This window comes from Coffea eugenioides, chromosome 4 (assembly GCF_003713205.1).
Source record: "Coffea eugenioides isolate CCC68of chromosome 4, Ceug_1.0, whole genome shotgun sequence".
NCBI classification, from domain to species: domain Eukaryota; kingdom Viridiplantae; phylum Streptophyta; class Magnoliopsida; order Gentianales; family Rubiaceae; genus Coffea; species Coffea eugenioides.
The window spans coordinates 43,029,163-43,101,251 of NC_040038.1; the positions used below are offsets into that span (position 1 = coordinate 43,029,163).

Here is a 72,089-nt window from a genome sequence, read left to right on the forward strand (position 1 = left end):
TCGATGGTCACTACAATCATTGGGCGATGCTTATGGAAAATTTTCTTCGATCAAAGGAGTACTGGAATGTGGTAGAAAATGGAGTTTCTGCAACAGCAGAGGGTGTGCCTTTAACTGAGGCACAAAAGAAAATTTGTGAAGAGCAGAAGTTGAAGGATCTCAAAGCTAAGAACTATCCGTTTCAAACGTTAGATCGTTCCATTTTGGAGACTATCATTAACAAAGATACGTCAAAGAGTTTTTAGGACTCTATGAAGTAAAAATATCAAGGAACAACGCGAGTAAAACGTGCTCATCTACAAGCATTGCGAAAGGAGTATGAAATTGCTCACATGAAGGAAGGAGAATCTGTGAATGAGTACATTGCTCGTGTTCTTGTCATCACCAACAAGATGAAATCAAATGGTGAAGAGTTGAAAGATGTTGCTGTTGTGGAAAAGATTCTGAGGTCAATGACACCTAAGTTTAATTATGTCGTGTGTTCAATTGAAGAATCTAAGGATACAAGTATTTTGTCAATTGATGAGTAGCAAAGCAGTTTGCTCGTTCACGAACAACGTATGAGTAACACCGTACATGAAGAACATGCACTGAAGGTGACTCATGGAAACCAATATGCAGGACGAGGAAGAGGGAGTGGGAGCTTTGGAGGCAGAGGCCGTGGAAGAAGCAGACAAACCTTTGACAAAGCAACTGTGGAGTGTTATGCTTGTCACAAGCTTAGTCATTTTCAGTGGGAATGCAAGAAAGGAGTGACCAATTTTGCAGAGAGTCAAGTGGAGAGTGAAGAACACATGCTGCTGATGGCTTATGTTGAAGAAAAGGAGCAACACAAAATAGACATGTGGTTTCTTGACTCTGGGTGTAGCAATCACATGAGTAAAAAAAGAGAATATTTTTCAGATTTTGATGAAAAATTCACAGATTCAGTGAAGTTGGGAAATAATTCAAACATGGTGTCAATGGGAAGGGCAACATCAGGTTGGAAATTGATGGAGTTGTTAGCATCATCTCAGGAGTCTTTTATGTTCCGGAATTGAAGAATAATCTGCTGAGTCTGGGACAATTGCAAGAGAAGGGGCTGAGCATTTTATTCCAACAAGGGCAATGCAAAATATATCATCCTGACAAAGGTTTGATCATGAAAGCTAATGCGTCTGCAAATCGAATGTTCATCTTGCATGCCATCTCTTTGCCTATAGCACCCACTTGTTTTAACACAGTCACAGAAGATGTAGCGCAGCTGTGGCATTGCAGGTTTGGGCATTTAAGCTTCAAAGGCTTACAAACATTGCAGCAAAAACAAATGGTGAAAGGTCTACCATTACTTAAGCCGCCCTCAAAGCTGTGCAAAGATTGTCTTGTGGGGAAGCAACATCGAGATTCATTTCCAACGAAAAGTTCTTGAAGAGCATCTCAGATTCTGCAGCTAGTTCATGCCGACATTTGTGGACCAATTAAGCCAGCCTTGAATAGCAAGAAAAGGTATTTGATTACTTTTATTGATGATTTTAGCTGAAAAACATAGGTATATTTTTTGGCAGAAAAATCAGAAGCTTTTACCATTTTAAGAGCTTCAAGATACTTGTTGAGAAAGCAACAGATATGTCTCAAAAAGTGTTGCGTACGGATCGTGGTGGAGAGTTTACATCTCGAGAATTCAACAATTTCTGCAAGGAACATGGAGTGCAAAGACAATTGACAGCTGCATATTCACCACAACAAAATGGTGTTGCACAATGGAAGAATCGGACTATCATGAATTTGGTGCGTAGCATGCTATCTGAAAAGAGAGTGCCCAAAACTTTCTGGCCAGAAGCAGTAAATTGGCCTGTGCACGTTTTAAATCGTAGTCTAACGCTGGCTGTAAAGGACAAAACACCTGAAGAAATCTGGAGCAGAATCAAGCCATCAGTTCAATATTTTAGAATTTTTGGTTGTGTCTCCTATGCTCACGTGCCTGACAGTTCGAGAACTAAACTAGATGAGAAAAGCTTGAAATGTGTTTTACTAGGAATTAGCGAGGAATCAAAGGCGTACAGGCTCTATGATCCTATCTCACAAAGGATCGTGGTGAGCAGAGATGTAGTTTTTGAAGAATGTGAAGAATGGGAATGGGACACGCAACATGAATCAGCTGTTACTTGCGAGCTGGAATGAGAAGATGTTGAAAAGGCAGTGACTGAAAAATCTCTTGTAGAAGAAGATGCTGCTGACACACAGTCAGAAGAGTCTCTTGCCACTAATCAAGAAACTTCTCCAGATCCCGTGGAAGGGAGGAGTAGGAAGCAATCAACTTGGTTGAAAGATTATGTTTCAGGTGAAGGTTTGTCTGATGAAGAGGCAGCAGCATTTTTTACCTCATATACAGTGGTTGCCGATCCACTTCATTATGAAGAAGCTGTGAAGAATGAAAAATGGAGAAATGCCATGGATGCTGAGATTGCGGCGATTGAGAAAAATGGCACATGGGAACTAATCGATCGACCAAAAGGAGTCAAAATAGTTGGAGTCAAGTGGGTTTACAAGACTAAACTTAATGAAAAGGGAGAAGTTGACAAGTTTAAGTCGAGGCTGGTTGTAAAAGGATATGCACAGCAATATGGTATAGATTACACAGAAGTGTTTGCTCCAGTGGCTTGTATGGAGACTGTTCGATTGGTGATCGCTTTAGCAGCACAAAAAGGGTGGGCTATCCATCAATTAGATGTGAAGTCTGCCTTTTTACATGGAGAACTAGTTGAAGATGTTTTTGTTGAGCAGCCGTGTGGTTACATTCAAAAGGGAAAGGAGGAAAAAGTGTACAAGCTGAAGAAAGCTCTTTATGGGCTTAAACAAGCTCCACGTGCTTAGTACAACCGTATTGAAACATATTTCATGAAGGAAGGTTTTCAAAAATGTGATTATGAGCATACCCTTTTTGTTAAATGAAACATGGAGGGCAGCATACTCATTGTAAGTTTATATGTTGACGATATTCTTTTCACAGAAAATGATGAGCTGATGTTTACTGAGTTTCAGAACTCGATGAAGAATGAGTTTGATATGACTGATCTTTTGTAAAATGAAATATTTTTTGGGTCTCGAAGTCTTGCAGAAATCAGGTGGAATTTTTATCGGTCAAAGAAAGTATGCTCAGGAGGTGTTGCAACGTTTTGAAATGAATCAAAGCAATTCTGTTCAAACTCCAATGGTTCCTGGTTTCAAGTTTTGCAAGGATGAAGAAGGAATTAAGGTGGACAAGACTCACTTCAAACAACTTGTAGGCTGTCTTATGTATCTTACTGTGACTCGTCCAGATATGATGGTTGCAGTAAGTCTTTTGAGCAGATATATGGAGAATCCTACTCAGCTTCATTTACAATTGGCAAAGAGAGTGTTGAGGTATTTGCAAGGAACAACTGAGTATGAAATTTTCTATAAGAATGGAGGAAATGATGATCTTATAGCATACACTGATAGTGATTATGCGGGTGACTTGGATGACAGAAAAAGTACATCAGGCTATGTTTTTCTCTTCGGTTCAGGAGCTATATCATGGTCTTCTAAGAAACAACCTATTGTGAGTCTGTCTACCACCGAAGCTGAATTTATTGCTACTGCTGCTTGTGCTTGTCAAGCAATTTGGTTAAAAAGGGTGCTCAAAATGCTGGATCAGACTCAGCAAGAGAAAAATACTATCCATTGTGACAATAGTTCTGCAATCAAGCTCTCAAGAAACCCAGTTATGCATGGTCATAACAAGCATATATATGTTCGTTTCCATTTCCTTCGAGAACTCGCACAGGCAGGTATGATAGAGCTAGTTCATTGAAATGTTTTGGAACAAATAGCTGATGTGATGACAAAGCCTCTTAAGTTGGATGATTTTCTGAAGCTGCGTACAATGCTTGGGGTTTGTGCAAAGAATAGTATAAACTAAATTCTTTCAGCATTTAGTTTAAGGGAGGAATTGTTAGATTTAGTCAATATTAGCCAGTAAATAAAATCCCATTTTATTTGGGATTCTTTGCTTTAGAATAGGTCTTTCTGTTTACAAGTCTGTTAACAGTAGACTCCTTATTTATTGCATTTTCAGTTTGCTTTGTACGACTATTTATAGCCTAAATATTTCTCATTCAATAACACACCGAATTCCTTCCATACTTTCTTTTTTCTGAAATATTCTTTACTGTTAACCTTATCAAGTTTAGTTCCTAACGTTAACTTTTAGTCACTTAAGTCCATCTGTTAAGTCAAAGTAGATAATTGACCATTAACCCATTTAAAAATTGCCCTGCTAACTAACTAAGGTTTGGTGAAAACTTTTAAGACAAAAATACCCTCCCCTTGTGCTTTAAGTATAAAACAAGGATTAGAAGGCTTTTCTCTCCTCTATTTTCTTAAATTGTTCACAAAATTTTTTATTTTGTGCAATACCTTGTCACGACTGCTCCTATGAAGCCTACTACTGCTGTTGCTGCTGCTGCTGCTGCCGGCGAGAAGAAGCCGAAGAAGGCTGTTGCTCCAAAGAAAGAGGCGGCGGGTACCAAGAGGAAGAGAACTGTTAATGTGGAGAAGAAGAAGCTGAAGATGGTTGCTGCAGTGTCAGCGAAAGTCAAGAAAACTCTCGTCAAGAAAGCTCCGGTGAAGAAGGCGGTGATGAAAATGCCGGTGAAGAAGCCTAAGAGCCTCAAGTCGCCAGCGAAGAAGCTTAAGAAATAAGTTGCGTGAATTGGGCTCTGGAGGGATTAAGGAGAAAATGTGTAAATTCATAGATGGCTGGGGGTTTGGGAGGAATTTCGTTGTTATTTCTTATTTTAGCATTCTGTTTTACCATTTTGGTTGTGGTTGGACTTCTTAGTAGATTATGCAATTAAGGGCAGTTTGACTCAGAAATTATCAGTTTATCTTGTGTTTTGGTTGAAATTTGGGTGATTGACTATAATGTTTGTGATTTTGTTAATCTTAACATCTTGTTTAAGATATTGTGCGCTGCACAGAAGTCCAACATTTTTCTTGTGTTTGTTTCGTTTCACCAGTTGCACTCCCGGATACAGTTCTCATATCTGCAAGAAATGACGGTTTATAAGCTAAAAATGCAGGTCCTATGACGTCGGTGCCGCTATAGCAACTTCTAGATGTAAACAAGTAAGACTGTACCTGTGATTAGGCTATGTGGCATAAATTTTACTTCACTTGGGAAGCCAACCAGAATAAGAACCCCATTAGTCTTCAACAGGGAAAGGTACGGATCAAATGAAATATCTCCAGAAGCTGTATCAATAATGAAGTGCAATGATATGAGGTGATGGTGGTAAAGAATCAGCATCTTTATTGCTTTAGATGAGACAAAATGAACCCAAAAGCCTGTACATCACAGGCTGATGGTTGCTTACCCTCATCTGCAGTTCATCAGATGAGACAACCTAATTGTCCGCTCCAAGAAGAATTACTCTTGCTTCTTTCTTGGATATACTTGTGCTCCACACTGTGACTTTCAATCCAAAAGCCTTTCCAAATTTCACTGCCAAGTGCCCCAGACCACCTAGCCCAATAACGCCTAAAGATTTTCCAGGTTGGTTCATGTTGTGTCGCATCATTGGTGAGAAGACAGTTATCACAGATCAAAGCAAAGGTGCCGTCGTTTCTTTCTGGGGTTTATACGAGGGAGAATGGAGACAGTTTGGGTTGACAATGATGAAGAAAAAATTAGAAAAGTGGCTTTCATTTTTTTGTTTTGTCGTCCCGCCACTTCATAAAGGGCATTTTTGAGAATGAAATTTCTTTTTTAGGGTTTTATGGGCATATTTGTCCATTTATAATTAAGTTGGATCTAAACATGTCTTTTTACGTAAATTATAAAATGCCGTCTCGTTTGACCGTTAGTCCAAGGACTTAAGTGACTAAAAGTTAACGTTAGCGGGACTAAACTGATAGTTGAGGTATAGTTTAAGGGGGTAAACTAATAAAAGCCCTTTTCAAAATATAGTCTGTGTAAGTATCTAAGAGAGTCTTTACGCGAGGCGCCGCGTATATTCCAAACAAGAAAATTAATTGGACTTAGCATTAGATCAGAGAGAATGTTTAGCCTACGAAATAGAAGAGAGCTGTTGCAACTTTTTCTTAATATTACAACCCAACTTCTTCTTTGCATCTATGGGATCAGGTGGCAATAGCTTATTCCATAGATTGAAGTCTTTTCATCCAACAAGACTGAGCGAGGGAGAACCTTTTCTAACCAATTAGAATCCTTCAATCGAGAATCTAGCTCGGCTTGAAAAAATCGCATCTCATTAACGGAGAAATTTGAGTCCCCCATGTTTCCTGCTGACCTCCGCTTGAGGAGCCTCAAACGTCCGGATAATCGTGGAGACGAAAGAGGAGAACCCCAGTGCATTGAATCCCCCCAAGCAGTGGCGGAGCCAGAAAAAATTCTTAGTGGGAGCAAAAGCAATAATAAAATTTTTTACCTACTCTTCTTCTAGTTTTTTAAGCAAAAAAAAAAAAAAAAAATCACCAACAAGTACAAATGATGCATATATTCCATGAAAAACATAAAAAACAAATTCAAAATTATTAATGTAATAATAATTTTATTTCAAAAACAAACTAAACTATTTACAATTGCTCACTGCAAGTTTTTATATTTTGATAACTAACTTGGTTGTGGAAGTAAGAATGGCTCTCGATTGTGGAGGGAAAATGGAGGACCAGTGGAGGAAAGGGAAATTGGGGAGTAGGGCCCAAAAAAAAGTGAATGATATGATTGGTACTTACTAGTTAAAATGAAAAAGCTTTTTTTTTATCTTATTTCAAATGGAATTTGTGCCCCACTTATCTTTTTAGAATTTTAGTTTATGAACTAACTTAAAAAATTACGTAATTCTTTTACATCTTTTCTAAGAAAACTCTGGGGGCACACTTAAAATTATATCAAAATTATATAAATATTATAGAAATTTAAGGGGGCAGTGGAGACCCGTGCCCCCACCTTAAATCCGCCCCTGCCCCCAAGTGCTCCATAATACCCTCATCATCACTATCAGTAGGCAACACAGCAAAAGAATTTTGATTCATCGTGAGGGCAACATCCAGGTTTGAAGCCGTGAGATCCCCACGACCAGTTTGAGTATCAACCAAGACCATGTCTTTGGAAGGTGCATATAACGTAGAATTTACTGGCTCAACACACGAACAACCAGCATTTTCTATCTTCTCGGCAATAGACACTGGATTAACAGCAGCTAAGTGGATTGTGCGTGAATTTGTAACACCAATCCTGACCTTGCCAGCTACTAAAGCCTGCTTGTCACTTGTCCTCTCGAGAATAACAGCAACAGAAGATTGAGCACGCGTACCAGGTGCAGCATCAACTACGACTACCCCAACAGCTAAAACACCATGGTTGTGATTAGAACCTGCAAGCTCCAATCCCGCATGATTACGCCAACCAGCATGCGCTTCCACAGGAGCAATAGGATCATAAAGTGGTAAGTCTATGGCTTGCAAGAGTGGAACCGGTGACTCCACCACCTTCTCTTTCCCCTTGCCAAAATTATTCTTAGGGACATAAATATGTCGATCCTGCGGAGTTGTATGAGGAGGAAAGTTCTTTCCTCTAGCACCATGGACAGACGGGTCCTTCCTGAAGCAAAGGGCCTCCTCATGCCCAAACTTGCAACAGAGCGAACAATAGGAGGGCAAATTTTCGAACTCAACCGATCGCCAAAACACATACTCATCATCCCATCCAGATCCGCTTTACTGGGGTCGAAGAAACGTCTATCTCAACCAGAATCCGTGCCACAGATGGTCGACGAAGATCACTAGTAGCTGCATCAATCTTTAGCTGACACCCTAAGGTGGAGGCCAGTTTAAGTAACTAGTTCTTCTAGAAAAAAGGAATTGGCAACTCAGGAAAACACACCCAAATCAAAGCTATTGCAACTTCCTGATCTGCCTTGAAGTTCAATGCCCACTTAGAGATCGATATAGTTGAGTTATGAACATACCACACCCTGCGAGAAAACAATATGGTGTAATCCTCCTCCAAAAGAGACCGAATCAGAATATGTTTAGGATCAAGTAGTCCTACCAAGCAATCTCTCTTCAGACCTAGTGTGACAAAAAATTTCGTATAAGCTCCATGGGAGGTCCGCTAAAGGCAAACCTCCCCACCAATGCATTCCGAAAAGGCTCTGATAAAAATGAGATTCCTTGGTGAGAGACACGGAGAGCTGGTTCACCCCGAAAAGTAGAGACCACGCCCAAAGCGATATCTTTCTCCCCAAGTGCCATACCAGACACTACTGACGCAAAGGACTTCCCCAATGACGCAGACAGCAGACCACCACCATCGGGAGGTTTTTCTGACGACCCACAGGCCACCATGGGAGGCGGAGGCTAGTTGACGATGCTATTGATGGTGAAACAAAACCATAGGCTTAGTTTTTTTGGGACATGTAATTAATTCAATTTTTTAACATGTGTCCATATATGATGACACGTTACACATTAACGGTCCAGAAATACTTCCAACTTTATTACACTTCCATCAAAACCAAATTTTGACTAGGCGCAACTTCATCTCTCAATAGGTTTTTGTCAATAGGGCTCACTATAATATTGTCTTGTTAGATAGGATGTACATAACGAAAGTCTTATTGAGTTGGTAACTAAAGCCATAGATCCAAAGAGATTATATGACTAGAATAATTATGTCGGGCACTTATTACATAGGATAAGAACATACATGTATTATATGCATGCATGCATGTGTGTGTGTCTATATATGTGTGTCTGTGTGTAGGAACACGTGTTTTGCATATGAATATGATACTTTAGGATTATTTTCTTTTTTTCCTCAAAATATTAAGAAAATCAAAATTTTTAAGGAATAAATGTAATTGAGACAAAAAATACTGTGACATTTAATATATATTAGAGAGGATAAGAATAAACATGTATTATATGTATATACATATATAAATATTCATATGCATTTGCGTATTTGTATGTATGTGTGTATATACACACACGCATACCTGTTTATTTACATATGTACTCGTGATGGAACACGTGCTTTGCACGTGAACTTGATGCTTTAATTTTTTTTTCCTTTTTTCCTAAAATATTGAGAAAATCATTTTTTTGAAAGAATAAATATAATTGAGACAAAAAAATAATGTGATATTTAATATTTATATCATTACATTTTTTTTGGACTTGGTTTGCCTTACCATTACAAATGCATAAGCAACAAGCATCGTTTGTTGTTTTCATTTTTGTGTTGAATTTGGGTGATTTGAATATTCTCTTTTATGTCATTTGAGTTAAAATTTTCATCTTCTTGAACAATTATTTTTTTTTATTCATATTATTATGTGAATTTTTTATTACTATCAGCGAGTTTTTCTATTTAGTATTTTTTTTAGGTTAATGATGGATTGTAAAATAATTATCCCTCAGAATAGTATTCAATTTATGATACTTTCCTCCAAAAGATGATGATGTTTGGATTCTTAGCACAGGTTCTTCTTTTGGAACTAGCACACCATTAACTGCAAGCTGCAATTCATCTCAACCCAAACCAAACCCTAATTGCAAACTCCCATTAGTTGATTGAAATTCATCCAAAGGAAATTGGTAGTTGAAGACAACAAAATAACAAGCAAATGTACAATAAAAGGTAGATGCAAAAAAAGAAAAAAAAAAAAAGGTAATCCATAGATGGTATGCGAAGCAGTCAAGCATAGTAAAGCACATTTCCAGGAGTCTGGAGACATCGGAACTTTCTACTTTGTCTAATTTCCTCCCCACAAGCCTAATAGAGTAACCTGCCAAAAGCTTCTCAAACCATACTCCAACGCCTCATTTCTGATTTCCCCCAATCATCTTCTTAAGGTCTTCACTCCTCTTTCCCTTTTTTTTCATATTTCGTGTCCTAACACGAATCACGTACAATTTCTAGTCAACTGGACATTTCATTCAGGCACTTTACAAACACTTGCAAAAATGGTCAATGATGACGCTGTTATGGTCTACAGCGACAGTGCAATTACTGAAGCCAAGAAGAACCCATTCTCCATCAAAGTCAAGTGGCCCAAATGCTACAAGGCAGAGCAATTGTGGAAGTTACATCCATCGATCAAGCCAAGATGACCCAGTCTACCGGCACTTGGTCTGTCATTGTCTCCGAACCCAACACATCTGTGTGTGTGTGTGTATGTTTGTATATATACACACATGCACACATATTTGTATATTTATATTTGTACTAGTAACGGAGAACGTGTTTTGCACGTGAATATGGTACTTTTGGATTTTTTTCCCTCAAAATATTAAGAAAATTAAATTTTTTTTGAAAGAATAAATGTAATTGAGACAAAAAATGATGTGATATTTGATATATATATATTATACAGATATATATATACACACACATATACATAATATATATATATATATATATATATATATTGAACTTGGTTGCGTAACCAACACAAAGACACAAGCAACAAACCTCCTTTGTGGTTTTTGTCTTTTTGTTAAATTTGGGTGACTTGAATGTTCTCTTTTATGTGATTTGAGTTAAAATTTTCACCTTCTTGAACAATTATTTGTTTTCATTCATATCATTTTGTGAATTTTTTAGTACTTTAGTGAGTTTTTCTCTTTATTTTTTTTGTTTGATGATGGATTGTAAAATAATTATCCCTTAAAGTAATGTTCAATTTATGATACTTTTCCTCACAACAATGACAAAGTTTGGATTTCTCGTATGCAATTTTGCCGTCTGCTTCCAACATCCTAATCTTTTCCTCTGACACAGCAATCTTATGATCTCAAATGTTTGTTTCTCAACATGAATCACCTCCTCATTGGAAAAATCATTGCACACTAACAAAAGTGGTTCAGAAACATATTTATGAAGGGTTTCGCTTTGCCTTGGACGAAAGTGAATTCCCCGATTATTTTGTTTAGCCATGTCCGACAAGTAGATAATAGCAATATCTGATTAATTCATTCCATATTTTTTAAACCCAAATATCGCTTAAAAAAATGAAATTACTCTCATAGGCTATCAACCCTATCTTGGCTTGTAGTTTAAGTTGTGATGCTCAGAGTGCTGTGACAACTTGAATTATACATATCATCAATATCAGCTCTCCAACAGCGAAACTGCATACATGAAATTTTCATTTGCAGAAAATCAACAATAAAGCTAGTCTCCTAAAGCTATAGATCCAAAGAGGTTATATGGCTAGAATAATTATTTTGGGCACTTATTGGTTAGGATAAGAATAAACATGTATTAAATGTATACATATATAAATGTACGAGTGTGCGTGCTCATCTATATATATATATATATATATATATATCTATTTATTTACATATGTACTAGTAATGGAACACATGCTTTGCACGTGGACCTGATGCTTTCAGATTTTTTCCCTTTTTTTTCTCAAAATATAAAGAAAATCAATTTTTTGAAGGAATAAATGTAATTGAGATAAAAATTAATGTTATATTTAATATTTATATCATTATATACTTTTTTTGGACTTGGCCAACCCTAACCAACACAAATGCACAAGAAACAAGCATCCTTTGTTGTTTTTGTCATTCTGTTGAATTTGGATAACTTGAATGTTTTCTTTTATGTCACTTGAGTTAAAATTTTCATCTCCTTGAAAAATTATTTGTATTCATTCATGTCATTATATGAATTTTTTATTATTCTTGGTGAGCTTTGCTCTTTACTTTTTTTGGTTCATGATGGATTGTAAAATAATTATCCTTAGAGTAGTGTTCAATTTATGATACTTTCCTCCCAATGGTGACGAAGTTTCGATTCCTAGCATGCAATTTTGCCGTCTGCTTCCAACATCCTTTTCTTTTCCTCCAAAACAGCAATCCTATTTCTCAAAAGTTTGTTTGTTTTCTCTACACTAGGTTTCACTTTCCCTTAGTAGCCTATCCATTTCATTAGCAACATGAATCACCCCCTCATTAGGAAAATCGTGCCCGCACTAACAAAAGTGGGTAGGAACATACTTTTGAAGGGCTTTGTTTTGTCTTGGCCAAAAGTAAATTCCCCAGTTGTTTCATTTAGCCATATCTTGGAAGTAGATAATAGCAATAGTTAAATAATTTATTGCTATATTTATTAAATCTAAATGTCGCTTAAATAGGTAAAACTCCTCTCATAGGCTATCAATCCTACCTTGGCTTGTAGTTCAAGTTATGATGCTCAAAGTGTTGGGACAACTCGAATGAAACACATCATATAAACTTTCCAATAACCAAAGTACATACATAAAATTTTCATATATGAAATATCAATAATAAAGCTTGTCCTCTAAAGCCATAGATCCAAAGATGTTATATGACTAGAATAATTATGTTGGGCACTTATTACATAGGATAAGAATAAACGTGTATTATGTGCATACAAATATAAATATACATATGAGTGTGTGTGTATACATATCTGTATATTTATATATGTATTAGTAATGGAGCACATGCTTTGCACAAGAACATTGTGCTTTGGATTTTTTTTTTCTTTCTTCCCATCAAGATATTAAGAAATCAAAATTTTTAAAGGAATAAATGTAATTTGGACAAAAAAAAAAATAATGATATTTAATATTTCTATTTTTTTTTAACTTAGTCTACTTTGACCAACAAAATTGCACAAGCAACAAGCATCCTTTATTTTATTTTTTTTTTTGTCTTTCTATTGAATTTGGGTGACTTGAATATTCTCTTTTATGTCATTTGAGTTAAAATTTTCATCTTCTTGAACGATTGTTTTGTTTTCCTTCATATCACTACATGCATTTTTTATTTGTTTTATGAGTTTTTCTCTTTAGTTTTTGGTTAAGGATGGATTGTAAAATAATTTATAATGCTACTGCAACTGTAACATAATTTAACTTATATTGAAATTCCATTACTCCAATTTGGGTCACTTAACTTTGTGGATAGCCTAAGTAATGTCATTAGTTAAAATTCTAGCAGTACTCTTACTTAAATCCTAAATCAAATAAGAGTTTACCCACCTTTCATAAAGTCATAAGAGGATCATGTAGAATATTCATAGAAATCATAGAGGGGTCATGTGGATATCATAGATCCATCACACATACTTTTAGAGCGCATCTCATTCAATAGCCGTGATTGATATTGTATTCTGTCTATATTTCACTTTATATAAAATCACATAGGGTTCATATGGTTATTATGAAACTTTAAGGGGATCATCTAGCATTATGCAAAATTATAGGGAGGTTATATGTAATTTACCCTTTTTGTTTTCATGTTTGAAGTACTCTATAAACTTGAATATATTGTAAATAAAATTTATTCTACATGTTTGGTTCAATTCACCATTACTCAAAGGAATGTTTTTATTTTTGTAGATTTTAGCATAATTGAGTTGATATTAATTATTGATGAAATGGGATAAGTTTTGACCTTTTGTTGGTATAATTCATCACAACTCAAGGGAATGTTCATTTTTGTAATGGTTAGCATAATTTTTATCAATTATTAAGGAAATGCAATGCAATTTATCTATTTATTGGTGATAAGGGTAATTTGGGTATCATAAACATTAAGATCAACTTTTATTTACACTTTTAACCACCAAAACTCACCATATTTTTTTATAGGAGAATATATATATATATGTATATATACACACGTCTTTCTACTACCTAAATTGCCAATGTAAAGAAAATCTTTTACACTAGGAGGTGTGGATGATACATATTCTTTATTCAAATTTTAGTTTTTTTTCTTTGCATATGTATTATAATCTATATCTACTAATGTTAAAAATTACCTACACTATATGAAAATATATATACCTACTAATGAAAAAAGTACCTACACTTAATATATATATTATGGGTGGCTATGTGTATAATCCATTAGAAAATAATGTGATCATACATTATCCTATTTAATTTCCTCATTGAACTTCAATATCCTTCTTTTGAAAACTATTTCCATAAACTATGTCGCAAGCTATAAATTCCAGTGCATAGACAGAACTAGGGGACTAAGAGAATAGGTGTTCAAAATGGTTAGATAACACATAATCCAATCCACTTTTTGTGAATATTTGATCTGCTAGATCATATACAAATCATATCACATAGATATTGAAAGGTTTTGCTAATCCGATGTGAATCATATATTTTGTGATCTATAGATATTCGATCTAATTGGCATAGTATTTTTCATTGTTATTTTTCATTTTATACAATAAACTTAACACTAAAACTAGTAATCTATGCTAATTTGATCTCCTTTTTACTCATTTCCAATGTCTAACTTCATTTTTCATGATACGCTCAGTATGGATTAGGTGTTTTTAGAGATTTTTTAAAAAATTTTACTGTAATGGTGTATGTGAAATTTTTTTACTCTAAATGGTTCCTTTGGATTCAATATTTATAAAGTTGTATTTTGAGATGTTCTTAGAATTTAAAAATTTTTTGAGTAGTTTTTATAAATTTGTTAAAAATTTCCAATCACCCATCACAACCACCAACCATAAAGAGCTACCCTCCCCTCTTCTCTCTCTCTCTCTCTCTCTCTCTCTCTGTTGGGATATGCAACTTTTTCTACATATTTTGCTAGATTATGTTTGATATCAAAATCATTTAGTTATTAGAAAATAAGGATATTTGTTAACCGAAGATCATGTTGGTTTGTTAACAAATATTTTAGATAAGATTTGCTAGTAGTAGAAGATTATATTTTGTTGAGATTTTTAGGATAATTGTTAGTTGGATATTTTGCTAGTTTATTTCATGTAATCACTATAAATAGTGAGTTGATGAATGTAGAACATAAGTTCATTTTCTACCTTCAATACAAGTCTCTTATAAGCTTTTTTTGCAACACTAAGGTGTTGTTTCTTAGTTTATGCCCCAAAAAACCAACAAAGTGGTATCAAGAGCCTATATCTTAAGGCTTGAGTCTTTTTTTTTTGAGAGTGATGCATTGGTGAGGATCCTTTATAAGTTCAAAGCCATGACAGGAAAGAACTTTTTGTCAAATGTCTCAACTTTTAGTGGTGAAACTTACCAAATTTGGGTCATAAAATTTTGGACTTATTTGGTAGTCAATGATCTACGGGATATGGTGGAGACGAATTTTGTTTCATCAGCATTTGAAGAGCTGATGGATACACAAATTAGAGACCACAGAGTTGCAGTTAGACAGAGATCCAAGGCCAGCATTCACATATCAGTTTTTGATGCCGTTTTCACAAAGATAATGGCTAATGATTTGATTGAGAATAAAATTATTCTCAATTAAAATAAAAAGGAGAAGTTTCACTATGAATTGGTCAGATTTTGACAATTCTAAAGTGGAACATGAAGATGAAATCAAGAATTCAGATCCTGAAAAAATTCAGGAGGAGATCATTGATAAGTCAGGAAGTATCAAATTGATTCCTGATATTTATCAAGATTATAACATTTCTGTTTTTGAGTCTACAGATTTTGATAATGATGACAAAATGAAGAATTATGCAGAACTTCATATTTTCTGTATAGGTTCAAATATCGTCAAAGGATGTTCCATTTTAAACCTATGAGAAGGTTATTTGGAAACATAAAAAAAAAAAATCATCTTTTATGTGGAGTTTGGCATGAGAAGACAGAAGAAGTGACTTGTTGCAAGACTAATATTTAGCTTGCATAAAAACCCAAAGGAAGAAGTTCATTGCAAGACTAATCATCAATTGCAGAATTTCTTACAAAAGTCTCTCCAAAACAAGATTCAAAAATTTGAGAAGACAATTCAAAATCTGCAGCAAAAGTGGCAAGGAGGAGTGTTGGGATATGCAACTTTTTCTACATATTTTGCTAGATTATGTTTGATATCAAAATCATTTAGTTATTAGAAAATAAAGATATTTGTTAACCAAGATCATGTTGGTTTGTTAACAAATATTTTAGATAAGATTTGCTAGTAGTAGAAGATTATATTTTGTTGAGATTTTTAGGATAATTGTTAGTTGGATATTTTGCTAGTTTGTTTCATGTAATCACTATAAATAGTGAGTTAATGAATGTAGAACATAAACTCATTTTCTACCTTCAATACAAGTCTCTTATAAACTTTTTTTGCAACACTAAGGTATTGTTTCTTAGTTTATGCCCCAAAAAACCAACACACACACACACACACTCTCTCTCTACCCTCCTCCTCTTGCCCTTTCTGGCCACCCCCTCTCCCTCACATAGTCCAACCTCGTCCCCTCCCATACTTTCATGCCATTTTACTTATTGAAGTTTATAGAATTAAAGAAAATGACTAGATGGACCACATTGAACATCCACTTGATTTGATAGCTAAAAAGGGATGTGCACTTTGAGAGAATTTCATTATGGATCAAAAGATGAATGATCCAAATCAAATTAGCCATTTAGTTGGCTGATTTAATATCCAATCTCTAAACACCCTAACGAAGAGGGGCTACCATCCCCCAACTCTTAATAAATTAGATCTCTTATCCTTAAAAGATTGATAATACTAAAAAATATTTTATAAATTTAAACCTTTGCCCCAAAAACAACTTGAAAAAACTCTATGTAATATAGTAAAGCATAGATATGTTAATGCATGCCACCTCAAAATAAATTTTCTAGTCCAGATTATGTCCTAGCACGACCTTCTTTGCCAGTGTACTTTTATAAAAGTATTACTAAATTTATAAAAAATAAAATAAAATACATGTTCACAATCATGTCTAACACGCACAATTTGATACAAATCTTGTTCATAAACAGACAATCAATAAGACAATCTATTTTTATATAGAATGAAATGACTAATAATATTACCAAATTTACAGTAGTTAAGTGGAATAAAAAAATATTACTAACCTTATCTCATCTAGAAGAGAACGTTAAAGACATGACCAATCTGAAAATCTATGAATGGGGTTTTGTTTCAAAACAACCTATATATGGCATTTTATAATTTGTTTAGGGGTTTCTCTAGGACTACATAAATTTACCCAAAATTGACCAAAAATGGTCAAATAGGTAGTGAACAATAACGACTAGGAAAAGCATTGGACAATTTGTGTGGTTAGTGATAAGGGTTTATTTTACGTATTTTTAAGTACATTTTATTAGTTAATTTTGGTTTTATTATTTAGTTTTATAACTAAAATAACTAAGGTTTTGGTAAAAATCTACATTTTATGTTAAAGTGGCTAACATTACATTTCTATTGATTTTTATGGTAAAAACTTCATATTTTGTAGGTTTAATGATTCAATCATCAAATGAAGTACATTGGGAAGATATTTGGATGATTGAAGATGGATTAAAGTGGTGAAAATAAAATATGAAGTCTAAAAGGAGAAATGCAATTTGAGAACAAAAGAATCAAGAAAAAGTCAGCTTTGACAACTCAGACACATTTTCGTATTTTGACTATATCTGGAGCTACACAGATCGGATCAAGATGATCTTGGTACCATTTTGAAGCTAAGAGATATATCTACATTTGGTATGGAGACATCAAAGTCCAATTCAGCTGTTTTCTTGGTCAAAAAGTCGAAACACAGAAACTTATCTGGATGGTCGAAAGCTGAAGCCCAGAATTGACCAGTCTATGGTATTTAGACCATATCTCCGTCCACCGATCTCCAAATTAGATGATTCTTGAAGCATTGGAACGGTAATTCAAAGGACTACAACTTTTGTGTTTTGCATAACAGCTAGTTCGCAGCTATCATAGAGAAAATTGCAGTTGAAATGAGGTCAAAAGTGAAAACGCGTATGGCAGCCGAATTTCTGCAATGTGCTCAATCATTTTTCTCATCTTCACACTACTTTCCAGCTAGAGTTGGAGAGAAAACGTAGGCTGAACATGTTTCTAATGCACAAAGGAAGAAAAATAGCTTATTGTCAAGTCAAAAATAAACGGTAGAATCAAGAGGCTGGAACTTTGTTTGGTTGACTTGGTTAACACCAGATTTAGAGAATCAAACGGGAGAAGAAAAATACGGTAGGGGAATGGTGGATATCAGAATTTTAGGATAAAAACTGAGGCTGGTTATATTCTCAAAGCTAGCAATTTTTGCAGGAGCTTGAAGAGTGCAAAAATGTAGTTCTTCCATTTCCTTAGTGTAGGATAGTTTAGCTAGTTAGTTCATCCATTCTTGTTTATTAGCTAGATTAGGATGAAGATGGAGATGAAGAAGGAGGAGTTGAACCTCATGTGACAAGGGTTATCTCTTCTCCAACTCTTAATCTTTTGTATTTGATTCCAAGTTTAGCTAATATACAAGTTCTGGATTTTATGTTTAATATGTGTCTTTAAAGTTTATACCTTGGGTTTGGTTGAACTTTCTATGATTGTTAGTGCTTATTTTTTGGCTATTTGACTGCTATGATTTGAGCAAGTTATTTAGCATTTTAGCTCTTTAAATCATGATTAATCTGGTACCATTAATTGTGATTATCTAAGGTGTTGTTTCTACAATGAAAATTGAGATTTAACACTAGTTCAAGAAGTGCTAAACATAGGGAGTACACTCATGAAAGTAGAGGTGCACCTATGTGGTTTTTAGTGATTCATTTCATGTAATTTCACTGAAGAAATAAACTTGTAACTAATTTCATAACCATGAGAATAGGTATGGATTAGTAATAAGTATAATTGATTCACTACGAAAGTAGGATTCAAATGCATAAGGAAATTACACCATAACTAGCCTAGATGTAGTACTCAATGATCCAAATATAGCACTTGCATGAGTAGTTAGGGATACCACAACCTAAGGAAATTACACCTAAGGAGCTATGATTTGAGCAAGTTATTTATCATTTTAGCTCTTTAAATCATGATTAATCTGGTACCATTAATTGTGATTATCTAAGGTGTTGTTTCTACAATGAAAATTGAGATTTAACACTAGTTCAAGAAGTGCTAAACATAGGGAGTACACTCACGAAAGTAGAGGTGCACCTATGTGGTTTTTAGTGATTCATTTCATGTAATTTCACTGAAGAAATGAACTTGTAACTAATTTCATAACCATGAGAATAGGTATGGATTAATAATAAGTATAATTGATTCACTACGAAAGTAGGATTCAAATGCATAAGGAAATTACACCATAACTAGCCTAGATGTAGTACTCAATGATCCAAATATAGCACTTGCATGAGTAGTTAGGGATGCCACAACCTAAGGAGCTTTCATTTGTTATTTTGTATAATTTCAGTAGGTTAAATTTGTTATAATTCATTGATAGTCTAAATAATAGAGAAGCTTTAGTAATACCGGTAATTGTTCACTCTTCCCTGTGGGATCGACCCGATATATACACTAAACTACTAGTTGACCTGTATACTTGCAGTGAACGGGTGTAATTCGGATTTTTTTTTAACTTGCACGTATGTTAAATACCCGTCAGTTTGGGAGGAGGGTCAAGTAGTAAGAAGGGTTTAATAGAGAGAGAATAATGTCAGCGATGGAGTTGGTACAATATAGAGTTGGTACCAAAAATAGATGGTGATCATTTGATTGTAAAAGAGGGAGAGGGAGGTGAAAAACAATGAAATTAATGGTTGGAGAAGATCTAGTTGAGGACAGAAAATAAAGAGAAGAAAAAGGGAGAAAAAAAGAGGGATTTAAGAAAGAGCAAAGTTGGTGAGAAAGAAAAAGGGAATAGGGTATGTAGTCATGAAGAAGACTAATGGAGATGGAGATGGAGGAAGAATAGGCTGGGAGAAGGGAAAAGAGTGAGAATGGGGGATAGAAAGACGAAAAGGGCTGAAGCTGTCATGGGATAGCAATGTACAACATAGGGGTTATCGTCGATGATAACAAATCGACAAAGTTAAAGGAGGTGGAGATGGAGGTATAAAAAGGGAAAGGATGATGGAAAGGGAGTAAAGAGGTATGGAAATAGTGGTGGAGAGGGTGTTCATGTTTGTGTAATACTATGTCATTTTAAGAATTTTTGGGGCTTTTCTTTTTTTTATTTCTTTGGGTGTCTTTTTGTTATTTTTGGGTGTTTTTTATAATGTTGTTGCTGCATATGTAGCTTTGGGAACAATTCATTTCGAGAACATTAAATATCCCAACAAAGCCCAAATTTTTTGAAAGAGGCATTTATAGACATGATAGAATTTGATTATTGTATTTGGTTGCCGCTTCTTACACTATACTACAATAGAAGACAAGGGATTAATACTATCAAATAATGTGCCTCTCTAATATTGAAAACATGCAACTATTTTTCTCACTCTATCTTTAGATCCTTGCCATCATTAACCTTTTATTTCACTGAATTAATCTACAAAAGTTGAATTACAATACGATTATGTGACTTAATAATCCATAAACCTGTTCAAAGATAAATTACTACAATGACATCTATTAGAGTCATTTTTGTCAATCATTTAAAGTCGCATAATATAAGCTTCACAATCAATTAATACTAGAATATAACTCAATAAATTTGGAAGGGGTAGGATGGCTTGGGTGGTTCGGGGGATCGAGTATAAGTGAGAGATCTTGAGTTCGATCCCTCTCACTTACACTATAAAAAAGTTACAAAAAAAAACTCAATAAATTTGGATAAAAATTCTTTAATTATTCAAACAACAAAATCAAGATAGGTAAGAGGAAACTATTAATTAGTCCTATACATTTGAGTAAAAAATTTTAATTTGGTTTCTAATTTCTTAATTTCATTGAATCAATTAAAGATTTTAGGGAAATTTGTCAATTTTGTTCCCAAACCTTTTCACTAAAACCAATTTAATCTATTATGCTTTTCTTTGACCAATTTAGTCCTCCAACTATATTTTCCATTCCCTTGTAAGTCTTCTATGATGGCACCACCTATTTTATCTCTGTCGCACAGTCAGTCAAGGGTATTTTTGAAATGCTGGATTAGATCAATCAATATAAACATTCAAATGAACAAAATAATTAAAAACTAGACAAAAAAAAATACACAAAAGCACGAAACAAAATGCAAAGCAAGCCACGTCCTTATTTCCATTCCACTATTCGTCCCCTCCTTTCAATTCGCAGACCTTCTATAGAAAATCCCAGTTGTAAAACTGCAAGATCCAATTCCAAGTTCCACCAAAAAATAATGACGGTTAATTTTAGTAGACTAGCCACTGTCTTCAAAGCTTGTTGGGGTGTCGCTACCATTTCCCCGATAGCAACTACTAGCACCATAGCTAGCCATCAATTCGCTCAAGTTGCTCTATATAGTAGTAGTACCAGTACCAAAAATTTTATATTCCAATAAAAAATCTTGGTGGTTTTTGTGTAATTATCCTAATATGGTTTAGAAGTCCAGTTTTGTGTGGCTGGCGCAGTTTTATTCTCGGTAGAGTCTTCGTCCGTTGCCGAAGAGGTTTATGTTAAAGAGCCATCACGGCCCAAGATGAAGCTTGCCCTTTTCGTAATAAAGTTAAACGTGGTGCCTTTACGACTTCTCGACGTTTAATTATTTTATCCTATTGTGATTATTATGTTTTTGTTGTTAAAGGTTAAAGGCATGCATGAGGCCAATGACGGATTTTTTTTTGTTTTGTGTGTTTTGTGTTTTTTTTGGGGGGGGGGGGGTAGGGCTGTCAACGGGCCGGGTTCGGGCCGGAATTCATTATTCCGGACCCGAACCCGAATTACTATGCCGGATTCGGATCCGACCCGTTTACCCGACGGGTCTTTTATTCTATGTTCCGGATCCGGATCCGGCGGGTCCCGGATCCGGATCCGGGTCTACCCGAACAAATTTACCAAAATTTATAATTTCTAATAAAAATGAGAAAAAAATATATTTGTAAACTAATTTCTAACTAATGCAAAGAAAAAACCAAATAAGAAAAGAAATCAAATTAACTTTATTAAAATACATCACCCTAATCAAATTATATTGATAAATATATATTTTTTAAATTATTAATTCATTTATATCCGGATCCGGGTCTAATACGGGTCGGAATACTATATTCCGTATCCGACCCGTTTTTTTGTTTGACAAAACGGATCCAGATCCGGATCCGGGAAACGGAATTAAATCCCTACCCATACCCGCAATAATTTCACGGATCCGGTCCGGATTCGGGTCTAGACCCGACCCGTTGACAGGCCTAGGGGGGTGGAGTTGGTGCAGCCGCCCCTCAAAATTTTCTAAAATCATTATTTTGTACCATAGATTTTAACCAAAAGTTTATAATATCATAATTCCTGTCCTTTCAAAATTTTTTCATGTTTATCCTTTGTCTCCCCCTTTCTCTACCTTTGCAAGCTTTTTGAATTAACTATTTTGTCGGATAAATTAGGGGATAAATTAGTTAAAGAGGTAATAAGGAATGCAGAATTTGTACACACGATTATCAAGGAATTAAAAAATGGATAATAAATAAGGTAAATCTTCTATATTCTTTATGTGATAAATCTAATAAACTTGATCATGTTATGAGATACCCACATAACTAGTTTTGATGTCACTACATCATAATTATTGAAAACTACTACTTCCTTAAAAAAAAAAAAGGAACATAATATGTACTACTCTATCCGTAATAATAGTGTCTTATCTTTAATACTATGACTAGAGATTCTTTAAGATTAAACCTTAGTTAAATACATCTCAATATCACAACACTTATAATTCGAGAAATATGTTTATTCTAAAAACTTTATCTATTTAATTGAAAAAAGGGTATAATTAATAAGATAAACGCCATCAACATACATAAATTGTAAAAATAAATCAACAAAACCCTTAAATTTAAGGCATACATACTAACAAGGATTAATTGTTACAAAAATAAGGAAAAGAATAAAAAAACCAAAAAAAAACAGAAACATTAAATACATCCATTTGGCGAAAAATAGATAGTTTACTTGATAGAAGATTAGAGTAGACAAATCAGTAACTTTTCAAAACTGAAACACCACATTGTGTATGTAGGCATTTCTCTTTCAGTACCGTATTTCACTTGTTACCCTTGTGGTTAGGACATAAAAAGGTTATATGCTTTTAAATTAGTGATGAGAATACAATGCATCAAATAAATTAAGAATTAAAACTTAAAATTGATATTTCCATCATGAGAGAATTAGAAAATTTGGCATCCATAATAAGTTTTACAATTAGTATGACTCCCTAATATCCAACCTAATGAAATAAGACACACACACAATTCAATTGTACGTGGCATATATTTAGCTCCTTGGCAGCAAAACCGAATACGGAATCTGGACTGTTCACATTGTTATGTAGATCAAAATGTGTTTGGATTGAAATGATTTGAAAAAATAATAATTTGCTTCACAAATCTCAATTATCTTTTTATCTTCCCAATCACCTTTTTATCTCACATACATCACATCACAAAAAGTGCTACAGTAATTATTTCAAATAAATCATCCAAATAAACTCCTATCCAAGTACTTTCCGTAGGCATTTATCCCCTCTAAGGTTGCAGAGACGATCATGTCAATGGAGGCTGAATTAGTGCTATTGATAATTTAAAAAGAATACGAAAACTTAAGCATTCATATTATCAAGCAAATTAATTTTTTGAAGGCATTTCATTAGAGACCGTGACTTAGATTTCGTTTACAAAAAAGACCATACAACGTTTGAGTAAATATGTCTTTTTTTTAAAAAAAATATGTCTTTTTTTTTAACAATGTTTGGGAGATTTGATCAAAACTTTTAATTTCTAAAATCTCAACGTTAATCATTAAATCAAATCTCCTGAACTTTTTATGTTATTTGACTGTGAGATAAGTGGTTCTATTACATTAAATATAATGCTGGTAATATCTTTATTGACCAGGCCTTGTGCAAAATTAAAGTGGTCTTAGGTGGGCTAGACAAATTAATTGAATTTACGATATCATGTTTGAATTTATATTTCATTTTCAGTTTGGAAATAATATACCATTATTGGCTTTGAAACAAATGCAAATTTCATACTAGTCAGATGGCCTATATGTCTGAGTAGGAATTGGCCGCTAGTATCACACATGATACGAGAGTAACTGGCAAGACAACCAATGTCCCAAAAGAAAAAATGAATTACTAACGACATTGTGGGTTCATTCTTTTTCATTGTTGTACTGGAATGGACCTAGAAAACGATTAAGTGGTGGCAGCACGTTGTAACGTAGATATTATTATAACAGATTTTTTAACATAAATTTCAATAGGAGAAAATTTGTTGTACTTTAATCTGTTATTATGTTAGTGTCTATATCTATTATTTTAGTGCTTATATTTATTTTTGCAGTGTCTATATTGTACCCTATTACTCCGTCCATCCCATTGAATTATATTTTGGAATATTTCAAAATATTTGTCCTATTGAGAAAATCAAAGTATTTTTTAGTCATCATTCTCTCTAATCATATGCATGTTAATATTCAAATTCAAATTTTGAATTTATATAGATAAAATTGAAAAAAAAATATAAATATTATAATTAAATTACTATTTTTGAAAATTTGAATTCCCGAAACAAGATAAAATAATTGAGACAGAAGGAGTATTACTAATATTGAAGGTAGAGGCTTCTAATCCTTAAAAAACAAGAAAAAAGATGAAAAGCTACACTAAGTGGTGGTCCCTTATTTGTCTATCTTGAGCCCCCCACCGCTTTACGGAGCCACATCAGTTGGCTTCTAGTCAAACAGCTTGGATGCGCTGACATCAACCATGACCCAGTCTTATCAGTTGTAAACCTAAATTCACTGCCCTCAGTGAATTTATAAGTCATTAATTATAGATGGTTACAGAATATAAATAATTCAAAGTACAAAGGGGAATTATCCTGTTTTTCATGTTAAAACTGACCCGAAGTGTCTAATCGATAATTGTTTTGCTATTCGAGGAGTTTTACAATAATTGATTCAAACAAAGGATCAATTTTCAAAATTGACCAAACTTCCGGGAGGTGGATATGAATAATCCTTCCCACAGGTATGTGTATGCATATATATATGTATGTGTATATATATTATGTATAAATACATATATATATGTATGAATATATGTATAAATGTATGTATGTATATATATCCCTATTGTTGACTTTGTGATAATAGGCGTGTTTTATTGTACAATTAATTTTACTTGAGAGACAAGTAGGATAAGAAATTTAAAAGATGATCCAAGTGCTAAGCACTACGACTTCTTCGTATCCCTCCATAATCCAATTGCTCTACACCACTAGTATGCTGCTTGACTGGATTTGACATTTATGTAATAATTATCTCTTTTTTCCCAATAAAGTTTACGTTCTCATAACAATTAATCACATAGGGTGAAAAAAAATAAGAAATCGAACAGTTCGTTGTTACATGTCGGAACTCATCTAGAGATCTGTATGCCTTGCAAAAGATGATATGTCTTTTACTTTAAACTTTAGATTTTACTTTTCCGAAGAGTCAAGTTTGTTTACTTTAGTCTTTACTTTATGGAAGGGTCAAGAGTCAAGTTTGAAGAGTCATTTGTATTTTCAAATGTCCGAAAGGTCACTTATTACTTGTATAAATAGGTTTGCTCATAAATGAAAAGGATCAGAATTCCATTCCGATCAAAAATCTTTTGTTGTATCTATAGCATGGCTTTCTAAAGTTCCTAGTTCCAATCCTAATCCAACAAGGTAGGCATGGTCCTTGCAACCTAGATGTCCCATTAAAGTCCTTTGAGCATTGTAAGTCCATAAGAGAGATATGGTAGTTAGGCTCGAGAAAGTTTGGGGAATATGTAGGGGAGTTTGGTATCAGAGCCAGACCTTTGTTGTGATTAGGGGAGAAAACATATTTCATCCTTTCAAAAGCCAAAGCAATTTCATGAATATCATCCATGAATACACCTATTTGACAACTATGATGCATGGTATAGGTATATTCGCAATAATATTTTTCACGGTCAACATTATTGTGCTTATGAAGACTGTAATGAAGAAGATTGTTCTATGTTAATAGATATGTACCAAAGTGAGATTGATAGTTTTTCTGAATTTCTACATGCTTGGTCTTATGCTATTGTTAATCGTCAGGTCAAGAGATGACAGTTTGGGATATATTACTCTTTACTTTATGACCTTTGTTGTGATATGTCTTTGTGAAACAAGAAGGATTTGGTGAAGTTACACCACCAAAATAGAAAGAAGTTGGCCAATTTCTAATGGGAATAACACCAAAACCTAGACTTACCTTATCAATGGTAGAGATTATGGCATAAGATGATGGCAGAAATTATAGCAAAGATTATGGCATAAATCATGCCCAAGACTTGTGCATTAATTGTGTATATATACTTACCTAGAATAGAATATCAGTAATTAGGACATTAGCTGTAATTAGCTATGTATAGATGACTACCTAAAATAGATTGTACAAAAATTCTTATTTAAGGGAAATGATGAAGTAAAAGGCATTCAGCCAATTTACTCAAAAATTGTCATGGTACCAGAGCTAGTCTCTTGAATCCATAGCTGGATATTTGAATCATTTGGTTAGTTTTCTGGGTTGATTAATTTCTAATCAACATTTTGGCTTTGAGATTTTTTGGTCAATCAATTTTGTGATTTCAAAATTGCATTGAATTTTTTTTTCTTTCTCATTTTTTAAGAATGTCTATTGAGAATTCTTTTGGAAGCTCCCCTACAGAGACTTCGGCTATCAAATTTACAGGAAAGAATTATGCGGCCTGGGAATTTCAATTCGGAATGTTTCTGAAAGGGAAGGAGCTTTGTGGTCACATTGATGGGACTTCTCCTGCTCCCAAAAATGAGAAAGAACTTGGTCAATGGGAGGCAAAGGATGCTAGAATTATTTCTTGGATTTTAGCCTCCGTTGAAGCCCATATGGTGAACAATTTGCGTTCATTTGGTACAGCTAGGGAGATGTGGGGTTTTCTGCAATGCATATATCATCAAAATAATACTGCACGACGATTTCAGCTTGAACATGAGATTAGTACCTTCAGTCAAGGTAATCTCTCTATTGAGCAATATTATTCTGGATTTATTAACTTATGGAGCGAATATACTGGTCTTATCTACTCTAAGGTACCTAAGGAGGTTACTCGGGGTGGATTGCTGAATAGAAATCCGGTTCCTTCTTTGGATGTTTGTCTTGGTGAATTATTACGGGAAGAACAGCGATTGGCTACACAATCTGTTCTAAGTGCATCTGGAGGGACATCAGAAGTTGTCAATGTTGCTTATGCTGCACAAGGGAGGAATAAAGGAAAGGGATCAATGCAGTGCTACAGCTGCAAGGAGCTTGGACATATTGCTCGCAACTGTGGTAAGAAATTTTGTAATTTCTGTAAACAGAATGGACATATTATCAAGGACTGTCCTACACGACCAGAAAACAGGCGAGCTCAAGCTTTTCACGTTGCAGTTCCAGATCCTACTGTTATTGGTCCTACACTTACAACCACAAGCACCAATCAGGCTGTTATTACTCCAGAAATGGTCCAACAGATGATTCTCACAGCATTTTCTGCCCTTGGGCTTCAGGGCCAAGGTAAGACAATCTCTTCTACTTGGTTTGTTGATTCTGGAGCATCCAATCATATGACCGGCTCTACTGATTCGTTACAGAATTTGCAGCAGTATACTGGTAGACAAAATATACAGATTGCTAATGGTAGTAATCTTCCAATTACAGCCATTGGTGATCTTGGACATTCTTTTCGTCATGTTTTTGTCGCTCCTAAGTTGTCTACTAGTTTAATTTCTGTTGGTCAGTTGGTGGATGATAACTGTACTGTCAACTTCTCTCATGATGGTTGTCGTGTGCAGGATCAGATGTCGGGGAAGGTGATCGCAAGGGGGCCTAAAGTGGGAAGATTATTTCCGTTGCAATTTGCTATTCCTAAACCTTTATCTTTAGCTTCTATGATTGTTGAAAATAAGGCTGACGTTTGGCATAGGCGATTAGGTCATCCAAATAATGTGATATTATCTAATTTGATGAAGCGTGGTCTTCTTGAACAAAAAGATCAGTGTTCTACTCATGCATTGTCTCTTGATTGTTCTGCTTGTAAGTTAGGAAAGAGCAAAACTTTACTTTTTCCTACTTATGGTAGTCGTGCTAATGCATGTTTTGAGATAATACACAATGATGTTTGGGGCATTACTCCTGTCATTTCACATGCGCATTATAGATATTTTGTGACGTTCATTGATGACTATAGTCGGTTCACATGGATATATTTTTTGCGCACCAAAGCTGAGGTATTTACTGTTTTTCAAACTTTTGTGGCTTATATTGAGACATAATTTTCCACAACTATTAAGATTTTCCGATCTGATAATGGTGGCGAATATGTGTCACATAACTTTCAAGCCTTCTTGCAACATAAAGGCATTCTCTCTCAGCGATCATGTCCTTCTACGCCCCAACAGAATGGGGTGGCTGAGCGTAAAAACCGTCACTTGTTGGATATTGTTCGAACATTACTCTTACAGTCTACAGTGCCGTCTAAATTTTGGGTTGAAGCTTTGACAACTGCAGTATATTTGATTAATCGTCTGCCTTCTCAACAATTGGGTTTTGACTCTCCTTATTATCGCCTTTTTGGTGTCCATCCTGATTATCACATGTTACACCCATTTGGCTGTGTTTGTTTTGTTCACTTGCCACCTCATGAGCGTCACAAGCTTACAGCCCAATCAGTTCGGTGTGCTTTTATGGGTTATAGCACTACTCAGAAAGGATTTTTATGCTATGATGTTGTTGCTAATCGTTTCCATGTTTCTAGAAATGTAATTTTCTTTGAGCATGAGTACTATTTTCAGCAGCATGTTTTACCTTTCAAGCGTGTCCTTCTTCCTAGCTTTGATGATATCTCGCCACCAATTGAGCGTTTTAAACCCGGCATTGTCTATCAACGACGCAGGGCTCCATCATCTCAAATCCTTCCCGACCCAGAACCAATACCTGCTCCAGTGGTTCTTCGAGGATCTTCTCGTATCCGTCAACCTCCTGCTAGGTATGGCTTCTCTGCTACTTTAGCTAATACTGCAGTTCCTACCTCTTATTCTCAAGCAACTAAGCATGCATGTTGGGTAAAAGCTATGCAAGAATTTCATGCTCTCCAGGAGAACCATACTTGGGATATTGTTCCATGTCCTAGTGGTGTTAAGCTCATTGGTTGTAAGTGGATTTATTCCATTAAGCTACGGTCTGATGGCTCACTTGATCGATATAAAGCGAGGGTGGTGACACTTGGTAATAAACAAGAATATGGAATAAATTATGAGGAGACATTTGCCCCCGTCGCAAAGATGACAACAGTACGCCTTGTTCTAGCTATTGCTGCTTCTAAGGGCTGGTCATTGCGACAAATGGATGTTAAGGATTCCTTTTTGCATGGGGATTTTAAAGAAGAAATTTATATGACTCCACCATCAGGATTATTTTTTACACCTTCATTTGATGTTTGTAAGTTGAAATGATCACTCTATGGTTTGAAATAGCTCCACATGCTTGGTTTGATAAATTTCGTTCTACGCTTATTAATTTGTCATTTGTCCAAAGCCAGTATGACTCCTCTTTGTTTCTTTGCAAGACACCTAAAGGAATTGTCCTGCTTCTGGTATATGTTGATGATATTGTTATTACAGGGACTGCTACTGACTTGATTTCTAAGCTTCAAGACCATCTTCAAACTTCTTTTCATATGAAGGACTTGGGTCCTTTACAGTATTTTTTAGGTCTTGAGGTGCGTTCCACCTCCGCTGGTATCTTCTTACACCAGCATAAATACATTCAAGAGTTAATTGCTTTGGCTGGCCTTCAAGATGGTCGTTCAGTTGATATTCCCTTGGAGGTGAATGTTAAATATCGTCATGATGAGGGTGCTTTTCTATCTGATCCTTCTTTATATAGACAATTGGTAGGCAGCCTCAATTATCTGACTATTACTCGGCCTGATATTTCTTTTGCTGTTCAACAAGTCAGTCAATTTATGCAAGCCCCTAGGCACCTTCATCTCGCCGCTGTTCATCGCATTGTTCGCTATTTGAAAGGCACTTCTGCCCGAGGCCTTTTCTTTCAAATCGACTCTCCTATTCGTCTGGTTGCATACAGTGATGCTGATTGGGCTGGTTGTTCTGATACTAGACGTTCCATTACCGGTTGGTGCATGTTTATTGGTAACTCTCTCGTTTCTTGGAAAAGCAAGAAGCAAGATCGGGTGTCTAAGTCTTCTACTGAGTTTGAGTATCAGGCCATGTCCTCTGCATATTCTGAAATTGTTTGGCTTCGTGGATTGTTGGGTGTACTTGGGTTTCCTCAAATTGAGCCTACTCCGCTCCATGCAGATAACACTAGTGCTATTCAAATTGCTGCTAACCCAGTATTTCATGAGCGTACCAAGCACATTGAAGTAGATTGTCACTCTATTCGTGAAGCATATGATGCTCATGTCATCTCTCTTCCGCATATCACCACTGCTCTCCAAACTGCTGATGTGTTTACTAAGGCTCTTTCCAAACCTAGACATCATTTTCTTGTTGACAAATTGATGCTGATGCTAGCTGATCAACCAACATCAATTTGAGGGGGGATATCAATGGTAGAGATTATGGCATAAGATGATGGCAGAAATTGTGGCAAAGATTATGGCATAAATCATGCCCACGATTTGTTCATTAATTGTGTATATATAGTTACCTAAAATAGAATATCAGTAATTAGGACATTAGCTGTAATTAGCTATGTATAGATGATTACCTAAAATAGATTGTACAGAAATTCTTATTTAAGGGAAATGATCATGAAGTAAAAGGCATTCAGCCAATTTACTCAAAAGTTTGACACCAAAAAGCTTGGGAGTTAGAGCAAAAGAAAGCTAAGGAACTTGGTTCTTGAAGTGCAACCTTGTGAACCCATCTTTGGAAGGTAAAGCAGTTTTGAACTCTTGTAAAAGCTTATAGCAATTGAGTAGAAATGTTGATTTTGATGTTGTAAGATGCTAATAAGGGTTAATGATGGTTTATATATCACTTTTGTGGGTTTCTGTGGAGGATTTGGTGATTTCTATGGTGGTTTGAGAAAATTCCAGAATTGAGATTTCTTATGGTTCAGTTCTGCCCGTTTCTATTTGAGTATGTTAGAGACCGAATTAGCCTTAGCTCAAAACATGAAAGTTGTAGGGAATGATGTTTTATAGTTTCCTGTAAAATTTCAACTCAATCGGAGCAACGTAACCTATGAAAAAACTGAAATATCCTGACTACCATAGGAGTAAAGTCAGTGGACAGTTTTGACAGTGCACCAAGTTGGTCGTATTTATTCACCTTGATACATACTGAACTAGCATTTAGTCAAAACATGAAAATTGTAGTGCTATCTCTTAGCTTTCAACGCCCCTGGAATCACCTCAATCGGATTTCGGTAGCTTGAGTTATTATCGTTTACGCATAATGCGGTTAACTAGCCCGAATGTGAGATTTTGGTTCTGTAATCCGGACTTTTGACTTAGATACACTATGAACTGGGCTGAGTTGTCTTCATCAAAGTTGTAGGCCTTTGTCTTACCTTCGAAACGGTATAAATTTCACCCCAATCCGATAAGCGTAGCTTTGGTTGTGCTCGTTACGCTAAGTGACGGCAAATCTGTCTTTTGTTTTATAACTTAAACTTCATTTCCGGACATTTTTCTAGTTTGATTTCGTACTTGTATGACTTTGAGCCTATTGAACGGCTATTGAAATGAGATAATTTTGTGTATGACTTTGGGGCTTTTTTGTGATTGAGTTGAAATGTGATTTGTAATGTCTTGTAGGATGGAAAATAAGGAATTTAAGGGGAAGTGCTGTCCAATCTTTAAAAACGTTTAATCGCTGTGAGTTTGGGTTAATTCTTGGTAGAATGAAGAGCTTGGACTTAATCGAGGAAAACTGTCTATGATGGATGAGAATTAAGAGCCGTGGTTGGTGAGTGACCCAAACTATTTCCAATGCTCCTTATGAACTGTTTCTTGCATTATTTACTCGATTGCATATCATGTGTGCTTGCATGTGAATTCATGACATGATTTGGCTCCAATGAGTTCTTGAGAAGTCTTGTGCTGAACACTAACGTCTCCACCACTCTTTACTTGGAGCAAGTGGCTCCCTATCACTGTTTCACTGTTACTGAATCAATTTGAGCGTTGGATGTTTAAGTACAATGATTTCACTGGTTCACGAGAGCAATAAACGTACATTGGATTACTAATTCATGACATCATTGAAATGAACTATTGAGAAACTGATTTGATGACTGCTTTTACTGGTTATTCGCTGAGTTTCTAGCTCACCCCCAAATGTTTTCTTCTCCCCACAAGGCTGAGGCAAAGGAAGCGCTTGTATTACGTTATTTGTGGGACTGGATGACATATATCTTGTACAGTTTAGATTTGGATTCATTTTGTGTAATAGTTGGGCTAGTGTGACTGTTCGGAATTGAAGTGGATGTATGTGTACGTTCCACGCTTAGAATTAGTTTCCGCTTCGCTTATGATATGTAACTCTTGGAGAATTTGATGTATTATTTGAGTTGTACCTTGTAATTTATTTGAGAACTGTAGTGAGTGAGTGAGTCCCGACGAGAGTTGGGTAGGCGGTCCGCCAAACCCTTTGATACGCCTTAGGGGGTGGTGGGCTGTCACAGCCAACTCCAAGAAGTTACAAGCATTCCAATTCTAAAAATCCTTGCAAAAACAAATTAACATTTACACGGCCAAGTAAAGTTACCAGCTTTTTGTCCAACTCCTCCAACTCCATCCTCTGGAAAACCTTCCATGGCATTTGAAAATCCATTCCTCTGTACCATGGGTTCCTATAAGTTGCAGGTCATAAGTTACAGTCTGTTCAATAATGTCCTCTGCAAACTACACAATAAGCAGCACTTGACAAGATATGACTCGAAGAAAGAAAGCTGAAAGGCACCAAATATCCATCTATTTTTTATTCCAGGAGTTACAAATATAAAATACTCACTTTTTTTCTATATTTCCATTGGACATTGACATCATGATCATCTTGCTGTTGCTTTAAGTAAGTATCAGAGTGAGCAATTGCTGCAACTTTTTCTGGATTTATCCCCACAGTTCTCTTATGTTGCTCAGCTAGATGCTTCTGTTTAGCTTCATTTTCAATACGCCTTTGATATTCCAAAGTTTCTTCTAGCTTTCTCTCCTGAGCTTCAAGTTCAATTCTACGCCTGACTTCCTCTTCCTCTTGTTCTAAGGTGTCACCATTTCCAGCATTCACTATCTCAGCCTGTATATCTTCTCCCTCGTGTGCGACTGGATATGAGCTGCAACAAAACCTTACTAGTATTTATAAAACAAAGATCAACTTCAGATCATTCACATTAACATGCTCAAAGACTAGAAAACAAACATACATTTCTTTAGTAGTCTCTGAGGAAAGCATATGTAGCTCACTGCCGCTATTAGCCTGAAAAGGAATAAATTGCCAACCATAAATGCTCCAGCTGAGCAATAAACTACCAACTAGGAAGGCGGTAACACAAAGGGATATCTCAACACGAAATTCGAACCTTTGAATCCTTGCTCTTTTTCTTATCCTTTGTTTTCTCATGCATATGACGAGCATTATCACTTCCTCCGCTGCTGCCATTCTTAGAATCAAGAGCAAGTTCTGCCAAAAATGCTTCTCTGGCGGCATCAGATTTCTCTGTGGCATCTTTCTCCGCAAGATCCTCCAAGTGAGCCTGGAAAAAGGGAACATAAAGAAAGACAACAAGACAAAGCCATCAAAATTAAAAAGTGAGCAAAAGCATAAGATGAGTCAACTAGAAGGTAAGAAAGTCCAAAACAAACCCGCATATATGACTTCACTAGGGGTACTAAGATTGCCTGGTAATCAAAAGCAGGTGCAGGCTCAAGTTTAGCTTCCAACTGCTGCATCGCAGCTATTACTCGCATAATTCTTGCATCAATTTTACTGAGCTGCATTTACAGAAAGTAAGGATAAGTAGCATAGTAGTACAATTCACATGTAGGAAAAGGATCAATCAATGATTAAAGCACGAACCTCAACAGACACACGTTCTTTTTGTCTAGATATCGCAACTTCTACACAGGAGTCAACCTGATGCAGATAATCCCTCGTTCTCCCACTTTTTTTATTTTTTTTTGCCGGATACGATAGACCTGAAGAGACTCAAGGGGAAACCAGTGGGGACTGAACCACCACCGGTCCAAACGAGAGCACTACGCACCCATTTGGAACCACTTTTAAAGTGGCTGGCCACATATAGTGGTAGATGGTGGAAAGCAAGGTTCGAATTCTTGACCTTTCATCCCACTAAGCCTTACGAGCCTTACTTGACTAAGCACTTACTTTAGTTTTGAACCGAGAAGAACTGTAAGGAAAACAAACAACTTATTTGTGCCAACAACAATGCCCTTTGTTACCATTTCTGCAAGGTTTGTACAACAAACTCATCAAGGGATGTGCAATATGATTCGTGCAATGTCTGACGTTTTGGTTACTTCCAAGTTGCATTCTGGATTTGATGCTTATATCAAATGGTTGGTTTTGAACTCATTTCCTGAGCAGTTGCAATGAAAGCACCTTAATGGTCAAATCAAAATTTCTCTTTTTTCAGCTCATTGTTTTCCATGTACATTGGAGTACAGATCCAAACTAAAAATTGGTACGGTATATAAATAGGATACATTGTGAAGAAGGATCAATTGTTGCCATGAAAAAGTTAAAATTTGGATCAATGCAACATATAACTGAAACTGAAGTTCTTCCACATCTCTAACAATCAGAACATCTTCAACCTTCAGATTTCCTTTTCTTATTCGATTTTTTTTGCTCAGGATGTTCTAATGATCCAGAAGAGACATCAGCTCTATGTTCTTTTCCTGAATCTTGGAGGGAATGGTCAATCGACCTACCGGCTCATCCACATGTCTTCTCAATGGACTCTTTGATGCATCCCCGGACCCAGAACTTCTGTTTCTTGGAGTACGTATAGAGGAAGTATAGCCACTCATAGCCCCTAAACTTCTTGTCCTTGTACTTTGCGTAGGAGTTGTATAACGATGCACTGAACTTGTCAAGGAAGCAGCAGACCTTTGCACCATTTGTTTAATGGCTAACCCACCAGATTTCAGTTCACTGGGCTCCGGATAATGCAGTAGAGAAACGCGCCGTGAGATCTTCCCAGCTGTTACCACATATAAGTCATATTCAAGTGTAGCGTCATTGAAAACAATAACAGCATCGAGCTACATTTCATTCACACGAAAATCTGGAGTGAGATCTTTGATTCTTTAGCTTTAAATAAACCATTTGAGCAAAACCATAATTGGATTTGTTGTTTTAGTTTTACATGATTCTGCTAGCAATACCTATTTCGTCAAACGTCACAGAAACTTTTGCATGCAACAAGGCCCGTGATATTATAAATCCATAGAGTAATTTAGGACATGCCTTTGTTAATATAGACTCAAACTCAACATCTTAAATAGGTAACCGGAATAGGTTTCTCTATCTTCACTTTCCCTGTTTCAACAACTCAAATAACTCATAACTTGCTTTGACTGTAATATTTTTTTGGCCAACCAATGTTCAACTTAGAACCTACTCCCATTATGGGAGCTTGATGGATATTTCTCCAGAAACTTCTCTCCTAAAAGAGCTGCATTTGGATATAAAAAGCATGCACTTTACAATGATTGTCAATTTATTATTTTTCTCAGATAAAATAAAAATGCCACTCGTGACTCAACCAATAACAACAATAATAGTAGCCATTGCATGTTAAATATGCAGATAATTACCGATTCTGGACTCTGATGTTGATGACAGGAATACAGTCGCTTCTGGCTCCTGTGACTTGAAACTTACCACTTCATACGATTTTCCTATGACAATATTGACATAAAACAATGCCATCCATCATCATCGTTGACATAATCTTGGATTTCAACAAATTTAGAAACCACTTTTGCACAAAACCATCAAATGCAGGAGACAATGGAATAACATAGAAGTGATCAGTGACATAGCAGTACCAGATGAACCCTCAAAACTACCCAGATATCCATCATGGTGAAGCATCAAAGACACTTGCTGTCCAGTCAAATCAGGAGCCTGGAACACCCAAAAGCATGATAATGTAACACGTAAAACAAACAACAACAGCACTAACAAAATTTAGGGTTCATATTACTAGACTGACTTCTCTTCTGCAATAACCAGCAATCACCATCAAATTCACCAAATTATGAATGGTAAAGCATCCTCTATTGTACAATCTTTCAAAATTTTCAAATTTTACTCGAATTGATTAAAGTCAAGAAAGATTAACAAAATATTAACTGAAAATTAATTTCTAAAACTTGATCGTTTTCAATTAATTGCGCATTAACAAAAATTAATGATCTCTCAACTGGAAAATCCCGCATAAATGGAGCTAAAAGTATGAGAAAACTAATGAAAATGATAAGCGAAAGCAGAAATAAAAGTAATTGGATTAAAAAAAAGGTTACTTGATTAACGGGCCATTGAATCAGCCAGAGCTCCTTTGAATCGTTCAAATTGAGTTCAATAAGAGGGTCCTTTTTCACTTCTTAAAATTCTTCTGGAGCTCTATACATCGCGAGTTCTTCGCTGCTACTCCCCTCCATCGGTTTTTAGGGTTTTATAGGCGGAGTTTTAGTACAGAACTGGAAGTGACGCAGGTTAACGGGTTTTAGTACAGAACAGGAATCCTAATCGTATCCTATCCTATCCTAAATCCTAAACTACATAAAGCCGCAAATCCTCATCTACAGTCAATTGTCCTGGTTTCCGTGTAATTCGGGTGCTGATTTTGGACTTTTGTTTTTTCCCTGGTTGTGGAGTTAATATCTTATAGTATTGCTGTCCTCATTTCTGATTTTATCATCATTTACATTTCGATTATGCCCTCTTATCTTGGTTTCTTTGTAATTAATATCCCAATTTTGTACTTTGTGGTCTTTGGCTGTCATGTCTTTAGAGGTATGAATCGGAATCGAAATCGGTAATTCGAAATATTGAAATCGGAATTTTTCGAAATTTTGGTATCAAAATTTTCGACCAATTTCGATTTCGAATTCACCAACTTCGAATTCCAATTCGTTCCGAATTCAATTCGAAATTCAGTAAATTTCGATTTCACCGAATTCATAAATATAAAATTATTATTATTATTATTATTATATAAATGTTATATTACATATATATAAAAATACACATATGAGAATGAATTTGAAATCGAAATAGGAATTCCAAATCACCAAATTCAATAATATAAAAATTATTATTATAATATAAATGTTATATTATATATATAATAATATTATATATATATGAAAAACATATTTGAAATCCAAATAGGAATTCTGAATTCCGAATTCCGATTTCGAATTATGAATTCGAAATCCGAATTTCCGATTTGAAAAATCCCGTTACCGAATTCGATCCGATTTCTTCTAATTTGAAATCAGATATTCTAATTTCCATTCCTAATTGCTGAATTCAAAATTCCGAATTCAATTCGAATTCGATCGATAAATCGATATTTTTCGATTTTGCACACCCCTACATGCCTCTGCCTTTGTTTCCCTCGAAAAATCTACAATATACATGTATTGGTTGTGTCCGTTTTTATAATAGGATATGAATTTTATGCAAAATTTGAGTCTATAATCTAGATATATTAACTGTCTCCGTTTTTAGTTTTTCATATATGAATTTTCTGCAAAATGTATATATGAATTTTTTGCATGACATAAATGCATGCACAAAAAATTTGCATCTCTAGAAATATTCATTTTCTCACCAAAATAAATATATGGACAAAAATTCCTTGTTTGCCCAATAAATTATAAATCAATTGTGCTCCTTTGTATTACCTTATATTCATATAAAAATCCGAGTTGAACAGTTTTTGTTAATTATATTTAATTATTAGCTTATAGCTTTTACATTTTAAGACTGAGTGACATAAAATAAATATAGCAAATACAAAGTGATAATTAGTTAGATATATGTCTATAAATAAATAAAAATATTTGTTTTACAAAAAATGCTTGCCAGTAAAAGTGATCATTAATTACATTCTCGTTCTAAAAAATGTAAGATAATTTCCCTGCATTTCAAAAATGTTACTTTCACGATATTTGTTTTCAGCGTTGCTTTTATTCTCTATAAAAATGATAATTAATCGGATATTTGCTTGAAAAAATATAGGATAGTTTCCCTCTATTTCAAAAATGTTACTTTGATAATATTCCTTAATTAATAAATTATTACCATGGCATGTGTCCTTTCTATAGAATTGTGTATTCACAATTTTCTATTTTCTTTAACCGTCTCTCTTTTTTTTTTTTTTGAAAGAAAACCTCCATTCATTGCAAATCGTCGAGGGCAGCATCTGTAACAATCTTGGGGAAGTTTACAAACCATACCCTGCTTCCCTTAAGAGATAACGACAATTTTGACATGATGTGGGCAAGAACATTGTTAGTCCTCCTCACATAACTAACCTTGACAAAATCAAAAGAATTCAGCATAGATCTGATGCCATGAATTAAATTACCTATCAATGACAAATCGGGTCATTGCTGTTAATCCTTTGAACAATATTTAAAGCATCCCCTTTGAGCAAAAAAATGTGTGATTCCAAAGTCTCTTGCAAACTCCAAAGCACTGAGAAATGCCAAGCATTCCACATGTTCTGCATTGTGAGCTCCATTGACCCGTGCAGCCATTACAACCTCCACTTGACCTAAGCGATTCCTGACGACCACACCAACTCCAACTGCTTCTTCAGAGAAGGCTCCATCCATATTAATTTTCAGATAACTCTCATCTGGTGCAACCCATTTGGTAGTCTACATCTGTCGTCGTGTTCCTTTCTTGTTGTGGATATTCCAATACTCATGCAAGAAAGCCTGAGCATATTCACCCACTTGTGTTGCATCCCGATCCTTGCCTGCGAATAATGCCTGGTTTCTGCTTTTCCAAATCATCCACATGGTTACCACAATGAGTTCTGCTATTTCTTTTCTTGAACCTTCAAAAATAGTCAAACCAGTCCTTAAAGTTTGATGCAGCATGCTTGCAAATTGCTTTCAGCATCCCCATTCTCGACCAGACTTCTTGAGCAAAAACACAATAAAAAAATATATGCTCATCGGTCTCTTGATCATAGCCACACCAATTGCAGCTCAGTACACCTTTCTTAAGCCTATCTGATAAATTCTGCCTCGTTGGCAAAATACCAGAGCATGCTCGCCATACAAAGATTCTGACCTTTGGAGGGATGTTCAAGTTCCAAATTTTAAGCCAGAAAGACTTCTCATTACTGCTGGATAATGCCCCCTCCCCACCTTGTTCCAACCTCTGCAAGGTCCTTGCTAAATGGTACGCTGACCGTACGTCAAAATTCCCATTTTTATTATAATACCATACTAACTCATCCTTAGCCCACCATGGGGAGAGAGGAATTTTCTGAATAATTTGTACCTCATAACTCAAGAATAGAGCGTAAAGCAAGTCCAGCCTTCAACCACCAGAATGGGCGTCAATTAAGTCACATACTCTAGTGTCTGGCCACAGAGTTTTTGAGCATTGTGACACTCGGAAGGATGGAGGATAGGGTAACCAAGGATCATCCCAGATCTTTATATTTGAACCATCACCCACTCGCCATACCATGCCTCTTTGTAGTAAGCTTCTTCCTTCTAATAAACTCCTCCATAGATAAGACGGATTACTCCCTAATTTGGCATTCAAGAAATCTGTCTTAGCAAAATATTTGTATTAATATCCCAACTTTGTATTTTGTGGTCTTTGGCTGTCATGCCTCTAGGGGTGTGAATCGGAATCAAAATCGGTAATTCAGAACATTGAAATCGGAATTTTTCAAAATTTTGGTATCAAAATTTTCGACCAATTTCAATTTTGAATTCACCAACTCCGAATTCAAATTCGTTTCGAATTCAATTCGGAATTCGGTAAATTTCGATTTCACTAAATTCATGAATATAAAATTATTATTATTATTATGAATATTTCGGAACGGCATGGTATGGCGAAATTCGAAAGGCTTGAAAAGTAAGTTTGAGAAGTAGGTATTTGGAAGAGGAGTTTTTGGGATAAATTGGGTAAAGAGATTGAAGAAGTATTTTTCTGGATATATTGTGAGAATCTTCTTGACATGAATATAGGCTGCTTTTTGGTCAATTCTGATCTCAATTTCATGAATGACCAATTTTGCCAATGAAGGTTCAACCTGTATCTCTTGTTTAGTAGTCTGCCTTTCTTCATTTTTTTGTTTGAGCAGAGGGACAGTCAATCCTCTACGGAAAATATAAAGGCTGAATGTGTTGTTTTTGTTCGAATATTTCGAACATCACCTTTCTTGGAATATTGATTGGAGATTTGACCAGATTTGTTTGAGGAAATATTTCTTGTATCTAAGACTGTCTTCTTGACCTATTGAAGATCCATGTCTCTTCTGTTTATCCCTTGTATTTGCTGGAAAACCATGTTCCTTCTGTATAAGTTTCCACCTTGAGGTTTGGGTACTCAATATTAAGTACCTCTAGCTTATTAGGCTGCAATTGTTTGTATGTTATGAAAGAATATATAGAAATTTAGGAATTTCTTTATTATTTGTAGAATTCTCTTTTGAGTTTTTCAAAGAAATAAGTTTGTTATTATCAGACAAGTTTGAAATAGATGATTGTGAAAATTCAGTAGTACTTTGGCTTTTGACAATCTGAATTTTTTCTTTAGAAGAAATAATCTTTGTTTCTGAATTTCTAATAGCCATTGGTTTGACAAGCGTTTGGGAAGGAATTTTATCTTCAGCAATTTCTGCTTGAAGATTTTTACAATTTATTGGTTTGGCACTAGGTTGAGTTTTGGTCAAAACATTTATTGTGGAATATCCTATGTCTATAGAATCTCCTACGTCTTTCTCAAGATTGGTAGTATTATCAGGACTATTCATTGGTTGATCGGATGCCGGAAGTTTTGGAATTCCTGAAAAATCTTGGTTTGATAAATCTATTGGGTTTAATCAATCTATGGGAGAATCTGATAGATCTATTAGCTTGTTTTTTAGGAATTTTGTGGATCTGGTAGGTTTATAGATCCTGGTGTGGATATATTTGAAAATGATTTTGGTGGATCTATTGATTCTGTTGGGAGTTTATGAAGGGATCCTTGGATAGGAATTGTTTGAGACAGACCTTTGGATAGATCTAAGGGTTTTAACTTAGTTTAGACTGAATCTACAAGATCTGGTATGCAATCCTGAGTTTTTAAAGTTTTTGATATAGAGGATGCAGGTTTTGATACAGTTTGATCTAGATCTACGGAGTCTAATGTAGATCTATGAACATTTGTATTTTCAGGCATAATTTTTTATGCTATTTGAACTGGTTTTATGAATTCTGGTGTAGACTCCTGAGACTCATACCAGTCAAAGAAATGAATATTTTGTTTTATTTTTCTTAAAAATTCATAAAAGTTGTGTTGCATATTTTTTCGGGTTTCACCCTGGTATTTTTCAAAAAATTGTTTTCTTTTAATTTGATTGTGGTTTGCAAAGAATTCAGATCTTAGTTTTTGTTTATCAATTTCAAATTTAGGGAGTTTGTTTTCAAATCTTTTTTGAATAAGGATTGATTGCTCAATTCGAGCAATTCTAGTTTGAAGATCCTCCATTTGTTTATTGTTTAAGGAAGACTTGAGAAGGCTAGAGTTTGTTTAATAAGAAGTCATGAGTAGAGGAAAGTAAATAAATAAAAAAAAAACAATTTTCCTGAAATTAATCGACCTTATAATCCTCTTCCCTTTAGCACAGAATCCTTCAGGATCCATGGAGGATAAACTATTTTTCTTAAACCATTATAATAAAGATAGTGAGGACGCTATAAGAATAAATCTAATCCTTTGAGAAAGATTGACTATACATGACGACCATATTTCCATCATAATAAAGATAGTGATGAGGCTACAAGAATAGATCTAACCTTTTAAGAAAGATTAACTACGCATGACGACTATATTTTCAAACAAAAATAATATCAGCAGTATAAACCTATGAAACCAGATCTGAATCTCTGAACACTTCACTGTCCTAGATCTCGGACCACAGGAACCTCAACATCGCTACAGGACTTATTGCTAAATCCCATGGCCTTACTGTCTGGACCAAAGGTTGGCAATTACAGGCTCCATGTCCATTAGTCCATAAATAGATACTATTAATATTATAATAAGTTTGAATACATTAGATAGTAATCACGAAGTTAACCAGTCTCATTAGACAGGTCTAAACTTGTAGATCTACACTAGCAACATCATAAATAAAGAAATATGGTAATCATGAAGTCAAGCAATCTCATCAGACAAATCTAAACTTGTAGATCTACACTAGCAACATTATAATTAGCAAAGAAGGATAGCCATCACCCACTTCCCCCTCTGGCTCTGATACCAGACGGGTCGAGAGGTTAGCCTCTTAAACCAGGAAAGTAGATAAAATAATTAAAACTTATCACTTTTCCCTTAAAATTAAGTGATAAGTTATTCACTTATCACTTAATGTGATACACACTCAAATGTATCAAATCTAGTACTTAACGATTTAAAAAATTAATTGATTCGTACTTCAGATTTTAAAATTTAGACTTCAGTTTTTAGATTTCAATTCTATCAAATGCACTCTTATGGCTAGTTTGAGAGATGAGATTTGATAGGAAAAGAAAAGAAACTGGAAGGAAGGAATATTTTTCTTTCATTTGCGAGTTTACTCACGACAAAAAACAAAGGATTTGGTCTTATTTGAAGGGATTCAGTGTTTGAATCCCACTGTCGATTCCCTCCAGTGTTTGAATTCTACTGTCAATGTGAGAGTTGTATTATTGGATGATTTGTAAGAATTTTTGTAAACGATATATGGTTCTAGAGGTATGCCCAAATGGAGTTGGTCTGATTTGGAGAGATTCAGTTTTTGAATCTCGCTGTTGATGTGAAAACTGTGTTATTGGGCGATTTGTGAGAACTTTTGTAAGTGATATATGGTTCCGGAGCTATGCCCAAAAATATTTAAAAAAAGTGATAGTTCATATACAAATGTCTCGGATGCATGTCCTGACCTATGGTGATAATCGGAATCAAATTCATTCAAACATTTTTTTTTCTACCAAAAAAATGGGTAGTTCATAAAATTTACGATACCACAACATGACGATAGTAGCTCTCCATTATTGTGAAATTTTTTTTAACAGTTTTGCTTTTTTACCAATTTGATTGAGACAAAAAATTATCTCGTGAGTAAATCACAGCCACGCATTTTAAAAGATGAAAATTTGAGCCAATCTGGACCCTTAATCTTTGCTAACTCGCAATGGCAATGGTCCTCATGCTCAACAGCTTCCACTGTAAAGGACTCCATAAACTATTACTTACTAACGAACTAGGAGAGATAAATCGCGCTTTGCATGGTGGAGTACAAAATGTGAATGCCCATGAAGGATTAAAATTATGTAAATAGTAGTTGGGATTGCTGATAAGTAATTTTAGATTGGAATTAATATTGGAGTTATATGTATTGATTAACAACAGAAAATTGTGGGAGAAATGTAACAAGATAATTTGGTAACCGAGCTATTTGTTTTGTTTTAGGAAACGATTACTAATATATTAAAGGTGAAATGTATGATGCCATGGATACATGATTTCTATTCCGTTGATTCCGAAAATTAAAACAGCAAGGGATGTATGGGATTGGGGTATGTATTTCTCCTTGTTGAAGACCATGATCATCAACAAATTTGTTCCAGTTTTTGTGAAATCTGTTCTCGGTCTTTCCAATGATATGGGTTTTAGTTCCACTTGTGAGGACCATAGTTGGGGTTCTTGATTCATGTAATCTCGGATGAGCATCCTTGGGAATTTCCTGCAAAAAAAGAAATCTGTGTAATAAAGATAAACAAAGAAGGAGTGGATTAGAAAACCATGAATTTGTTTAACAGGAGAACGTGCACACTATTGTGTACTTAGCATAAGACGAAAAAATTTGGTAAAAAGCATCTAATGCCATAAGATCATGAGAAAAGAATCGATTGATTGATGAGGTGACCAAAGTTGCACCCGGTTGGCTTTTGATATTTTTTGTAATGAAAGGAAAGGATGTGTGAGTGCATATATAACTTAGGAATATAGTATAAGAGCAATAGAACTGCAGTTCCCTCATGAAATGAACAATTCATAAGGGATCATTGGCAAGTGCAAGTCCAGCTTGTCCAGATTTGTAGATGATTGGTCAAGAAAGTCAGTGCATCATTTATGAAATTGCCCCTTCTTCGTAAGAAAAGCATATCATTTAGGTCAATATAGTTGTGCTTGCAAATAATTTTCCATTCTCCTTCAAAACAATGATCTGTGATTTTCAAACTCCATTCGGCAAGGCCATGTTTAACTGTAATGGTCTATCCCTTTGCAAAGTTATTATAACGAAACATTTCCACAGGAATTTTCTGCGAACATAAGACATCGGTAAATATATAATAAAGGTAATCTAAGAGCTAGCACCAGTTATTAAGAACACCTGTTTCTCCATATCTGTGCAGAAGAGTACCTAGCATCAAGGCTGTCTATTCAATATTCGGGTAATCTTTGGTGGCTCTATGGAAAAAAGAAAAACAATAAGATTTTCATGTATTTTATAACGCTGTTGTAATCAGGAAAGGATACTTGCCTTGGGGTATGAATGCCTCTGAAGAAATAAGGATGATATTTTGCAACCATTGTTTAACCGATGCAAGCGAAAATAACGATGGTTCACCCATGTAGGCAAATACCATGGGGAAAGCCTCTGCAAAATTTTTTTCGACATAGTATACTATTTTTCCCTCTTGGTTATTAACATCGGTTGCTGCGTGGATCTTATTATGATCAAACGTGCGAAGATAAAACTTGACCTTGTTGGCAACTCGAACTAACTCCCATCTTTTAAACAGATTTTTTGTCCCATTCATTTCTACTGCTAAATATTTATGGGGAAAGGTTAGGAAGAAATGCTAAGTAGAAAACTTTGGAGAAGTTTTCTATTGTAAAAAGAGTAGTGTCTAAATTTTTTGTTTAGATATATTCGCAGCGAAGTTGCACATTTGGCCGCCTTGTTGTGTAGAAAAAGTATGAAAGAATGAGGAGCAGTTGGAAGGAAAAGAGAACATAAACAATGCGCGAACAAATATGAGTACCAATGCGACTGTGTAGCATTTTTAAACAATAAGTAAAGATAGCGAGAGAGAGAGAGAGCCATTTAATATAAATGTGCTACTCTTGGTTGAAATTCTTGAATGTAGGTGGACGTTGGATGCAGCATTGACTGAAATGCAATTGTGCATTAATGAATATATTTGTTGTGTTTGCATTAATTGGAATTGATCATCGAGACGTTAAAAGTTGTCAATCTATGGGTAGAAGTCATCCGATTGTTCATATTATATATAATGAATTGTAGCAGATAATTTAATGACTAATAAGGGATAGCAATACTTCTAAGACATTTGTTCAGACGGTTGATAAAGCTAATGCTTCAAAAAGGTGGGTTATAAGTTCGAGATATAGTTTCAAAAGCTGCAACATAGTCGATGCTTTAAGCATTAACAAAATACACAGACATCTGGATTCATAGTCAGAAAACAAAGGAACGAAAACTCAATCAATTTTTCTTTGCCTTTTTGTTGATGTTTGCCTTCTCATCTTTGGATGTACCTTCATTTGCATCTTCAGATTGTTCAAATTTTGTATCAAGACAAATTCGCACCTTTAATGAAGAAACTTGGTTTTCTAAACAACAATTTATTGAGAATCATCAGCGAACGAAATAAATTGAGTATTCATAGCTGTAACAGTTTTTTTTAATACATACAAACCTGGTGCTGCAACTGTTGGGACAGTATTGCCAATTTCCTGAGAAATAGTCTGGACATTAGGATCTGCAGACCTGTTAGCAGATTCTTCAGTGCTGGCATCCTTAAAATAGTAGACAATAGTAGCTGATGACCTCCTCCATCTCTGGTAGTTGCTGGCTTTAACTGTATTATGAACATCTTTGATTGAAGTTCTTCATGGACTTTTTCCAGTGGCAATTCTGAATTCTATGTATAAAAGCAATAAAAATGTCATTGATGTTTTCAAAATTTCTTTAAGACTTTTTATGGATACCTATCAAACCTCTTTGTGATAATTCATTGCTTCAAGTGCAGTAAATGTGAGCAAACTTTTAGCTAAGTCACTAAACACGGATGCAGTGAGTGTGTCAGTGTGGTCAGTGAGGTCTATATCAAAACGACACCTGCATGTAATAAAGCCTGAGTTAGGATTAGAGAATACGTTGATTTTGAGTAACACCTGGTAATTTGACACAAAGTAATGAATTGCATGTTGAGATTGCCTTCCTGGGAGAAGCTTGTTGTTTCTCATTATAGTGATTGCAAGTATATATAGTTCCAAAGTTTGCTACAGTCATGCGTTGGCATTTTACGCAACCCATGTAATAATATTTTTGAACAATGTGCTGGAAAGAAACCTTTGCCTTAACCCATGAAACCTAGAAATATCGAAAATCAAAGAGACGAGTTATTTTTTGCTGCCTACTGAAAAAGGGGAAAAATTAAAAAGGATACAAATGTAAGCCTTCCGTGTTGGAACAACATGAATGATAGAAATAATTTTCTGTTGTGATTGGTGAAATAGCTGAGGACTTTGTTTAGCATGCATGCTATCCTAAAGAAGCCCCATAAAGCTGTTTTCATTTCTCGCAGCCCTGTGGAAAATCATAAACGTAAGTGGTAATACCAAATACTAAGTAATGGCATGTGAGAAGAACTGGAAAAAATCTTAGGAAGAAAGGGGAAAAAACCAATGCTTTAGATAATTAGCTTCTCTGACAAGTGGATTGACAAGAATAACCGAGTCATTCTTGGCTGACAAAGCAATTCCTAGCAGACAAAGATAGTCAGACAAAGTATTAATACGGGGCAGTTGAGCATAAAATATATCTAAGCACCATTGTACATAACAACATTGAGTCTGCGACATATTAAAACATGATGCTTATCTTTTAGCTCAGTGATAGATTTTCCTTAATTTTCAATGAACTCATTCCAGATAGACAACAGAATAGGAGTCATTCTATGCAATATCAAGAACAGAAAAATGCCTGTTACTTTTATAATAGCGATGTAATTGTCAATTGTTTCATGATTCATAATGCAGCAAAGAAAGAACCAGAAAAGACTTTACTCTTCCTTCACATGCCAAAATTTTTGCACCAGTGATTCACTTGAATCTTTATGGACTGGAATAACCGACGATGCATGAATGACTATTCCAATGACATCTATATTAAGCAAAACAAGCAAGATAACTCAGATACGATTTTTTTCTTCATATAAGATCAATAGAAAATATACTATAGATTGTGTTCTATATTGACCAACAGTTTCATGTTTCAAGTCTGCGTAAGGAGCCAGGTCTTTATAAGCCGTGAAATCAAAGTGGAATGGCAACACACTTGAGTCAGCTTCATCAATTTCGTCTACAACAGTTTTGGTGCTTATAATCCACTGGAGCTTAGGTCCATCAAGCTGGAACCTTTCAGCAGTAGCCCTGACTTCAGCATTTGAGATGCGATATTTTTTCTAAAGCTTGAGCTTACCCATTTTCTGTATGGCATAGTCAAAAAGTACTCCCTGGATTTTTGACCCCTGAAAAAATAAGTTTCATAGAAAAAAGGCTATTTTATGGATATTGAGTACAAATTAATAAAGTTGTTAATAACTATAAAAGATACATAGCATTATAGAAAAATAGATTTTGACAACAAGCTTTCAAAAGTAATATAAGCATACTTTTGAGTCAACAAAAATGAACTTTTGCCATTTTGTTGGAGTGGAGAGGGCAGAGCCAACATTCAATTTTTCTTGGACTGTTACTATAGCTGTCCAAGATTTTATTCCACGCTTTATGTTTTCAATGAACAAAACATCACCCATTCTGCACCAAAGATGTACGAAAGTCCATAAGGTCATGGCAGAACAAAAAAAAAGTTAGAGATAAAGATACAAGTCTGATAAAAATTGCCACTAAGTTCAGAAAAGACGTGCATAAATCTACCCAGGTGGCAATACCTTAGTATAGATAGTCATTTAGCAGCTAATTCAAGGATTTCACGATAGACAACATTCATTGTTTTAGATTCAAGCACAATATTAGCATCATAAAATGTTGGTGGCATTATGAGGACCTTAACTGCACTAGCCATTTTAGAGCGAGACAAAGCAACGTATAACTGTCCGTGTGAGAACACGGGTTCATGTTGATAAATACCAACCCGATCTAATGTCTGGCCCTGCGACTTATTGATGGCCATGGCAAAACACAGCTTCACTGGAAACTGTGTGCGTTTAAATGGAATGCCATTTTTTTCATTATCAGATGTTTGAAGAGGAATTCTAGACAGGATCACTCTCTTGCCTTGATGTTGGCCTACTGCAATTTTTGCACAAAGGGCATGTTGTCTAAGCTGTTTGCAAATAAGCCTTATTCCATTGCACAATCCCTCTGTGGGATTTAGGTTCTTAAGGAGAATGATTGGACAGTTTTCCTTTAAGACTAATTGGGGGGCAACCCTTTTGGATTCAAAGAATTCAGGAAATCTTAATGATATCCCTGATCCTTTTCATTGAGAGTCTTGTCTGTACTCATGAAAACAAAAGCTTGTCCAGGGAATCAATCAATGAGCACATCATTGATATCATCAACACAGGAATTCTTTGGTGTAAGGATACACCTACTGATCATTGCATATGGATCTATTGAATAAGCATGCAGGTCTGAAAAGGCGAAGCCTATCAATCTAAGTAAATAAGAATCTGGGTAGATATATATGTATATACTCAGCATATCAAAATGTGAATCATGTAAACTAAGATTGCGAAATCTGTACTGACTTGTCGATGATATATCTTTATTATCAAATTGAATTAATATGTCTTTACGCAAAGATATTTTCCCTTCCTCATCTTCTGGCTCGTGTCCCTCTCCTACTCTCAAAAGAAACCTCGAGTATTGGTGATTTGAAATAGCTCGCATATTCTCTGATAAAGTTATTTTTTGAAAAGTTCTCCATAGAGGTGAATGAACAAAGCTAGCCTCAATCTGTTGGTCCTTTGAACCATTTGGTATAACATGCAAGGTTTGATGGAAATCACCTCCAAAAACCATGATCTTACCTCCAAAAGGTTTATCAGAATCCATGACATTCTTTAGTAGCAAGTCAAATGCCTCAATAGTATCTTTTTTAGTCATGGACGCTTCATGCCAGAGAATTAGTTTAGCAAGCATGATCAGTCTTGCAATAGAGCTTTGTTTGCTAATTTGACAAATTTTGTTTGCGGAAACATCTAAGGGAATTTTAAATCGTGAGTAGGCAGTCTGTCCTCCTGGAACAATAGAAGCAACCACACTAGATGAAACAACAGTTATCGCTATGTGGCCACTAGACCTAAGCGTTGCAAGAAAGGAATGATAAAGGAATGTTTTTCCTATTCCACCAGGCCCATCAACAAAAAAACTTCCACTTCCTGAGGAAAGAACTTCAGGCATAATAACATCAAAGGCAGTCTCTGTCTTTTCTTTGACTGTAATTTTTTTTGGCCAACCAAGGTTCAACTTAGAACCTACTACAATTATGGGAACTTGATGGATATTTCTCCAGAAACTTCTCTCCTAAAAGAGCTGCATTTGGATATAAAAAGCATGCACTTTACAATGATTGTCAATTTATTATTTTTCTTAGATAAAATAAAAACGTCACTCGTGACTCAACCAATAACAATAATAATAGTAGCCATTACATGTTAAATACGCAGATAATTACAGATTCTGGACTCTGATGTTGATGACAGGAATACAGTCGCTTCTAACTCCTGTGACTCGAAACTTACCACTTCATACGATTTTCCTATGACAATATTGACATAAAACAATGCCATCCATCATCATCGTTGACATAATCTTGGATTTTAACAAATTTAGAAACCACTTTTACACAAAACCATCAAATGCAGGAAACAATGGAATAACATAGAAGTGATAAGTGACATAACAGTAATAGATGAACCCTCAAAACTACCCAGATGTCCATCATGGTGAAGCTTCAAAGACACTTGCTGTCCAATCAAATCAGGAGCCTGGAACACCCAAAAGCATGATAATGTAAAACATAAAACAAACAACAATTTCAGTTATAACAAACAATAATTTTAGTTATAACAAAACGATGAGTACATGTAATAAAGTATGATAAAGTTTAGTCGAGCTAGATCAAGTGCGATAAAGTACACACTTGCCTATGAGCGATAATTCAAGTACCTAGCAATTTCTAACAACAATGAATATGTAACACGCAGTTAGAACTGTAAGGCCTGGTGCAACCCAATGAGTACAAACAATTTCACAATGATGCACAAAGATATATCAAATTTAAGCACAATAAAGAAAACTTAATTAAAGAGAAAAGATAAGAAATGCAAACCAAATATCAATCCAATAGCCTCTTCAATAGATGGCGATGCTAACCAAGATGTACAAGTGAAGGCTCACTCCTTCCTCACCCCAAACACACTTTGGTTGAGCCAAGGAGTTTTACAACAATTCTAGTTAACCCTCAACAGCCTACACTTGAAAGATCACTCACCCAATTAAGAACTATTTTATACAAATGAGGCAACCTTCACCAAGGTTTTACCACTTCAAGTGATAGGTTCACCTTCACCAAGGTTTTACTCCTCCTAGAGAATAACCTTCACTTGAGCAACCTCACAACCCAACTTCCCCAACCCCTTATACAACCAACAAAGAATCTTTCTACTCAAAAATCTCACTTGTAAGCTGTATTTTGTGTTGGCAAAAGTCTTGTGTCTTCTTGTGCTTTGGGGTGTTTATAGAAGGTGAGAAATGGCTCCAAAAGGCTCTCCAACGGTCAAATATTAAATGCTGTCAAAACTAGCCGTTGGCCTGTCGGACGTCCGAACCACCTGTCGAACGTCCGAACCCTGCGTCCAAACCACCTGTCGGACGTCCGAACCATGCGTCCGAACGTCGTCAGAGAGTCATCAAATCTTTGCGAAATTTCTCGGACGTCCGACGATCGATGTGCGTCCGATGCGTGCGTCCGATCCTTCCGGACGTCCGATGCTTCCTCACGAGCGTCCGACAGAGTTTACTTCTTGATGTTCTTCATCCTTTCGGACGTCCGATAGCTTCCTTTCGGACGTCCCACATGAGTGCCCTGTTTTTGCTTCTTCTTTTGTGCCACAAGAATCTGTTCTAACAAATTGCTCACATAAAACATTAGCCCAAATCTACATTTTAGTTTTAATCATCAAACCAAGGATTGATCGACCAAGGTCAACAAGAACACTCACCAATCAATTGAAATCCTTCACTTTAACCCTGGTTTGTCCTCTTGAACTCTCTCAAGTCCTGTGGTCATATACTATATTAAAAGACTAGCAATACAAAACCAAAATATACGGAGAAATTAAGGTTTCCAAAACTTCATTTCCTTTCATTTAAACCTCAATTCCACTCATAAACCCAACTCAAAATAGTTTACCAACTCCAAATTTTAAAGTTAGAAATGAAAGTAAGAACAGTTTTAGGAAAACAGAATTTTCCAGTTTTGTATGATACTATTTGAAAAATCATATCTCAAGCTTCTTAAGTCCAAAATTTATAAACTTTATACCGTCAGAAAATAGATTCAAAGGGTTACAATTTTCCAGAAGGCACATTTGTAATATTCTATCCACAAGTTAGTCAAATTCTAACCTCAAGTTGCTGCTTCATCCAGTAGATAGACAAAACAGGAATGGAAATTCAGTCAAATTTGAAAAATCACAGATATTCATAAGAACTGAGAAAAATTATGAAATTTTCACGGTTGAAAGTACCCGGAATCTAGTTTCAAACGCAACAAACAGAATTAAATTCTGAATTTTTTACACCAAGATATAACAGATTTTCCAAGACTGCTCAAGGTTCCCTGCGAAAAATTTCAGCAGCACCTCCCCTTGTTTTCTTTACTTTTCCATCCAAACTCAACACCAAATTTCATCTCAATTCAACCTCAATCACAACCACAAGTCATAAGCTATCAATACACTTGTTTTAGGCCACTAAATCATCCAAATATAGCAAGTTTATAGCTCAAGAACTACCATAATAAAACTGAAAAATGGAAACCCTAGGCTAAAATTCATAATCACAAGCTGGAAATTTCTATTATAAAGCCAAAGAAGCATATAAAAGCTGGAAAAATCACATGGCAAGGATAATAGAACATAGCCAAACTTAAACCATCATATCAAGGCTGAAAATTTTTACCAAAAACTGAAATTTGTCAACCACAACTTAAACCATGAAATTTTTCGTCTATACTACCAAAATCCAACTCTAAAGCCACTAGCATGCAAAGATTAAAAGTAAAAGAAGTTTCTTGTCATAAATATCTTGAAATCCCAAGAAAAATGGAAACCAAGTGCTTCTCCCTCCAAAACCCCTCCACCAAAGTCCTTAATCCTTCCTAAAGGTCAACTTTTATGGAGTAGATTGTAAGTTTATGGTAAAAACTCAAGGATTCAAGCTTGAAATGGAAGTTGAAGTTGAAGCTTATTTCCTCTCTTTTTATCTCATGGAAGTTCGGCCAAAGCTAGAGGAAAAATGGAAGAATTTTGGTCAAAATTTGGTTTTAGTAAAGAAGTAAGAAAGTTTTTGGTCAAGGTAAAAAATTCAAGAATTTTGTGATAAATGTTTAGCCAAGGTTAATCCTCATCTTATTGTCTTCCAATTACTAAAACATCTAGCCAACCTCTAATTATCCCTTAGCACCTTATAAAATTATATCCCTTTGCACAAAACTCCTCCTATTCCTAAAAAAATTATCACACTTACCGCATTAGCGGGTCCCACTTTTATAATGCACTTCAAATTTAACATGTACTAACTTATACAAAAAAAATGATTTTAAAACTTGACTTATAAAAATATCGAGGAAATTAAGGCAATAATTTAAAGTAAAGAAAATGCATTCAAAGAAATAAAATAACATACAAAATAATTTTCCGGGTCCTCACATTCTCACCCCCTTTACAAAATTTCGTCCTCGAAATTTCTTCTTTGCTCACAAAACTCGATTTCATAGTTTTTCTTCTACTTTTCAAGAGCATTCCCTCACTCATGTCGATACCACAATCTTACCTAGAGAGAAAATCTTAATAATGCAATGGCTAAATTAACATGCTAAGAAAGATCAATGAAGGTATCAAAAGATGAAAAGTGACACAAACTTCAATCTCGATGAAAAGAAAATTTGAAACTTGGTTACTACCTTTGCTAGCTCTTAAACGCATACACTGTATATTGACAAATCACCAATAACGTAAGACCCCTTTCATCTTTACAATTGTACCACGAGACCCGTATCACCCTCTCAAACCAAAATTTCTTCCTTTCGAACCACAAATAAAGAATTCTCGCTTAAATCCAAGACTAAATTATGATAATTAATTCATGGATAGAGATTCAACGCTACCCAACCACAGACATTTAATGTTACTAACCAAAACATTAGACTCCAAGTTCACTGTTTCTAACAAAGATACAACTTACTACATAAAGTTTGCATAACACATAGTTCAATAAATATAACTATTTCAGGCAAAATCTCACTAATTGCTAACTTTGACTAGTACAACTGTTTCACCATCCCAAAATTCATTTGTTTTGGGCAGTTCCTCACTTGATGTCCAAGTTGGCCAATTTAAAACATGCACCAATTTTCAAATAACATTATCCCGTATGAATTTTGTTACATATTTCACACTTAGCAGTTACGCATCTCTTCTTGAAGTGTCCATTCTTTCTTTTTCTTCCTCTCTTTATCCTTCATAACAAATTCATTTTCTTACATCTCTTTACGTTTCCCTTTAGTATCGCGAGAACTTCCTTCACCCCTTTTATCTTTATTATTAGAAATGTCTTGAGATACTATTCGACTAGATGAATGCACTAATTCAAACTTATTCCGCACCTCTTCCGGGATCCCTTCGTATTTCTTTTTCAGTTTTATGTTCTTGTGCAGCAGCTCAATTTTCTCCGAATATTCTTGTTTCCATCGCCCTTCCCAGTGCTCAACTAATCTCTTTTGAAATATTATAATTGAAACCCTAACCATATAACTTTTAAGTTCATTCACTCCCAATCCAACCACGGAAGATTAAATTTAGATATTCTCAAATGAGATAGACGAGAAAGTAGAATATAGTAAGAGCAATATTTTAAAATACTATGCCACTTAATCCCTTTTTTTTAGAGTCTGAATACAAGGGGTATCCTTATCACTTATGTACATAACGAAACCCTAAAACATATTTCGTACATCAAACGTTCCACACCCTATCTCAAGTTTTTGCATATAGGTATAGAACCCAAATCCCCTTTTTTGAAAATCTCCATACCTAATTTCAAAACTCTAAATTTTGGCATGATAATAATCAAAACCAAATCTATACTTTGACATCAATGGATAGGTATCAAGGAAGTATAGGCAAGGATAGTTCATCAAGAACCAAACTATGGGTATCAAACATCACAAGAGGGGTAGAAATACCTATATAGTTGCAGTTAAACCGCCTCAAAATCAGGTAAATACTTATCAAGTTCTCACATTCATAGGAGAATAGAAACATGTCTTCAGTGCTAATTTTTCAATGTATACTACAATCTAGCCACCATTTATAGAAACCCTAACTAGACTATTACTAGATTAGTCCATGATAGCACTCCTAGATCCAATCCCCTCGATCAGTTCAATTCTAGGTCAAATGTTAGAATCTTCCGCGCCTTGACCTTTACTATCAAAACTTACCTCAAGTGCAATCAAGATACAGACTCTTATTCTAGTGCTCTCCACTTTTTGGTACTCGGGTACAAGAATCTAAAATAAAATAATTCACAACTCGAACCGGTCGGTTCCAAGAGTAAATCATCTATATTAGGGATTCCTACCTGACGTACATATCTATCTTCCTCAAGTATGATGAAAAAGGGTTTACGCTTATAACAGTTATGATTCATAGTTTACGCCCAAGAAGAGTACTTAGTCCTTTACATTTATTCACATAATCGGGACCATAACACCACTTGGCTTCAATCTCACCCCGTGCAGAGACCACGCGAAACAACTCTGATACCACCTGTGACAGCCCCATCTTCCCCTAGGGCGTACCCAAGAGTTTGGTGGACCGCCTGCCCAACTCTCGCCAGGGCTCAGTCACACATCATGAAATTTATGAATAATAATCTCAATAATACAAGCGGTATCAATTACAACTTTCAATATAGATATACTCATGGACCTCCAATGTCCACACAATCTATAATACAGTCAAAGAGTCAAACTTGCAAAAAAATTTCAAACCAAACAAGCTGGCTAGACATCTAGGAAGTGCTCATATGAGCAGCTACCAAAACCTAGACAAAGTCTATGTTTTCTTCACTCCCATTCTCACGTTCTTACTCCTGTAAGGAAAATAAATTTTATGGAATGAGTTAGAAATCCAGTGAGCTTCCAAGTAACCAAGCAGGTAAAATAATAGGCAAGATACCATACCCGGATATCAAAAAACAAGTCAAATTCAAATAGATCATGATCGAGTATATAGTAAGCAAGTAGTCAGATAAATCATGCAAAAGTGTACAGCAAAGAACACATTCATGGCAAAGGATATAGATTGCTCTCAGGAGCAAGTTCCACCGCAGCTTGATCAAGGTCCGTTGACTCTCCGTCAACCACGAAATTATAATGTCCGTAGATCACCACTTTACATCAATTTTCGTCCACCAAACATATCCCTTACCGGGCCCGAGAAGTACCCAAGGTTCGTCGATCTCCTTGACCAAACCCTTACCAGCTCGATTCGATCAACTAGTCTTGGGTTGGACTTATAATCCCAGATATTTAGTAATTCAGCATCTGGCTTATAGCCCCAAGTATTCAGGTATTCAAGATTGAAGTCGTTGGCTGTTATCCAACGCTCATGCAGTAAATGATTGGAGACGTTAGTTGTCACTTAACGCTCTGTATTCAGTAATATCAGAGTTTAAGTAATGAATTCTAGTCAGGAATAAACAGATTAGGAACTTGTTCTTCTTGACCAGCAAAGAGGTTGTTCAGCCATTACCGACCTACATTTACGCACAAGCATGAGTAACCCTAATTTTCCCTTACCCGATGTCTCGGAAGGCCTAGTTCAACCACTGCAAGAGAAATGCAACTCGTCTACAATTCAACCACTACAAGAGGAATGTAGCTGGTCTACTATTCAACCGTCACAAGAGAAAATGCAGCCGATCTACAGTTCAACTGCTGCAAGATGAATGCAGCTGGTCTGCAACCATACACATAAACATACAAGTCCGCATGCAGGATCAATTAATTCAAGTTCATGGAGGTCGAGGGCGAATAAGGGTACACTCGCCTCGCCATAATCAAGTCACAAGTAATGTCCAGCAATTCACATTCTCAAGCATTCCAAGTATTTCAAATCAATATACAGGTCACATATAAATCAAGTCACTTGTTCATGCATGAATGAGATATCAAATGTTTAGTCGAGTCAGGTCAATTGATTGTACATAAGAGCACACTCGTCCAAACAGGCTTAAGTCACAAATAAGCTCAGCATATCATGTTTCAAACATTTCAAATATTTCAAATCCAAACAGTTGAAAATGAGGTGGGCGCGAAAACTTGATCAAACAAGAAAACTGGAGGAAAATTGCAAAAATTAGAAATTTCTTCAGCAAATTCGGCCAAATGTTGACCGAATTCAAGGCCGGATTGACAGGGAAGGCGGAAAACAATGTGATTGCGTACTGCCTCGAATCCGGCCAGAAAGTGGCCGGATTCTGGCCGCATTTCAATTATAACAAAACGGCCAGTAATGTTTTAACATAATATCAAAAGTTTAGTCGAGTTAGTTCAAGTGCGATAAAGTACACACTTGCCTATGAGACGATAATTCAAGTACCTAGCAATTTCTAACAACAATGAACATGTAACACGCAGTTGGAACACTCACCAATCAATTGCAATTTTTCACTTTAACCCTAGTTTTTCCTCTTGAACTCTCTCGAGTCCTGTGGTCATATACTATATTAAAAAACTAGCAATACAAAACCAAAATACATGAAGAAATTAAGGTTTCCAAAACTTCATTTTCTTTCATTTAAACCTCAATTCCACTCATAAGTCCAACTCAAAATAGTTTACCAACTCCAAATCTTAAAGTTAGAAATGAAAGTAAGAACAGTTTTAGGAAAACAGAATTTTCCAATTTTGCACGATACTATTTGAAAAATCATATCTGAAGCTTCTTAGGTCCAAAATTTATAAATCTTATACCGTCGGAAAATAGATTCAAAGGGTTACTGTGAGGACTCATGTTTTATTACTTAAAATAGTCATTTTATAATTATTTTCCCTAGTGATATTCAATTATTTTAGTATTGCATGAATTACCCTTAAATTTCGTTTTATCGCGCGCACATCGAAAGTTTCTCGAAAGTCACACTGTGCGATTTATTAGAGATTTGAGAAATTAGTATTAGACTTGTAAGTGTGAGTAATTACAGTGTTAGAGGAGTTACCTTAGAGGTTTAGTGTATAAGTGTACCAAACAAGAGAGAAAGTGGTAGTGTACGACACTATTAGAGACACTAGTGAGAGTTGACTTTTGGCAAGCTTTATAGCTACTTTTCCCTCCAATCTTCCAATACAAGCTAAACACTCAACTCACCCATCTTTCTCTCTCCTCACTCTCGGCCAAAAACAAGAAAGAAAAGGGAAGGAAGAAACTCCATTTCTTTTGCTTCAAGTTCACTTGCAAATCTTCATCCAACTTCATAGATTCTTGGGTTTTCATTCCATCTAGGAGAAAGGAGCAATCTTGTGGATTTTCTTGGAGAAACTTTGGTGGAAAAAAATCTGGTCTTCATCTAGGGTTTAGAGGGTAATCACATCATCTCTTTAATCTTTCCAATTATCTAAAGTTTAACAGTTAATCTTCATGGGTTTGAAACCCTAATCGCGTTGATAGACTAGCGGACTTGAGGAACCATTATCTCGCTTTAAATCATAGGCTAGCTGTCTTGATAAGGCCTCTAGGTAGCTGACTTGAGGTTTGATTGTTTGATTATGGTTGTTTATATGATGAATGAGATGATTATGGTTAAAAAGTGGAGAGAAATCAAAGGAAAATTGCGAAAAGAAGCTGGTCGAAACTCTGGTCATGTTGTTCTGTTTTAGTTTCAAAATTTTGATACTTGGTTGATTGTTAAATTGATGGATATATGTTGTATATTGTGTGTACAAAGTGCCTTTCAAAAATCGTATCTAATGGTTGCACAAAACTTGAGTTTTGGGAAAAGTTTCAAATCTGGAAACGCCTAGCAGGGTACCCGGACAGTGGTTCTTTGTCTGAACATAACTTTCTGTGCAAAAGTCAAAATCGAGTCATTAGTGGCATTCAGAGCTTTCCAACGGTATAAAAATCCCCTACTAGTTCATTTTGAGTGATCCGTAGCGAGTCAGCAAAGTGGACTGTCCTGCTTTGCCTATGTGTCCGGATGAAACTGGGAAGCTGCATCTTGTGGCTTGATTTTGTCCCACTTGTGAAACAATTTTCAAAATGATACCTTCTGATGAATTATAGAATTTTGAACCTAGTTTCCAACGCCATAAACTATTCTTAATTTGGACTTGTATAGAGTTAGATATGGTTTGATTTCGGAACTGCGACAAAGCTGGAAACTGGAAAATTTTCTCTTCCTTGTTGATCGAATGGCCAAGTCTGTTTTGGGATGTTATATTTCGAAAATTTTAGTGTCAATTGCTCATTAAATGTTTTTGGAATCTTGGTTTAAAAAATGGAGCGAATTGGGGCTGATTTTGTCGGACAAAATTTTTGAAAAGAGAAAGAGAGATAAGGGGGCAGATTAGTTTTGAAAATTTCACAAACTTGGGTCGTTTTGTTAACTGCCTTCTCGTGCAAGTTTTTGCTTAAATTTTGATAGAGAGGTAGTCCACATATGGAAGTTTAAGTGTACCAAATTTGGTGTAAATTCAATACCATTTCTATGCCCAAAGAATGCCTCAAACATTGCTCCTCAAATCTGGAAATTCTCTAGTCAGGTGGTGAAAATCCACCGACTTCAAACTGTTATATCTTGTTGCTCAAAACTCCCAATTTAGTTTCGCTTGTTGTGTTTGAAACTTTATTTGGGACCCTTATTGTGTTATAAATTTCAGAGATTGATTCACTTCCTGTGAATTTTACCGAATTTCCAAACATCACTGAAAACCAAGACTGGTTCTATCTTGGCTTCATAAATCCATAAATTTAAGCTGAAATTTGAATACTTTTTGGCTGGAATCTTGAAAAAGTGTCTTCGGGGAACTTATAGTACTTTGGATCTAGTTTCCAACGGTATAAAGTTTTCTATTTTTGGACATACCAAACTCAAGATCTAATTTTACCAAGTTTGTCGCGCAAAGCTGAAATTCTTGATTTCTTAGGAAACGAGTTTTTAGAAACTTTTCATTTCCTTTTGATATTGATAGTTCGTTTTAAATCTGATTCCATGGAGGATACGAGTTCTCTCTTGTGACTTTAAATCCTCACTTTTGAACCTTAAATTTCAATAGAGTGATGCTCTTTTAAGACATTGTCTTAATTTTAAGCAAGTGTACATTCTTCCTTGATTGATAAGGGGTTGTGAGTATATGAGAGTGATTGTTGGTCATTTTTCTTCAGGTTCTCAAGAGGATCTTGAGGAGAATCTCGGAACGGATCACTAAGGACTTTCTTTACTCGCTTATTTTGAATTGGTGAGTGTCAAGTGTATGAAGTGTTGCTAAATGCTTAAATTGTTCCTCATTGATTGAGTATTTTGGAATTTGTCGAGATGAGTGTGTATTTTATCGCACTCGTTCTCTTTTATGTAAATTATAAGTGAATTGTGTGAAATGAAATTGCTAAGTGAATTAAATGAAGTGTTACAACAGTGAGTTATACTTATGTTGGATCAATGTCGATTGGAACGAATCTCATCGACTTCTACTTATAATAGTGAGGGACGCCTAACCTCATTAGACGACCTTGCAACTCGAGCTGGCATAGGCTTGGTCATGAAGTTTGGTGAGCCATGAGAAAATCGTAAGCTTGATCTATTTGAGAGATCTCGCTTGGCATACTCGAGTAGTATAGCCTTATATAAAAGAAGTGCGGGCACGGAACATGGGGTGTAATGGTGAATGGGAGTGTGAAGTAAGTGGAGTTCTACGGACTTAATACCTACCCGGTTGACAGAGTGTCATCACGTGGAGGTATTGGATCGAGTCTCGGCAAAGCAAGTGGAAATTAACTCCTGAGAGCTCTTGTATCCTTATTGAGTGTGTTTTATTGCTTATTGTGAATTACTTGAACTTTATTGCTTTAATTCTTATATAAGTGTTATTGTTACTTGAACTATGTATTTGCATATTTTTCTTGGTGTCACTGAATGTTTGCTCACCCCATTAGTTTGTTTTCCTTAACAGGATCGGAAATGAAAGAATTTTGAAGAAGCCGACTTGATTACTTTTAATTAGAATCTTGGAATGTAATTGATTAGTCGACTTCTAGTGGTGTAGACACCAAATTTTAAAATGTCACGATTTCAGTTTTTAAACTTTTAGCATTTGTTTTTATTTTAGTTTTTACTTTTCGCATTAGTTTGGTCCTTTTAACTGTTTTGTTTTTTTTGTGTGTGTTATTATTTTATTATTATTATTATTGTAAGACTTTAGCCTAAAAATTGTCGAAAAGGAGAAAGTTTCATAAAAAAGGGGATAAGTTTCATTTCTTTTAGTGTTTTTAATCGAAAAAGAAAATCATCAATCAAAAGATTTTTTATTATTAAGATTAGCAATTTTGTTTTATTTTTTAGTATTTGTTTATTTTAGTCGTGTTTTCTTAATTTGTTGATGGGTTTATTTGGGAAAAAGAAAAAAAGAAAAAGAAGAAAAAGAGAAAAATGATGAAAATGAAAATTGCAACTTCGCTGTTTATTATTTCTAGTTTATTTATTTTTATCCGATGTTAGTTAAATTGTTGTTTTTTTACTTAATTTCATTATCATTTTGTTAAATTACTTTAAAAAGAAAAAGAAAGGAAAATTAGCATTTCATTTTTGTCTTTTTGTCTTTTTTTTCTTTGCCTAATTCGGCTCATTGTATTCAATCTTTTCTTCATTAGTTATTAATTAGTTATCCATATTTTGTTAAATTATCATTAAAAAAAAAAAAAAAACAGAGCCGCGGCATGCAAGCTGCGTATTTTCGCAGCTTGCAAGGACAGCCGTGCATGCCCATCGGAGGGATGGATTTTAAGGTAGAGCAAGCCTTTCATCCTCACCATTGGGGTGAGGGTTTAGGAGCCTTGGGTTCCATATAAAAGGGAAGCAACAGCCGAGAGAAAGGGGGAGGCTTTTGAGTTGGCGGCGGAGAGAAAATCCTGGGACGAAAAAACAGAAGAGTTGCGGGGAGAGTTTGAGGATTGGAGTTGACGGCTGTAGAAAGAAAAAGGCTACGGGGGGTTTTTGAGTGAGCGGCGGTAGAAAACCAGAAAAGCTACGGAGAGTTTGAGGGAGAGCTAAGGGGGATAACGGCGGAGAGTAAGAAATAACAGAGCAAAGGGAAAAGAAAAAGGACGATTGAGGGGAGGACTTCGGCTGAGAAAAGCAGAGAACCAGGAGGCAACGGCGGAGGAAAGCCAGAGAAGCTGGTTGCCGGGAAGGAAGGAGAGCAAAGCCTTCATCTTTCGGTTACATCGAAGCTTCGGTTAAAGCCAAAGGTAACATTTTTCAACCTGGAAGTTGCTTATGGGTTACTCGATCATGTTAGAGTGCTGCAATTCTTTCCCTTTTACACTTGTTTCACCTTCTACGCGTGTGCATCTGGAAAGCAGCGAATAGGGTTGGGTTCAGGGGAGTAGAAGGGCTGTGTTCCATGAGAGTGAGTTAGGCTAGATTTGTCATTGTTGTTTTCTTGATTGAGTTTTCTTTCACTTTTTTTGAAGTTCCATTGGTTTTCCCGTTGCTTTCTACTCCCGTTGTTTTGGTTGATGTTTGTTTTACCAGATTTACATGACCGTTGTTTTCTGTTTCCTATCATTCGCATCTGTTCATGTTGAAGTCTGCCTTTGGGTTGATGGCTGCTTCATCATGTTATTTCCCCAGACGCACGAAGTAGAAAAATGACCCGAAAGAATTTTTTTTTTCTCTTCCCTGTTGTTTCCTTGCATTTCGTGGGCATTTTCGCTTTCCCAAAGTCATGTTTATAACCTTTTTGGTGGGAATCAGGGACATGAGTTATTGGCCCCCTTTCATGCGCACTTGCTGATTCACTGTCTTTGTTATTCCTGAATTTTGAGTTGAAGTTGGGTAAAGGGTCAGGTTGTTGTCGTGCATTGGAGCTCAAAAGCTCACACGGCGTCTCCCCTTTCCTTTGTTTCACGTTTTTGCCTCTTAGATACATTGAGTCATTTTCTAGTGGGCTGGTATGAGGATCATAGCATCTGGGTTTGTTTAAGGATATCAGTAGAACTTGTTTGATTCGTTTCGTATAGGCATCCTAGCTGAATGATGAAGCTGCGGCAATGTTACAATTAGAAAATGCAGAAATGTTTTGATGTTTGCGACTTGTTTCTGGTTTGTTTGGGTCAGAGTTTAGCATGAATATGTGTAATTTCTGATGTATTTTGAATCTGAAGGTTTGTTGGAAACTCATGGTATGAAATTGCTGAAGTTGCCAAGTTATTTAAGAGTCATTCTCTTCAAAAACGCAGCAAGGAGAAGCTGCTGCATTTTTATTTTCCCTGCCGTGTTTCCTTCTCCTTAGTTACTAGTTGAGTTTTGCACTTCAGTTTATCTTGTGTTGGGGGGAGGAAATGGAAGGTTGGGTGTTGAGTTTATATGTTTGAAAGTCTGAAACACTTGAACTACTGATCAAACACTTTGCTAGAAAATGAACGAATCTGGTTGCCGAATGCTTGCTGCAATCTTGCTCTAGCATTTGTGTGATTTTCCCTCTATGTTTTGGTTTGTTGGGATGTTGGAATTGTGTGTCATGTTGCTTAGATCATAGAGCTGCATTTTTCCCTTCTCACTATCCCAAGTCCACACGAGCCCACATTAGTTCATTCTCCTCTCCCATCGCACAATCACTTTTGGCTAACTGAAAATGCAGCGGGTTGTTGCAGCAGGCCTGCAGAAAATTTTAAGAGCTTGCATTGTTTCTTTCTATGTTTTGTTGATTGTTTGAGTTGTAGTATTGTTGTGGCTTTTGCCGTAATCCAAAGCTTTTGATGCTTGGTTGGAAAAATCCTAATTCATTCTCAATTGCCGAAAGCTTCCTGACTTGCTGAAACTTCGCTGCATTTTTTCCTTTTCCTTTCGGTCAATTCCAGTTCCTTGTTTGAATCCTGCAAACAATTTTCACGTTTTGATTTAGTCAGCAATTTCTGGTTTGATACACTTGTTTGTATGATGAAACGGATGGAGTCGCTGCTGGAAATTGCCTTGTTTGTATGATGATACACTTGTTTGTATGCTGGAAACGGATGGAGCAGCCTTCATTTTTCAGTTGCAGAAGCTTAAGCTTCTACGTATGCATGCATGGAAAAAGAAAAATTATTTTTTGCTCCCTCTAGTCTCTAGTAATGCGACTATGGCCCAATTACATTCCAATCTCTTGCAATTAAGTCCTAAATTGATTGCAACTTGAACCGTTATTTGGCCTCTTATTATTTTTGGGATTTTCGAAGTGCTTAAATGTTCTAATTGGACTCACATGATTGATTAATGTTTGCAATTGGATCCCTTTTACATGATAATTTGCCTTGATATGTTTTCACGGGAATTGTGGACAAATTTCAATGAATTTCTAGGATAAAATCATGAAAGCTTAATAATTTGGAAGAATTTATAGTCCTGGTTTCGTTTGATTTAATTTTTCTTAGCTAATTTTGTTATTTAACCATAATAGATAATTTTCCATTCTTCTTTTGTGATTTTTGCATTTGATTGTGATGGATTCCACCTTAAGCCATTCAATTTAGTACTCCATTTTAGATTCTCGAAACTTTTTATCTGGGACCGAGTTTTGCCTACACATGCATGGTTTATTCCATATTTAATTTTCATTTCGTGCTTAATTTCCATTTTTTGTGTTTAATTTTTGTTCCATGTGATTATTTGATAATTAAAGTGGTACCTTGACCTTTTTATTATTTTGGAGGGTAAATTAGTAATTTCACTTCGTTAGGGCATCGATTCAAGGGAGGTACACTCTATCCCTCATTTTGACCTTATTTGACCCTATGTGATCCAACGTGCTAAGTGAGAATTGCATGTCTACTTTGCTTTCCTTGCTTTTCCATAATTCCTTTCATTTATTTCGTTTACTCTCGCTTTTTATTAAGTCTTTCTTTTATTTATTTATGGGGTATGTGTACACCTCTTGGCTTGTAATAGATAGGGCTTGGAGAGCAATTTTGTCCATTTTTCCCCTTTCCCTTTTGTTTTAGTTAGCAAGTGTAATAGGTTCATTGCTTGCCTTTGTTGCTATGTGTTAATTTGCTTTATTAGGCTCTTGCATCTAGTCGAGCATGCTAAGTGTTATGTGCTACGTGTTTATATGTGATTGGCATGCCTACTTGTTTTCTATAGTCGTAGATGAATAGGATGGATGAATGCACGTCGCCACTCTAGTCCAACGCTAGTTGTGGCTCATTGTCCCGTTTTCCACTAGTCCAACGCTAGTAGGAATTAATAGAAAGGGCTAGTCCAGTGCTAGACCCAATAGGCCGCTCCCTCGCTAGTCCATACTTGCATGTTTCACTACATTTCATGCATTTTTCTTAGTTTTTTTAGCATTTGGCATGTCCCTCCAACCCTTTCCCCTTCATTTTAGGTTTTTGCATCTCATGCTAGTTATATGGTACATTTGCTTGAGAGTCCCCTTTCGATAAGGGAAACGAGCGAGTGTGGCTACAAAATAGCCTTAGCACGCTAGTTCTTCCTTCTAATCAAAGGGAAAATTAAAGTCGTGCAATTAGGAGTCATTCCCGTACCCGACTTGATGCATACCTCTAGGTTCATGTACTCTCATTCTTGTCATATCACTTCCTCACTCTTTCATCCACATTTTCTAACAAATTATATTTTTCTCAATCCACATGCCATGTTTGCACATTTTTCTTCTTTTATCACTTATTTTCCACCTCACAAATTGCGCCCAATTGCACTTATATGTATCTACTATCATATTTTCATCCATTTGCACACAAACACCTTTATTTTCCCACTTTGCACACGTGCACTTGTCTTACATTCGCACACATGCACGTTTTCTTACATTTTCACACTTGCACTCATATTTGAGTCTTCATTTGCATCATTCGCGACCTCTATGAGGACTTTCCTTATTGGCCACCACAACTCATGTGGTTGGGACCAAAAAGCTTCATAAGAGACATTTTAGATTTAGGATTACATTTCTTTTAGCATCCATTAGTCATATCCAACATGCAAAACATACTTTAGGTAGAAGAAATTAGGAAAAGAGGGGCTAAGTCACGCAACTAGTTTTTGCTAGGGTAAGGGAGTGCCTTAGGCTTTGCCTTTGCCTTCTCCCTTATCAAATATGACCCCCGATCCCTTTCTTTAGTTACGTAGACCTAAAGTTCTTAAAAAGGGGTTTGTTTACTTTGCTTTCCAAGAAATCACTTTTTGGGTGACTTGGTACACCCTAACTCTATACCAAGTGGTGACTCCATTTTCCATTAAAAACCCTTTTTGAACTTTGTTTGGCCAAACCGTCGCATTTTCAAGTCCCATGGCCTTTGATTTTCATTTGTGCACACGTTCACATACATATTATACACACTACTCTCACACACTCACCATACATCAAAAAGTGGGGCGCGACAGTTGGCGACTCCACTGGGAACTTCCTAAGTGGGTCCAAGCATTTGATTTGGCTATTCTTTTCCCTTTTCTACCCTTTTTATGCATAGCATTTGGATATTAGGGTTGCATTTTTCCTTTTTTAGGACTTTTTGCCTCGCGCACGTACCAAACTACTCCCTCACTCACGTATGTATGATTGGTTGTTTGGATGTATATTTACTTGTTTTATGTCGCGCTTTGCATTGCATTTGGGTGGGGGGACATACCCTAGAGCCTCACGTTGGTTCTCGATCCCTCCCCTCCAAACGAGCACTAGCATACGTGCATACGCTTTAATTTTTATCCCTCCTTTATTTTTTCTTTTTAGTGGCTTGTCACGTCACTCCACCCTGTTAGGATTTTAGGCGACCTACTTGGACATGTGATCGTGACACGACGTGTGCGTAACACGATCCGAGGGGTCACTTAATCTTCCGCTTTAAGTTTTGGGTTAATAGCCTATAGCTTTTAGTCGAAGATTGAGGATTTTTATAGATTCACTCAGACATGTAGCCGTAACACGACGTGTGCGTAGCAATGTCTGGGGAATCGCTCGAGCCACCGACAAAGAACCTTGGGATTGATGACCCTTGGTTTCCAAGTCTGAAGGCTCGGGGAACTACCCTATCGAGTCTAGCTGCATTAGTGAGCCAATACCTCATGCATCCATGATAGCTTGCCTAGGGTAGAGTCTGCCTTGCCTTATTAGGGACATGATTCACGAGGGGAGGGTCCAACCCCTTTTTCTTTTATCGCTTTATCTCTTTGTATTGTTTCGTTACAATGTGTTTATGTGTATTTATGTGATTGAACTAACCTTTCTTGGTTTTTTGTCTCCATTGCATTCATTAGCCCTAGCAAAAAAGAGGTATGGCATGACCTTCTTTTAGAGGCTACCCGTGTAGATAGGATATTGCACGTTTAAAAGGTTTTGGTATATTTCGTTCATAAATTAATAATGTCATATCATTTTAGGCTTACCCTGGCAAATAAAGGGTCCCTTAGGTCATGTTTCATTTCAAATTGCATATTTTACTGCTTTAATAAACTGACATCATGCATAAACCTTAGAAAGGGAATGCCATTTAGGGAATCCCGCATTAGGGATAAGCCAACCCTATATTCCCGTGGGTATTTAACCCTATCTTGGGAATTGCACGTTTAAATTCATGTTTAACCGGAGGAATGGGACCCGTAGGTAAGGTATTTGACACCGGTTTTTGTTTCTAGATGGAAAGTCCTCGCCAAGTCCAACAGATGTTGGTAGTTCCGTTGGAGGTACAAAGGTGGCCCACATTCCTTTCACTTAGTGAAATCAATCAAGTAGCCACTCGATTAGGGCACATCGGGGATTTCAGGGACATTAAGTCCGACGGCTATTTAGTGGAAGCTTTAGTGCATCTATGGGACCCCACTTGTTCCGCTTTTAGACTAGGGAAGAGGGAAATGACCATAACAATTGAGGAGGTCGCCGGATTTCTCAATTTGCGGATTCAAGGAACTGCCGTGATATTTCCATTAGTGTCTAACAAGGCCAAATTTTGTCGCTTCACCGGGTTAAAGAAGTCAGCAATACGAGGGTCGAACCAAAATATAGAGGCAAAGTTCTTATTTGACCGATTCGCGTTAAGGGATGGGTTTGAGAGGCACCTAGGAGATTTCTCGTTCACCTCCAAGGAAATTTGGGAACGAAAAAGGGTATGGGTGTACAGTTTGGTTATAGCTGGAACCTATTTTTTCCTATAGAAAAAATAGCCTTTAAGCTCACTAAAACCTTGTACGACCGTTCCTAGGAGTGAAAGACAAACAGTGTTCTATTATACCGACCGTTTTGGCAGATATCTTCGTAGCCTGCACTACCTGTCAGAGAGGGAGAAAGTTCTTTTGTGGTTCAAATTGGATTTTACATGTATGGGGTATGGAGCACTTCATGAGACGACCGTCTATTCCCGAGAGTTTACCAATGACTGCGTACGACTGGATGGCCACACATTATAAGAGGGTTAAGAGAGAGAATCTACCATGTGATGCATCCGAGTTTGTGGACTTCTTGAAGAATATGACTGATCAAAATATTAGATGGGTATTGGATTGGACTAATTGTATAAAACCCGTTCTCCGCACCCAAGCATCCGAATTTGTTCTCTTACTGGGCACCCAAGGAGTCACCGCATACACGCCAAAGAGGTTTCTTAGACAGTTAGGACGTACCCAAGAGGTGCCGCCCGCATTTGATATGAGTGAGTTTACCATCATTTTCAATGGAGAAACGTGCCCAAGCCCACTCCATATGAAAGATCAGATTATTGCGGCCTGGGTGACGCTATCTGATGACGAGAGCTTTAGATACATCCCGGAGCTCAAGCAGAGGGGATTGACCACTCCGCAATACGAAGATTGGGTGAGAAGGTCCGCTACACGAGAAACACAAGATGAATCAACCAAGGAGGTGGAAAGGTTAAAAGCTGTTATCGAGGCAAAGGATAAGGAAATTCTGCAATTAAGTAAGTCTGTCGAAGCATACAAAGGGATGGCGGAGCAAAACAAGCAATTGTATGAAAATGAACGAGAAAAGCGTCAAGAGCTGAAAAGGAAATGCGGAGAATTATATGACCAAGCTGAACGTGTTAGAATTCCATATACTAGAGAAACCAGGGACTCTGTATTAAATAGGCTTAGAAGTTTTGGCAATCTTGTACGGAATCGTCTTCATGACATGATGTAAATATTGGCAAGTTTATCAATGAAAGCAATTTTTCTCTTGCACTCATTTGGAATTGTTGTCAAAAACAGGTTTGTATTACGGGTCCCACGGGTCCCATTTCGAAGGTGTTGCATCATGCTAGGCCTACCCTTGGCACAAAAGGGCTCCCCGATAGGACATGCATCCAAATTTTTAGAATATCTACTAACTCTTGTCTTTTTCTTTCTCTTTGTTTTATTTTTGTTAAAAAAGCTAAGCCAGGGGTAAATCTAAAAGCGAGCCATTTCATGTTTTCAGGTAATATTTAAACATAGCTTCTCGTCGAAGCCCCATTATCACGCGATCCCGAAGTAAAGCCCAAAGGAATCGTGTAGACATGAGTACTCAACCAGAATCGTCTGACAAGACCGCTGCAACTATCCAGCCAGAAGTCACAAGTCCCGGGGTTCAGTTGACTGAATTGCTTACAAAATTTGGGGAAATGGCATCTGAAATGGCCGCTCAAAAGAAGTTGATCGACGAGCTCGTTAGTAGCGGAGTGCAACCTGAACCTGTGCCCGCCACACAACCACAATCCGAACCATTTGTTATTCCGCCAATTCAAACCACGTTACCATTTGTTATTCCTCCAATTCAAACCACGTTTGAGGGAATTGTCAACCCGCAATATGCTTATACTCAAAATCCTCCGTTCTATCCTCTCTATGGGCAAGGATTTCATCCTCAGGGTGGTCAAGGTGGTCCAAGCATGCCTCCAGATCCACACGCTTTTTATCAGACTACTGCAGAGCCTTTTGTGCCGGAGAACATTGTTCAAACCAAGCCGGAAGTGGGGGAGTCATCTGCCCCAATTGATCTGAAGTTACTTAAGCGGTTTGACCGTTTCGATGAGTTCATCCGGAAAAGCCAAGGTTTAAGCAAGCAAGGGGTGCTAGACTACGATGATTTGTGCCTGTTTCCAAATGTACAGCTGCCAGTGGGATTCAAGACCCCGAAGTTCAACAAATATGATGGTACGGGCAACCCGAAGACACACTTGCGTTTGTTTTCCAACAAGTTGGGTAGACCAGTGGATGACGAGAACTTGCCGTTAAGGTTATTCCCGGAAAGTCTAGAAGGCGACGCCCTTGATTGGTATTCGAATTTAAAGCCGGAGGAGGTGAAGACCTGGGTTGATCTGTCCAATGCTTTCATCAGGCAGTATGAGTATAACTGCGAGTTGGCTCCGACACGAACTACGTTGGAAGGGACGAAAAGAAAACCCTCCGAGGATCACAAGACTTATGCCAAGAGGTGGAGAAAAGTAGCTGCAAAAGTCGAGCCACCAATGACCGAGGACGAAATCATACGTACTTTCATAAAAGCACATGATCCGCCGTACTTTGAAGAGATTTTCCGTATGACCGGATGTTCGTTTGCTGCAATTGTAAATAAACTTGAGGAGTTTGATGACTTCGTAAGAGCTGGGAAGATTGTTAATGTCTCTGCTCTCAAATCCCAGTTGGATGCTTTACAAGGGCAAGGAAGCAATGTGAAAAAACCACAGTTCAAAAAGAAGGAGGGGGATGCAGCCTTTATCTGGAACCAAAACCCTTCACCCCGACCCCGATACCAACACAATCCAACCTACCAACCACATTACCCTTACTACTCAGACCCGCACCATGTATATACTACCAATATCCACCACCATCGACCTCGCCCGAGCTATCTTAACTCACCTGTAGCCCCTTTTCAAATCACTCAACCAAGTCCACCCCAAAATCGACCTCGCCCTCCATATAACCCAAGATTTCCTCCCCCAAATAGACCTGTTTACAACCATACTCAACCTCCTGAACCTTACAACCGACCCCCTAGCCGTACATTTACCAATTTAGGCAGGCCTTTAGACCAACTGTATGACCAGTTAAAGGCCGCCGGGAAAATTGGTATGGTACCCCCTCCTACCTATCCATATGGTATGCCCGCTTGGTATAACCCGCAAGCTGTCTGTGCTTATCACTCGGGGGCACCCGGACATTCCACTTTGGACTGCAAGGCTCTTAAGCATAAAGTTCAAGATATGATTGAATCTGGAGAAATTGTAATTAGAAAGAGGGAGGCACAAGGGCCGAATGTAAATAGGAACCCCTTGCCGGAACACGTTAATACCATTGGGGTCATTCTGGATGACACGGAGTACGTGGAACAAGTCAAAGAGATGGCTAGGGAAGCTGAGGTGTTTGGGATCACAGACCAGCCATTTGTCATAGAGTTGCCATCCGAAGAAGATAAAAAGCCTTTTATCTTGGATCTCACGCCAACTGAGAGTGAGGCTTTAGAGCCAGTATTCATCGAATTCCCGAAGCAAGAACCTGTTTTAAGTCTGCAGCAAGTGCCATGGAATTACGATGAACCTGTCATACAGATTGGGGAGAAGTCAATTGCAAAGAAGGAAGTGTCAGTGGTTACCAGATCGGGGAAGACTGCCAGTCCGTTTGAAACTGCCATTCCGATTCCAGCAAATAACTCTGAGCCGCCTGCTAAACCAACAATCACCGAGAAAGAAGCCTTGGATTTTCTTAAAAGGCTCCAGAGAAGCGAATACAATGTAATCGAGAAGCTAAGCAAGTCACCTGCTCAGATATCCATGTTGGACCTGCTCTTTTCATCAGACATGCATAGGGACGCGCTGATCGAAGTACTGACTAAAGCTCAAATCCCTAAGGATATTTCAGTTGATAATTTCTCACATGTGGTTGGGAACGTATTATTCACCAAACAAATCACTTTCTCTGACGAGGAATTGCCGGCGGAAGGCATTGGACATAACAAGGCCCTGTACATAGTCGTGAGGTGCAACGGGAAAATGTTGCCGAAGGTGTTGATTGACAACGGATCTGCGCTTAATATCTGTCCTTGGAGCACCTTGGAAAAGCTAGGATTGCAAGACGTCAAGCTGAGACCTTCAGGGACCATAGTCCGAGGTTTTGATGGAGCGCAAAGAGAGCCAATAGGAGAAGTTGATTTAGTAGTTGAAATGGGGCCCGCCCAGTTTCAAATAACCTGCCAAGTCATGCACTTTCCTAGTGTTTACAATGTTTTGCTTGGAAGGCCGTGGATTCATAAGTCCGGAGCTGTGCCTTCTTCGTTGC

The 72,089-nt window shown here is 36.3% G+C and overlaps 5 protein-coding genes and 1 pseudogene across 5 annotated transcripts; 2 read left to right on the forward strand and 4 right to left on the reverse strand.

Annotated features, from left to right (window-relative positions):
• Window positions 1-4,959: 4,959 nt before the first annotated feature.
• LOC113769432 (putative cinnamyl alcohol dehydrogenase 4) lies at window positions 4,960-5,579 on the reverse strand. Its single transcript, XM_027313877.1, has 3 exons — window positions 5,459-5,579; window positions 5,143-5,349; window positions 4,960-5,048 (listed from the first exon to the last, which is right to left on the reverse strand). The coding sequence occupies exons 1-3, from the start codon at window positions 5,577-5,579 to the stop codon at window positions 4,960-4,962; spliced, it is 417 nt and encodes a 138-aa protein (XP_027169678.1).
• A 21,078-nt stretch (window positions 5,580-26,657) lies between these two features.
• On the forward strand, window positions 26,658-28,088 carry LOC113769433. Its single transcript, XM_027313878.1, has 4 exons — window positions 26,658-26,840; window positions 26,923-27,018; window positions 27,096-27,561; window positions 27,840-28,088. Exons 1-4 carry the CDS (start codon window positions 26,658-26,660, stop codon window positions 27,875-27,877), a joined length of 783 nt encoding a protein of 260 aa, XP_027169679.1. The 3' UTR covers window positions 27,878-28,088.
• A 1,634-nt stretch (window positions 28,089-29,722) lies between these two features.
• Window positions 29,723-30,604, forward strand: LOC113769434 (uncharacterized mitochondrial protein AtMg00810-like). The gene has a single exon (XM_027313879.1). It carries the CDS (start codon window positions 29,723-29,725, stop codon window positions 30,602-30,604), a length of 882 nt encoding a protein of 293 aa, XP_027169680.1.
• A 9-nt stretch (window positions 30,605-30,613) lies between these two features.
• On the reverse strand, window positions 30,614-34,168 carry LOC113769435. Its single transcript, XM_027313881.1, has 7 exons — window positions 34,092-34,168; window positions 33,878-34,006; window positions 33,595-33,768; window positions 33,439-33,491; window positions 33,030-33,348; window positions 32,784-32,868; window positions 30,614-30,717 (listed from the first exon to the last, which is right to left on the reverse strand). The coding sequence occupies exons 2-7, from the start codon at window positions 33,980-33,982 to the stop codon at window positions 30,614-30,616; spliced, it is 840 nt and encodes a 279-aa protein (XP_027169682.1). The 5' UTR covers window positions 33,983-34,006; window positions 34,092-34,168.
• A 471-nt stretch (window positions 34,169-34,639) lies between these two features.
• LOC113768494 lies at window positions 34,640-36,826 on the reverse strand (annotated as a pseudogene).
• Window positions 36,827-48,863: 12,037 nt separating this feature from the next.
• LOC113769436 (ATP-dependent DNA helicase PIF1-like) lies at window positions 48,864-49,739 on the reverse strand. Its single transcript, XM_027313882.1, has one exon. The coding sequence runs from the start codon at window positions 49,737-49,739 to the stop codon at window positions 48,864-48,866; it is 876 nt and encodes a 291-aa protein (XP_027169683.1).
• Between the last annotated feature and the right edge of the window lie 22,350 nt (window positions 49,740-72,089).

Coding starts and splice junctions, on each gene's coding strand:
- LOC113769432 (XM_027313877.1), bottom strand. CDS start 5,579: ATGCGACACAACATGAACCAACCTGGAAAATCTTTAGGCGTTATTGGG. Junction 5,350..5,458: donor AGTCACAGTGTGGAGCACAA/GTATATCCAAGA, acceptor TGTGATGTACAG/GCTTTTGGGTTCATTTTGTC. Junction 5,049..5,142: donor GCCACATAGCCTAATCACAG/GTACAGTCTTAC, acceptor CATTTCTTGCAG/ATATGAGAACTGTATCCGGG.
- LOC113769433 (XM_027313878.1), top strand. CDS start 26,658: ATGTCTATTGAGAATTCTTTTGGAAGCTCCCCTACAGAGACTTCGGCT. Junction 26,841..26,922: donor AAGAACTTGGTCAATGGGAG/GCAAAGGATGCT, acceptor CATTTGGTACAG/CTAGGGAGATGTGGGGTTTT. Junction 27,562..27,839: donor CCTTGGGCTTCAGGGCCAAG/GTAAGACAATCT, acceptor TGTCGTGTGCAG/GATCAGATGTCGGGGAAGGT.
- LOC113769434 (XM_027313879.1), top strand. CDS start 29,723: ATGAAGGACTTGGGTCCTTTACAGTATTTTTTAGGTCTTGAGGTGCGT.
- LOC113769435 (XM_027313881.1), bottom strand. CDS start 33,982: ATGCGAGTAATAGCTGCGATGCAGCAGTTGGAAGCTAAACTTGAGCCT. Junction 33,492..33,594: donor AAAAGAGCAAGGATTCAAAG/GTTCGAATTTCG, acceptor ATTCCTTTTCAG/GCTAATAGCGGCAGTGAGCT. Junction 32,869..33,029: donor AATGGAAATATAGAAAAAAA/GTGAGTATTTTA, acceptor TGCAACTTATAG/GAACCCATGGTACAGAGGAA.
- LOC113769436 (XM_027313882.1), bottom strand. CDS start 49,739: ATGCCTGAAGTTCTTTCCTCAGGAAGTGGAAGTTTTTTTGTTGATGGG.